Source organism: Odocoileus virginianus, chromosome 24 (assembly GCF_023699985.2).
Source record: "Odocoileus virginianus isolate 20LAN1187 ecotype Illinois chromosome 24, Ovbor_1.2, whole genome shotgun sequence".
Taxonomy (NCBI): Eukaryota; Metazoa; Chordata; class Mammalia; order Artiodactyla; family Cervidae; genus Odocoileus; species Odocoileus virginianus.
The window spans coordinates 114,697-175,644 of record NC_069697.1 but is presented as its reverse complement, the minus strand read 5'-3'; the positions used below and the strand labels follow the sequence as shown (position 1 = coordinate 175,644).

General features: G+C 37.2%; 1 protein-coding gene and 5 pseudogenes across 1 annotated transcript; 5 read left to right on the top strand and 1 right to left on the bottom strand.

The window, feature by feature from the left end:
- Positions 1-7,620: 7,620 nt before the first annotated feature.
- LOC110129679 (olfactory receptor-like protein OLF2) lies at positions 7,621-8,548 on the top strand (annotated as a pseudogene).
- Positions 8,549-17,587: 9,039 nt separating this feature from the next.
- LOC110152128 (olfactory receptor-like protein OLF2) lies at positions 17,588-18,523 on the top strand (annotated as a pseudogene).
- Positions 18,524-21,613: 3,090 nt separating this feature from the next.
- LOC110129678 (olfactory receptor 5W2-like) lies at positions 21,614-22,528 on the top strand (annotated as a pseudogene).
- Positions 22,529-32,259: 9,731 nt separating this feature from the next.
- LOC110129667 (olfactory receptor 5AR1-like) lies at positions 32,260-33,181 on the top strand (annotated as a pseudogene).
- An 8,280-nt stretch (positions 33,182-41,461) lies between these two features.
- LOC110124851 (olfactory receptor 5I1-like) lies at positions 41,462-42,399 on the top strand. The gene is given in 2 exon segments (XM_020873554.2): positions 41,462-41,566; positions 41,569-42,399. Coding segments are annotated over 2 exon segments (936 nt in total).
- An 11,875-nt stretch (positions 42,400-54,274) lies between these two features.
- LOC110129662 (olfactory receptor 5D16-like) lies at positions 54,275-55,210 on the bottom strand (annotated as a pseudogene).
- Positions 55,211-60,948: the final 5,738 nt, after the last annotated feature.

The following is a 60,948-nucleotide window of genomic DNA, read 5'->3' as shown; positions in this document are numbered from 1 at the left end:
TTGTTTTCCTCTATTTCTTTGCACTGATCACTGAGGAAGGCTTTCTTATCTCTCCTTGCTATTCTTTGGAACTCTACATTCAAATGGGAATATCTTTCCCTTTCTCCTTTGCTTTTCTTCTTTTTTTTTTTTTTTCCATTTATTTTTATTAGTTGGAGGCCAATTACTTTACAACATTGCAGTGGTTTTTGTCATACATTGAAATGAATTAGTCATGGATTTACATGTATTCCCCATCCCAGTCCCCCCTCCCACCTCCCTCTCCACCCCATCCCTCTGGGTCTTCCCAGTGCACCAGGCCCGAGCACTTGTCTCATGCATCCAACCTGGGCTGGTGATCTGCTTCACCCTAGATATACATGTTTCGATGCTGTTCTCTTGAAACATCCCACCCTCGCCTTCTCCCACAGAGTCTGCAAGTCTGTTCTATACATCTGAGTCTCTTTTTCTTTTTTTGCATATAGGGTTATCGTTACCATCTTTCTAAATTCCATATATATGTGTTAGTATACTGTAATGGTCTTTATCTTTCTGGCTTACTTCACTCTGTATAATGGACTCCAGTTTCACCCTTCTCATTAGAACTGATTCAAATGAATTCTTTTTAATGGCTGAGTAATATTCCATGGTGTATATGTACCACAGCTTCCTCATCCATTCATCTGCTGATGGGCAACTAGGTTGCTTCCAAGTCCTGGCTATTATAAACAGTGCTGCGATGAACATTGGGGTGCACGTGTCTCTTTCGGATCTGGTTTCCTCACTGTGTATGCCTAGAAGTGGTATTGCTGGGTCATATGGCAGATCTATTTCCAGCTTTTAAGGAATCTCCACACTGTTCTCCATAGTGGCTGTACTAATTTGCATTCCCACCAACAGTGTAAGAGGGTTCCCTTTTCTCCACACCCTCTCCAGCATTTATTGCTTGTAGACTTTTGGATAGCAGCCATCCTGACTGGCGTGTAATGGTACCTCATTGTGGTTTTGATTTGCATTTCTCTCATAATGAGTGATGTTGAGCATCTTTTCATGTGTTTTTTTGCCATCCGTATGTCTTCCTTGGAGAAATGTCTGTTTAGTTCTTTGGCCCATTTTTTGATTGGGTCATTTATTTTTCTGGAGTTGAGCTGCAGGAGTTGCTTGTATATTTTTGAGATTAATCCTTTGTCTGTTGCTTCATTTGCTATTATTTTCTCCCAATCTGAGGGCTGCCTTTTCACCTTGCTTATAGTTTCCTTTGTTGTGCAAAAGCTTTTAAGTTTCATTAGGTCCCATTTGTTTATTTTTGCTTTTGTTTCTAAAATTCTGGGATGTGGGTCATAGAGGATCCTGCTGTGATTTATGTCGGAGAGTGTTTTGCCTATGTTCTCCTTTGCTTTTCGCTTCTCTTCACAGCTATTTGTAAGGCTTCCCCAGGCAACCATTTTGCCTTTTTGCATTTCTTTTCCATGGGGATCGTCTTGATCCCTGTCTCCTGTACAATGCCACGAACTTCCGTCCATAGTTCATCAGGCACTCTATCTATCAGATCTAGTCCCTTAAATCTATTTCTCACTCCCACTGTATAGTCATAAGGGATTTGATTTAGTTCATACCTGTATGGTCTAGTGGTTGTTCCTACTTTCTTCAATTTAATTCTGAATTTGGCAAGGTAAGGAGTAGTGACTGTGCTTTGCTGGAGCAGCTGTAAAGAGATACCCCATGTCCAAGGTAAGAGAAACCTTCAGTTTATAATGTAGCAAATTATTCTATGTACTTTGCTTGAGCTTGGCCTCAGCAATATCTCCTGTTATGTAAGTTAAGTATATTTAAATAGACATCATCACTCTAATAATTCCAATAGGGCAACAATTAATATATCATTCAGGCACTCTTTATCACATATCAAGAATATTTTATTTTAATGATTTTAGTCTACAGTGGGTCCTAGGTTTATAGGACCCTAAAAATAAAACTAGGTCTCTATCTAGTTCTCAGTGAGGTTTCAAAGGAAAAAATCCCCTGGAGCATTTGCAAAGACACACTGGTTTATATTTATCTTCATAAATTACTTTCCATACACAAAAATTTTGCATTTACCTTTTTTGTGGTAAAGAATTAAATTAATTGTGATAAGCAAAACTCACAGTAAGAAGACTTTATATTATGTTACATTCAGGAGAAGAATTTAATGAATACATAAGAATTTATCCTTGTCAGTATCCTGAAATGATTCATATATTATAAATTATCACGCTGAACATGAAAAATAAAGAGCATATCCCCTAAGGCTGCTATGCTGCACAACTTCAGGGACAATATTTTAGTTATTTCTGTTGCTTCATGAAATTGTGCAGTACAGTATTTACTTAGCAATCTATGTATTAGAACAGGATTACCATTACACCTTTAGCTAATACCTGCATCAGTCATATAATTAGTGTTTATTTTTGTTGAGGGATCATTATGATCTAGTATCCTAGTAAATTTACAATATATAATACAGTATTGTAGCTTTAATCCCAATACTGTATATAAAATGAATAACTAATTTCTCCTACAATGCAATTGTGTACAATTTAACCAGCATATTCTAAATCCCCCATTCCCATCTCCTGGTAAGCATTATTCTCTCTCTGTTCCTATGAGCAACACACAAAGGCTATGTTAGAAACAAATGGACATTAGCTTTTTTTTTTTGACAGAAGTATCCCAACACACATTTTTAATAAAATATTATTTTTGTTCATATGAACTGTATTAGTAGAAAAAACCTTCAAATGCTGTTTATTCTTAATTGTTGTTGAACATCTACCAGCCTTATATCACCAGAGATAAAGAACATCCACCAGTATAGCAACAGGAAATTATTTAAAAACACACATTCATGGAACAATTACTTATGGAAACCTTCTTATGGATTGTAGGAATGTACACCTACAAACAGACCTTGGAGATACTGTGGGTTGGGTTCCAGCCTACCACAATAAAGTGAGTATCACAGTAAAGAGAGTCAAAAGAAATGCTTGGTTTCCCAGTGTGTGTTAAAGTTACATTCACATAATATCATAGTCTATTAAATGTTCAGTTGCAATATGTCTAAAAAATGAAAATGCCATTATTTAAAAGTACTTGATCACTAAAAAAAAAAAAGATGAAATGCTAATCATCATGTGAGTTTTCAATGAGCTGTGATAGTAACATCAAAAATCACTGATCACAGAACAAGAGAACAAATAGACTAATGATGAGACAGTTCAAAAATTGCAAGAATTATCAACATGTGACATGGAGACATGAAGTGAATAAATTCTGTTGGAAAACCTGTGCTGACAGACTAGGTTGACGCAGAGTGACCACAAACGTTCAGCTTGTAAGAAAAAAACAAACAAAAAAAAAACCAAGTAACTGCAAAAACAATAAAATGAAGCATGATCGAATGATATTTATCTGTATATAGATAGAATAGGAAATTCAATAACGAGTGAACTATGTGTGATAGATATGCCATTGAAGGAGAGCAGACTGTATCACCCCCAAATAACCTGCTTTGGCATATTAATACTTTGAATTAAGTTACTTAAGAAAGAGCAGCGGGAAAAGGACACTCTGATTCTCCTTTGTAGCCCTGAAAGCAGGAAATAAATCTCCCATGTGGTTCCCCTCCCTGTACCAGAGGGTAGAAGGCAATTATGTCACAAGAAACAGGGAATTTATCGGCCAAGAAGGCTGTATGACCAAACCCTGTTACTTCTTTATTGATTGCTTGTTGCTGTTGTTCAGTCTCTCAGTCCTGTCCAATTCTTTGCGACCCCATGGACTGCAGCATGCCAGGCATCCCTGTTCCCCACCATCACCTGAAATTTGTTCAAACTCATGTCCATAGAGTTGGTGATGCCATCCAACCATCTCATCCTCTGTCACCCCCTTCTCCTGCCCTCAATCTTTTCCTGCATCAGTTTTTTTTTTTTTTTTTTACAGTGAGTTGGCTGTTCACATCAGGTGGCCAAAGTATTGGAGCTTCAGCTTTGACATAAGTCCTTCCAGTGAATATTCAAGGTTGATTTCCTCTAGGATTGACTGGTTTAATCTCTTTGCCGTCCAAGGGACTCTCAAGAATCTTCTTCAGCACCACATTTCTAAAGCATCAATTTGGTACTCAACCTTTATAGTCCAAATGTCACATCCATACTTGGCTCCTGGGAAAACTACAGCTTTGACTGTACAGGCCTTTGTCGACAAAGTGAAGTCTCTGCTTTTTAACACACTGCCTAGAGTATCTGTCTACTATGTGGGAGACCTGAGTTTGATCTCTGGGTTGGGGAGATTCCCTGGAGAAGGAAATGGCAACCCACTCCAGTACTCTTGCCTGGAAAATCCCATGGACAGAGGAGTCTGGTTGGCTACAGTCAACATGACTGAACGACTTCACTTTTCTTTCACTTTCTAGGTTTGTCATAGCTTTTCTTCCAAGAAGCAAGCATATTTTAATTTCATGCTTTAGTCACTGTCCACACTGATTTTGGAGCCCAAGAAAATAACTTCTAACACTGTTTCCATTTTTCCCCATCTATTTGTCAGGTGGGACCAGAGGCTTACTAATTACCGTCCTAAGCCTAAACACTTTTGTCTTGTCATTTCCTCACAAATTACTGCTTTCTTGCCTGAAATGAATAAAAGCTTTCTGCTTTGGTCACTTTGAATCTCATCATTTTTCATGGGACATCCGTATGTAGAAAAGTAAACTCGTTTTTCTCCTATTACTCTGTCTTATGTTCATTAACTATTAGGCTAGTCATAACTTAGAAGAAAGGAAAATTATTCTGAAGAGACACAATAAAAAAATTATTGAAATAAGGGTGACTGACATGTCCTTGAGGAAAAGGTCTCAGACCCTGACTAATGAATAAAGCAACATGTAAGATTGTCATATCTATAAATGAGAAATAAAGGCAATCTGTAAAATTGGAAGAAACTGGATCAGCAATGAGAAAGACATGAAAATTGTTAGTGGAAAACTCTATTTTAATTTCATTAGGCATCTCTTTTCATGGGAGGAGAATGTAGATTTTTGGTATCCATAAAACATAGTATTAAAATAAATTCTGATAAATTTCTGACAGTGATTGATTTTGTAAAAAGAAGGAAGTATTAAAAGCTCAACCCTTGCTAAAGCTGTTGTGCATCCACAGGGGAAAATATAGAACTACAAATTTAATTAACCATGTTCTTATAACATAAAAATATAAAAGTTGAAGCTTTAGAGACTTAAGTCCCAACATTTCTCCAGAAAGAAATAAAAAGCAATCTGCCTATGGTACGCATACCAAAATGAAAAGACCAAAGACTTGTTCATTGCAGGTAGATTTCTAAATGGATAAATTTAAAGAATATGGAAAGTGGCAGAGAGACTTTTGTAGAAAAGTGAAGAAGTACTGAAAATTTTCCAATGAGTCATTTTATACTTGCTTGCTCAGTTATATGAACACTATAATGTAATAACCAAAGAAAGATACTTATATGTTAAACCTGTGTGAATTTGACAAACCTCATTTATAATTTGTAGAAGAATATTAAATATTTTAGTTTTTTTAATTTTAATCAAGGTTGATATGGAAGCCATTTTTCACTGTTGCAAATAATATCATTGTACAGGTAAATTTGCTCTTGTCTTTTTTAAATAATAGTAGACCCTGGAAAATCCCATGGATAGCAGAGCCTAGTAGGCTGCAGTCCATGGGGTGGCTAAGAGTCGGACACGACTGAGCGACTTCACTTTCACTTTTCACTTTCATGCATTGGAGAAGGAAATGGCAACCCACTCCAGTGTTCTTGCCTGGAGAATCCCGGGGACGGGGGAGCCTGGTGGGCTTCCATCTATGGGGTCGCACAGAATCGGACACAGCTGAAGTGACTTAGCAGCAGTAGAGATAATTTATTACAACTACCAATATGTATAAATCCAAGTCCATAACACAATATTTATGATATCAAAATGCCATAATTCCTTATTGTTATTTAGTCTCTAAGTCATGTCCAACTCTTTGCCACCCCATGGGTTGCAGCCCACCAGGCTCCTCTATCCATGGAATTTTCCTCACAAAAATACTGGAGTGGGTTGCTATTTTCTTCTCCAAGGAATCTTCCCCACCCAAGAATTTTTACCTCTGAACCACCTGGGAAACTCACCATAATACTTACATCTAGAAAGAATAAAAGTCAGACCACATCCCAATTTTCATATATCAACAGTACATACACATGCAACTCCACTCTTTGAATATTCTAAAAGAACAGAGGACAATATTTGTGACATTGTATACAACATAATTTATTGTGTAGAATGTAAGACTGGGGCAGGGAATTCAAGAAACATCAACTCTTAAACCAGAGAGAGGTAGATTTCAGAAATATTGAAGAATAAGGATCAAAGAAAACAATAAACTGATATTACAGTTTCTGGAGGATTGGGATGGAGGCATCATTAATATGTGAATCTTTCTGCATGTGTGGGACTGAGGACATAGGAGTAATTTTACCAAACATCTTACATATCTCATCTATTGGTGAGTAGTTCATGTAGATTCTAGTTAATTACAGCAGAACAACTCATGTAGGAAACCATACTGCCTTTCTTGCCTCAGTGTAACCTGTCTTACCAGGAGCTCTATGTTAAGTCCCAAATATTCTTCATAATGTCCCTTGAGCAACAGCTCAGTTTTAGGGGAACAGGGTCAGCCCTGGCATATTACTACTTGTGCTGTCCAGCATATAACTTATGGAGACAGTTCCACCTTCTTCAGTTCCCTCCCTGCTCTGGTTAACTGATACTTATTACTGGATACTGGACTTCCCTGGTGGTTCAGTGGTAAAGGATCTGCCTGCCAATGCAGAAGACCAGGGTTCAATGCCTGGATAGGGAAGATCCCCCAAGAAGGAAATGGCAGCCCATGCCAGTATTCTTCCCTGGAAAATTCCATGGACAGGGAAGCCTGGTGGCTTACAGTCCATGGGATCACAAAAGAGTCAGACATGACTTAGTGACTAAACAACAACAGTAAGAGTGTATACTGGATGTGGGGAGGGGAGACTTATGGAGACACAGGAGCATGTTATACACAGGAAAATGGAATAATTCTGCCTATTCCATAATTGTTCATGATGAGGAAATAACAAAGGGGCACATCCATTATTTACACTGCTCATTAACTATGCTTCTCTATTTCAGGATAAAACAATATTTCTGCAATACTGAGAAGAGCAACAGTCTTATCAGAATATGTGGGTTATCTGGACCAATTAATTTAAGAATTACTGCCTCAGATTTGAGGATATCAATTTCTTAATATGAGTAAAAGTAGCAAAAATTGGCATACATACTAATAAGGTTGATGTAGCAGTAATTCAGATGAAAGAACACCACAAATAGTACAGTGCTATGCAAATGTAAGTGACATCATTATTATTATTGCTGATTTTTTTTACAGGGAGTCAGTTTGCCTCACATAGTCCTAGCATTATCTCTTTTCTTAATTACTGAAATACAGAAAGGACCAGCAACTAAAATACTAAGATAGTAAGATAATGTCATCCTTCACTTCCATCTCCTCTTTCATAACCAGGGATTCCCAGATGTGAGTGATGACTGCTGAGAACTGCACTGTCTCCTGAGTTCATACTGTTAGGGCTTTCTGGCAGATGGGCCGTGCAGCAGGCGTTCTCATCTCTTCCTGCTGGTTTACAGCATAACTGCAGCTGCCAACATAGGGATGGTCCTGCTGCTCAAGGTGGACCCCAGACTCCACACACCCGTGTATAGTTCCTGAGCACTGTATCCTTCTGTGATGCTCGCTACTCCTCCACTGTCTCTCCCAGTATGCTGGCTGATTTCTTATCTGAGCTAAAGAAGATTTCATTTAATTTCTGTGCCATTCAGATGTGTTGTTTTGGGACCTTTGCAGATGTGGAATGTCTCATGTTGACTATCAAGGCTTATGATCATTATGTAGTGATTTGTAATCCACTTCTTTATACAGTTGTCATGTCCAGGAGATTCTGTACCCAGTTTGTAGTTTTTGTGTACTTAGAAGCTTTGATCTATCCAGCAGTTTTTACCTATTGCACAATTCAGTTGTCATTCTGCAATTCTAATGTCATCAATTACTTTTTCTGTAACTTCCCACCTATATTAGCCCTCTCTTCCTCAGATACAACCGTCAATGAGATTGTGATGTTCCCTTAGAGCAGCTGTGTTCTGGGTTGCAGTATCATCATTGTCTTCCTCTCCTACAGACACATCACAACAACCAGCCAAGGGGAGATGCAAAGCCTTCTCCACATGTGCCTCCCAGCTAACCACTGTGGCTATATTTTATGGCACACTCCTGCTCATGTATCTCAGATCCAGCTCCAATTACTTTATGGACACAGACAAAATGGCTTGTCTTCCACACAGTTTCTTCCCAGTGTTAAATCCACTGATCTACAGTTTAAGAAACAGGATGTGAAAACTGCACTGAAAAGAGCACTTGGCATTAAATTTGAGTTTTTACCCAAAATGATTTATTAAAAATTCTGATAGCTAATATTCAGGTACTTAGACTGAGTCTGGTAATCTCACCAATACAACTTCCAGATATTTTCCATCTCTTATCTTTATGCCTAAAATGAATGTAGGGGTCAGAGATTATTTATCTTCATTGTCTCTCTAAACTAAGGAAGAATAGTAATGGGTTCACTTTGCTATTTTTTAAAAAAGACATATTATATCTCTTCTCTGTTCATGTGTATGCTTCAAAGAGTTATCATGGGCAGAGCAATCCTTCTTCCCACATCAATTCAACTTATGGTCCAAATATTCCAATATACATATATTTTTTAAACAATGGGATTAATAAACTGTCTTCTTCAAAAGTGAGAGTTAGTGGGTTAAAAGATTTGTTTTTGCCTTTCCTGTGTAATAGTAACACCTACACATGTTCCATCATGACACTTAGTAGTACTTAAGAAATAAAAATAAATAAATAAATAAATAAATAAATAACCCTCCTACCTTAACTCAAAGTTTCATAAATACAAGACCCTAGCCTGTCTTGTTCACAAAGCTTCTACTTTGCCACTTAAAATGCTTGGTTTCATTATGCCATTCAGAAACATTTAATGAATAAATAAACAAGTGTCCCTTGAAAAGCTGGTACAAAAATGAGTTTTGCCAATTTTTGACATTTCAAAAAATTCTATTTTTAATAGTTTATTCCAGAATATATATTTTAGACAAAATTCACTTATGCTTCTATCTTTTGGCATAGATTAAATATGTATCAGAGGCAGGGGTCATTGGATGTAGAGAATTTCTCAATCTTCTATTCTTCATAATTCTGCTCTGATTGAATCAGTGGGAACAACTCTATAGTAACTACATAAATGGGAGTTGGGGGCAATATACCAGGACCTTCTCCAATGCTCACTAGAAAAGAAGACTCCATCTCTTTTCATGTGCTCACAGCATTATTCTTCTTAAAATTAAGGGGGGGGGTGCTGGCTAATACAGTTGCAGTTGTAAAGGAATGGTTATTAACAAATTTGTGTTCAATGGGGAAAAAAGTAGTATTTGCATTAGTATCCCATTTGTAAGTACTTATATCCTCTCTCTGTGTATTTATTAAATAAACAGGAACTGTATTCTTAACAGTTTAAATAGTGGTGATTGCCAAGTAGATGGATATTAAGTAATCCTCACTTTGTAACACTAAATTAAGTACTTATGTTGTTCTCACAGTAATAAATTAACAGTTAATCCATTTATGAAAAACATAGCATTATATCAGGTTGTCATGACCACTCATTTTATTTTACATCATCAAAAATGAACATGGAGTCACTCTTCTGTGATTCCAGGAGGATGGGATAATGAGTTATACAAGATTTTCAATTTAACTTATTTTCTAATTCAATATATCTCATTAGTCATAAAAAGTGCTGAATATTATGCACTTTAAAATATAAGAATAAAGCAACACATTAAAACATAATTATCAGCAGGTTATTTGCTTTCAATTACTAACAGAATTGAGTTTTAATACAAGAGTATACATTACTCTAAAATATTTTAGTTTACATTCCAGATAATATATTTGCTGTTCATAGAATATTTCACATATCAGGGAATTAATTACAGTCCAACTCCTTCCACACTCAATTTACTAATAAAAACATACTAAACATATTCATGTCTATAAAAATTAAACTTTTTTGTGTTGCATAAAATTAGATTCAATGACTATCTTTCACATAAGTGTTTAAGATAAAGAGACATCCCTTAATCTCTTTACTTTTTTTTTTTTAAACTCTTTTCTTTAAAGACTGCTTTAATAGGATTTGCTGGTTCTGTTTGTGTTTAATTTTAAGAAAATTATCAAGCAGTAAACACTCAATGTTCTGTCTGATCAAGTATGATGTAATTTTCTAAAGAATATTTGGATGACTTTTTAAAATTATGAAAATATAGTGTGTATATCTGTGCCTATGTATGTATAATGATTCTGCTGTGTGTATTAATACTCACTACATCAATAAGTGTGTGGCTTGATCTTAATTGGCAGCAAATTTAACCTAGTTTGAAGTCATCTTCTTCAGAATTCTATGACCTGAAGAAACAATAATGGAATTGGGTCTGAATTTGTATTTCAGCTCACCAGCAATGTGACCTCCAGCAAATCACTTTTTCTCTTTGGGACATAATGTCTACTCTGCTTAAAGATGGGCTTAGGTTGAATAATCTTTCTTGTCTATTCCTGCTACCACATTCTGTAACTACATTGGTATGAACCTCTCAAGGCAATAGCCAATTCTATTGGTGTGCATGCTTTTTTCTTTTTAAGCATATTCATAACAATAGAATATGTGATATCCCTAGGCCAGTTAGACCTTGGATAAAGTGGCAATCATAAGATAGTTAGCATGTGTTTCAGGAGCCCTAATGCCATCAAGCTGGACCCACTAAACAATTATTTCATCCTGCATTTTTTTAAAATGGGTAATCAACTGTATTAGTCATGAGGAAAAAAAAATACATAGTAGCTAAAATTAAAATGAAAGACATCACTGGTATTGATGTTCAATAACCAGAGGATTCACAATGATCGTGTGTTAGTGGAGATGTGGATTGACATATGCCATAGAAAATTATATGATGATATAAATATCAAGCACTGTTGCTATTTATTTACAGAGAAACTATTTATGATAACACCTGACGACTAGAAGAAAATATTTCCACACCTAAGGATACAGAGAAGGACTACTGTGAAATGGGTAGGAGGGATAGAGACATGGTATGGTCAAAACCCACACCCTCAGGTGGGCAACTCACAAATGGAAGGAAAGACAATTGTAGAGTCTCTCCCCAAGGGTATGAAGGGTCTGAGCTCCCATTGGACTGCCTAGCCCAGGGCTCCTCCATTGGAAAACAAGCCCAGAGGTCTGGCTTTGAAAGCTGGAAAGGTTTGCCTATGAGAGAGTTGGATGGCTACAGGAAACAGATTCAACTCTTAAAGGGTCCACACATAATCTCATGCACTCTGAGCCTGAGTGTAAAGGCCTTAATTTTAAGGGTGCCCAGATCAAATCCATTTGCTGATCTTGAAGAGCCTCTTGTAGAAGCAGGAACCAAGTGGAACTCCTTTGGTAACACAGATGCTGGCAGCAGCCACTTCTGAGACTCATTTGGGCACTAGGACACTCATGGCAATCAGCATTGCCCAGTCCTCACTCTGGTCTGTTAGTGCGAAGGGCTTACTCATCCGCTAGATACTTGCCATCAGACCCAGGAGCCCCAGGTGCTGTAGCTGGATGCCCAGGGACCAGAACTCTTCCAGCAATGGGCTGAAATGAACGCCAGCCTCTCCAAGCTCCTGACCAGCCACAGAGACCCCAGTCTTGTCCACTAGCAGGCCTGGAACAGTCCTAGCCCTCCACGCCTGTAGCCAGTCACCTCAGGACCTAAGCCTGCCCAACAGTGGGCCAGCAGCCACTGTATCAGGCAGAACATTTTAGTCAAACTGGCCAGAGGGCAATTCACCTAAGAGTGCTCCCACAGTAGCTGGCCCCATCGCAACAGAAAGGCTCACACGGCTCACATACAGGGAACCCTGTGTAGTGGACAGATAGGAAACGTAACTGACTTACCTAATACATATAAATAGCTCAGCGGGTTAAAGAAGCTGCCTGCAATTCAGGTTGTGAATTGAGTAAAAAGAGTAAAGAGTAAAGGGATGTCTCTTTATCTTAAACATATATGTGAAAGATAGTCATTGAATCTAACTTTATGCAACAAAAAAATAAAAGAAATCAAAATCAAAAAGGAGACAGTTTTAGTAAAACTATCATTACTTGACCTGGAGAAGAAAATGGCAGCCCACTCCAGTATTCATGCCTGGAGAATTCCATGGACAGAGGAACCTGGCAGGCTACAGTCCATTGGGTCACAAAGAGTCAGACATGATTGAGCACACACACACACACACACACACACACACATCATTACTTGAAGATTCATGATACAGTATGTAGAAAATCCTAAAGACATCAGCAAAAAAGAAAACTATTAGGACTCATCAATAAATTCAACAAAATTGCAGAATAAATGTCATATGTAGAAATCTGCCCTACCTTCAGCTATTAGTTTACCACTTGAGTACCATATATGTCTCTGAAGAGCTATTGTTGTATCACCCTTTGATGTAGAGATTAATAAAATGATTGTTAAGGGAACTTAAATGCACATCACTTCATCAATATTTTTATTTAGAAAAATATTTGGGTTTTGCTTCACTAAACAGTGGAAATTATAAGATGAAGCATGATAACTCTTTAATACCATCATAATTATAAACTGAAGATAAACCTCTGGTGTAAGATCATCAGAGAAACTAAGTAACTGAGGATTTCAATGGTGTACTGATGAATCAAATTTGTTTAGAACTGGATCTAGAAATTCACTTTTTTTCTTCCTGTAGAATCCATTTAGAGAATAAAAAAATGATTTTATATGTGTGAAATTATACAAATAATTGAAATCTTGTTGGATAACATGCATTTTCAGAAATGAAATCACAGACAGTTAATGAGGAAAAAAGTTGTTGATTAGTTGAAAAACTGCTATATTCCAAAGTAGGAAGGTGAAGGAGATTGTTTTGGCAGTAAAGAAACATTAAACATAATTAAGGGTAAAGAAATTAATAAATAATCACTATATTTAATAAATCTATTAATTTCATAAATTTAGCAAGAGAAATAATAGCAGATAAAATAAGTGGAGAGTCCATTTGAGTTTCATTATATGTCTGATTTGACTGGAGGAAGATGATGTAGACTCACGGTCACAATAGATCATACTAAAAAATCATTTAACGTTCCTGACATGATCAGTTTGCTTCAAGTGTGAAGAATTTAAGTTTGGCCTTTTCTAAAGTTGTTACAACATTCATGGGGGAAAATACAAAACTAGAAATCTAATTAATCACATGCTTGCATAACACAGAAGAGTGAGGGCAAATGCCTTAGAGATTTAACTCCCAACTGTCACTAAATAAAACTTAAGTGTGATCTGTCTAACATCATTTACCTGCCAGAGGCAAGCACAGGAGAACTTGCTCATTGCAGGTAGTTTTCTGAGTTGCAAAATTTGAAGAATGAAGAATAAGAACCTTAAATTTCAAAAACTAAGGAAGCAAATATTTAGAGATTTGGTTTGGTTAATAATCTTTGGTTAATAATCTGCAATCTAATGGAAAAAACATTGTATTTCTTTTTTTTTAAATTACTTTACAATATTGTGGTGGTTTTGCCATACACTGACATGAATCAGCCATGGGTGTATATCTGTCCCCCATTGTATTTCTTATTTTTTTTTTTTTTGTTTTATTTATTTATTTATTTTTCCCATTTATTTCCATTAGTTGGAGGCTAATCACTTTACAACATTGCAGTGGTTTTTGTCATACATTGAAATGAATTAGCCATGGATTTACATGTATTCCCCATCCCAGTCCCCCCTCCCACCTCCCTCTCCACCCCATCCCTCTGGGTCTTCCCAGTGCACCAGGCCCGAGCACTTGTCTCATGCATCCAACCTGGGCTGGTGATCTGTTTCACCCTAGATATACATGTTTCGATGCTGTTCTCTTGAAACATCCCACCCTCGCCTTCTCCCACAGAGTCCACAAGTCTGTTCTATACATCTGAGTCTCTTTTTCTTTTTTTGCATATAGGGTTATCGTTACCATCTTTCTAAATTCCATATATATGTGTTAGTATACTGTAATGGTCTTAATCTTTCTGGCTTACTTCGCTCTGTATAATGGGCTCCAGTTTCACCCATCTCATTAGAACTGATTCAAATGAATTCTTTTTAATGGCTGAGTAATATTCCATGGTGTATATGTACCACAGCTTCCTCATCCATTCGTCTGCTGATGGGCATCTAGGTTGCTTCCAAGTCCTGGCTATTATAAACAGTGCTGTGATGAACATTGGGGTGAACGTGTCTCTTTCAGATCTGGTTTTCTCACTGTGTATGCCTAGAAGTGGTATTGCTGGGTCATATGTCAGATCTATTTCCAGCTTTTTAAAGAATCTCCACACTGTTTTCCATAGCGGCTGTACTAGTTTGCATTCCCACCAACAGTGTAAGAGGGTTCCCTTTTCTCCACACCCTCTCCAGCATTTATTGCTTGTAGACTTTTGGATAGCAGCCATCCTGACTGGCGTGTAATGGTACCTCATGGTGGTTTTGATTTGCATTTCTCTCATAATGAGTGATGTTGAGCATCTTTTCATTTGTTTTTTTGCCATCTGTATGTCTTCCTTGGAGAAGTGTCTGTTTAGTTCTTTGGCCCATTTTTTGATTGGGTCATTTATTTTTCTGGAATTGAGCTGGAGGAGTTGCTTGTATATTTTTGAGATTAATCCTTTGTCTGTTGCTTCATTTGCTATTATTTTCTCCCAATCTGAGGGTTGTCTTTTCACCTTGCTTATAGTTTCCTTTGTTATGCAAAAGCTTTTAAGTTTCATTAGGTCCCATTTGTTTATTTTTGCTTTTGTTTCTAAAATTCTGGGATGTGGATCATAGAGGATCCTGCTGTGATTTATGTTGGAGAGTGTTTTGCCTATGTTCTCCTCTAGGAGTTTTATAGTTTCTGGTCTTACATTTAGATCTTTAATCCATTTTGAATTTATTTTTGTGTATGGTGTTAGAAAGTGTTCTAGTTTCATTCTTTTACAGGTGGTTGACCAGTTTTCCCAGCATCACTTGTTAAAGAGGTTGTCTTTTTTCCATTGTATATCCTTGCCTTCTTTGTCGAAGATAACGTGACCATAGGTTCGTGGATTTATCTCTGGGCTTTCTATTCTGTTCCATTGATCTATATTTCTGCCTTTGTGCCAGTTCCATACTGTCTTGATGACTGTGGCTTTGTAGTAGAGTCTGAAGTCAGGCAGGTTGATTCCCCCAGTTCCATTCTTCTTTCTCAAGGTTACTTTGGCTATTCGAGGTTTTTTGTATTTCCATACAAATTGTGAAATTATTTGTTCTAGTTCTGTGAAAAATACCGTTGGTAATTTGATAGGGATTGCATTGAATCAGAGAACTACAGGCCAATATCACTTATGAACATAGATGCAAAAATCCTTAACAAAATTCTACCAAACAGAATCCAACAACATATTAAAAAAAATCATACACCATGACCAAGTGGGCTTTATCCCAGGAATGCAAGGATTCTTTAATATTCCCAAATCAATCAATGTAATACACCACATTAACAAATTGAAAGATAAAAACCATATGATTATCTCAATAGATGCAGAAAAAGCCTTTGACAAAATTCAACATCCATTTATGATAAAAACTCTCCAGAAAGAAGGATTAGAAGGAACATACATCAACATAATAAAAGCTATATATGACAAACCCACAGCAAGCATCACCCTCAATGGTGAAAAATTGAAAGCATTTCCCCTGTATTTCTTATTAAAGCAGGAAATATCAGATTTATTTTGATTAGCAAACAATTTTATATATGTATATTTTAAACAAAATTAAGGGGAAAAGTTGGATTTTTTTAAAGCACTGTGAAAAGGTATAACCAAGATTTAAGATTTTTTTGAATATTTTAACAGTAAAAAGTGTCATGTTGTTCGTGCTGTGTGTGCTCAATTACTCTAGTCATGTCTGACTCTTTGCAACTGCAAGGACTGTAGCCCAACAGTCTCCTCTGTCCATGGGATTTTCCCAGCAAGAATACTAGAGTGAGCTGCTATTTCCTCCTCCAGGGGATCTTCCTGAGCCGCAGATTGAACCTGTGTCTCCTGCATTGCAGGCAAATTCTTTGCCGCTGTGCGTAATGACTTATTACAATACTAATGCTATTAATAATTTGTGCAAATTCAGTCCATAAAAACCACATACCATATTTATTCAAGTCTAATGCAAAATCAGTTGATCATTCATATTCCAATTCTCATATGTCAACAGAGTGCATGCACACATAAGCACACACATGCACATACATATAAACATACACACAAATAGAAGCTTATATCAAATATATGTTTGTTACTTTTGTCCCATCTATTTTTAATGAACAAGCCAGGTTAAAATCTAAAGGGATGAAAATGCATTAGCTAAAGTTTCTTGTTTCTGCTTGCTTCTAGGATTTTTCTTTATCTGGTCAAGAGACATGTCCTTTGGCACCAGACTTTTCCTGCACGTAAGTAATAATAATGTGGCAAAGCGGTAAAATATTTCTAGAGAAAATTTTACTAAAATATATCTAATGCTCAACATCTATATTAAAAAGTAGAGCAGAGACAGTAGTACCATATTGTTAATTTTTTTCAAAATCAGAGATAATTTCATCCTGTCATTATCTAATACACAATAATAAGCAAACTAGGCTCCCCAGGTGGCTCAGTGGTAAGGAATCCGCCTTCAGTTCAGGAGATGGGGGTTCTATCCCTGATTCGGGAAGACACCCTGGAGAAGGAAATGGCAACCCACTCCAGTGTCCTTGCCTGGTAATTCCCATGGACAGAGGAGCCTGGTAGGCTTCAACATTGAGTTGAAAGAGCCAGACACACCTTAGCAATTGAACAAGCAAATGAACAAATAAACACCTTATGATTCTTAAGTACTCAAGAAGTGCAATCACTTGTATACTTAGTTGGATATGTATCTTTAAAATATAAGGTTGACTACTCCAACCTTGTCTTTAATTAAAGTGTTACTTTCCTATTATGTTTGACATGCAATGAGCTTTCAGTAAAGAACTGATTGCTGAGATAAAGCAGTGAAGGTTCCAACTAGTCACATACATCATAGATGACATCCAAATTTAGAGTCAGACTTTCTCAAAACTCCTATCCCACACTTAACCTTTTAAAATCAAATAGTGAAGAAATGTGTATGGGCTATTTTCTCAGAATAAAATGTACTGGAATGAACTATGTCTGATTTACAGATAATATTTTGTCTCAAAAAGAGTGAAAACATTGATCTGTCATTGTCTCAGTCATTTCTGGAGCATTTTTACAAGAAGAATAAAGGAGAATGGATAGGGAAAATTGCACTTTCTTGAAAGAATTCCTTCTCTTGGGAATTAGTAGTAGCCCTGTAATCAAAGTGACTCTATTTACCATGTTTCTGGTTGTTTATCTCATTATTCTTGTTGCAAATCTTGGAATGATCATTTTAGTTAGAACAGACCCCCAGCTGCACACACCCATGTGCTTTTTCCTCAGCCGCCTCTCCTTCAGGACCTCTGCTATTCCACAGCCATTGGACCCAGGATGCTGGTAGGCTTCCTCATCAAGAACAAATCAATCCCCTTCTATGGCTGTGCTCTGCAATTCCTGATCTTCTGTACCTTTGCAGATTCTGAGTGTCTGCTGTTGGCAGTCATGGCCTATGATCGGTACATGGCTATTAGCAACCCCTTGCTTTATACAGTCAAGATGTCCGGCAAGGTGTGCTCGCTGCTGATGGCTGGGGTTTATATGGTGGGAATTATGGATGCTTTGATAAGTACAATATTAACTTTCTGCTTATGTTTTTGTGGGTCAAATGAAATTAACCATTTCTTCTGTGATGTTCCTCCTCTCCTCTTGCTATCTTGCTCAGATACACAGGTCAATGAGCTGGTGACATTTATCATTTCTGGCTTCAATGAACTGATTACCCTCTCAGGTCTCTTTTGTGTCTTAGTGTTACATCATCCTAGCAGTGATAAAGATCCACTATGCTGAGGGGAGATTCAAGGCTTTCTCCACCTGCAGCTCCCATCTAACTGCTGTGGCAATTTTCCAGGGAGCTCTGCTCTTCATGTATTTCAGGCCAAGTGCTTCCTACTCTCTAGACAAAGACAAAATGACCTCCTTGTTTTATACCCTTGTGATTCCCATGTTAAATCTTCTGATTTACAGCCTACAGAACAAAGATGTGAAAGAGGCTCTGATGAAATGTAAAAATAAAAAATGGATCCATTGAAATTTTGCTCGTATATATTTTCCTCCCAATGTTACACAATAATTTATGAAAATCAAAATTGGTTTGAATAATGTTGTATGATTCTGTTTGTATTTATACAATCTTCTAATCCTAGCAATATATGTGATTTCTTAAATGCCACAAGTTTCATTTTATATATTAAACTTCAGTTTAATACTCCTTATTTGTGGAAAATTTTCAGACTCTTCATTTGTCAAATTTGTGTTTCTTCAATCTTTATATGTGTTAATTTTTTTTTTTTAATTTTCTGTAAGTTGGTGTTTTCTAAGTTGCTGTTGCACTCTATGTGGGCTTTATTTCATCGTGACTCCATCTGCTTTTATACTGATGAATTGCCATATAATGGAAGTGACCAATGTCAATTAAATAATTATTCAAATTATTTCTAACAGACTGTAATTATGACATAATATAAAAAGCTTTGCTGTTGTTCAGTCACTGTGTCCAACTCTTTGCGACCCCATGAATTTAAGCACGTCAGGCTTCCCTGACACACAGAGTCCTAACATCATTTTTATTTAAAAACTAAAAGTCAAATAGTATAGAAAACATCTAGTTATCCCTATGGAATGTAAATATGTTAAGGTTTTTGCTGTTTTTACAAAATCTTTGTTTTATGAATGTGTTTAATGGAGAGTGTGTTTGTGTGTCTGTGTAAGTGTGTGAGGGTGAATGGGCATGTATTTGTTTTCTAATGTATTGAATGAAAACAAAATGGCCACATAAGGATTGGTGAACTGGGAATTAGGAATGCTTGCAGATCTGAGGCATTCACTGTTTCTGAATAAGTATAATACTGGGCATTAAGGTAGAGGGGAACCAAAGGCAAACTATTCTAAAGGTCTATATTCCATGTGCAATCAGCTCACTTGTATGAAATATCAGATAATAAATTACATCATATCTGTTACTTATTCCTGAGAGACCAAGGGCTCATCACCCAGTGACTAGACTCAGAAATGATTATATAATCTGGGTCAGGCAGGAGGCAACGCTGAACCCTCCTGCAGACAGAACCGCATGCAACGAGCAAGTCAGGAGTTCTGGGACAGGTACTGATAACTTTGTTGTTTCTCTGATTTGTATTTGAGATTTCCTTATTTGTTAATGTTTTTTTGAAAGAAGGTATTTTATATAAACAAAGGAACATATGAAATAGTACACACATTTTTATTTTAGTTAGTTGTACAATTTGTTTATTTTAAATGCATATAAATAGGGAATATAAAAGGAGCAAACATGTATTACGGAAATGGTCAGATGTTTCTTACTCTTTTAAAAATTTATCTGTTATATTATGCATTATGTATAACATATTATATTTCTAAAAATGCTTCAAGTTTTAAAGGAAAATATTTTTGCTTAATTATGTCTTTCCAAGCAGACATACGAGTTAAGTCCTAGGGTTGAAAACCTGCACAGTGACCACTAGACCACTGTTCCAATGCTCTTCTCTATCCCTCATCTACATTCAACTCCTGTTTTTTAAATTCTCCTAGAATATAAGAGGACAAGTGGAGGAGCAGGGAATGACAGAGGATAAGATGGTTGGATGACATCTCTGACTTGATGGACATGAATTTGAGCAAGCTCTGGGAGTTGGTGATGGACAGGGAGACCTGGCATGCTGCAGTCCATGAGGTCACAAAGAGTCAGACCCAACTGAGTGACTGAATTGACTAACTGATGACATTATGTATCACATAATTGGTTTGGGTAAAATGTAACAGTGGGACATATAATTCCATTGTCCTTCCAAAGACAAGTAATTCTTAAGCCAAATAAAGGCAGAACTCAGAGATACTGAAGAGAAATCTGGCTCAAATAAAATAATCAAACAATATCAAATTTTTAGGGAATTGGAGTGGGGCCACAGCTCAGATGTGAACGTCTCTGAGATTACAGAAGTGTGACCATGAGAGTATTTATGTTATGTGTCTTACGAAACCGTTATGGCAGAATACAAAGTGTGGAAGGAGTAGGTTAGGGCAGAAAGGACTCATGCAGCAAACCAAGCCTTCTTTCTTGCCTCTGTTAACCTTGCTATCAGCATCTCTGCAACTGGATCTCAAATGTTCTTCATCATCTCCTTGGTATAACTGCAACTTCCAAATAGGAGAATGGTCAGCGCTGGCATGTTACTGTATGTGCATTTCAGCATTTAGTTCATAGAGACCCTTCCACCCTCTTATCCAAAAATCACCACCCTCTCTGTCCCAGTGGGTCCTGAATCATTAATCATCTATCCCTCCTATGCTGAGGTTTGAGGGACTTGAGAGGTTGATGGGAAAGTGAGGATTGTTTATATTCAGAAACTGGCTATAGTTCTTCCCTCTCCAGAGGGGGAATAAGAAAGTAATATCACCCGTGCTTCTTACTTAACCACTCTTCTCTAACACATGGTATAACAACATTTCTACATCACTGAGAAACAAAGCAAGCCAAAAATCCCAGCAATCTTGTCAAAAACAAGTTATGTGAACCACCCAATTGTCAGCCCCTTGGCTTAACTCAAAGCACATTATTTTGTTAGCATTAGACAGAAGTAGCAAAGTGTTAGTCACTCAGTCGTGCCTGACTGTGACTCCATGGACTGTAGAGCCCACCAGGATCCTCTGTTCATGGAATTCTCCAGGCAAGAATACTGGAGTGAATAGCCATTCCCTTCTCCAGGGTATCCTCCCGACCCAGGGATCAAGCCCAGGTCTCCTGCATTGCAGGCAAATTCCTTACCATCTCAATCATCAGGAAAGCCACAAACATGGTCATAAATACTACACAAGTTGGATTGGAAACAGTCTGATTTAGTTCGGATGAAAGGGTGCTGCAAAACTATACAGTGCTTTGCAAATGTATTGTTATCAACTTTTTTTTTCATTTACATAAAATTGGAGAATATTTCTCAGAGTCTGTTGGCCTCATGCAGTCCTAGGAAGGTCTGTCTCTTTTCTGATTACTGAAATCTACAAAAGGACTAGGGGTTTAACTATAAAGATAGTAAATTGATATATTTACCCTCCATTTCCAATTCCTCTTTCACAACCAGGAATTTCCCAACAGATCTGAGTGATGACTGCTGAGAACTGCAGTGTGGCTACTGACTTCACATTCCCAGGACTTTCAGACAGAAGGCACGTTCAGCAGAGGCTTTTCCTGCTCTTCCTGCTGGTCTATGGCATAACTGTGGTTGCCAGGGTAGGGATGAGCCTGCTGCTCAAGGTGGACCCGAGACTGCATACACCCATGTATCATTTCCTGAGCAATCTTTCCTTCTGTGATGTTTGCCAGTCCTCTGCTGTCTCTCCCAAGATGCTGGCTGATTTCCTATCTGAGCATAAAAGGATTCCATTTGACTTGTGTGCTATACAGATGTATTTCTGGGGGACCTTTGCAGATGTGGAATGTCTCATGTTGGCTGTCATGGCTTATGACCATTATGTAGCCATTTGCAATCCACTTCTTTATACAGTTTCCATGTCCAGAAGACTCTGTACCCAGCTAATATCTGTTGTCCACATGAAAGTTTTGGTAGATTCAGCAATCCACACCTGTTGTACATTTTGATTATCATTTTGCAGTTCTAATGTCATCAATCACTTTTTCTGTGACATCCCACCCTTACTAGGCCTCTCCTCCTCAGATACATCCATCAGTGAGATAACGCTGCTCATATCCAGTAGCTGTGTTGTGGGGACCAGCATTATCCCTGTCCTCCTTTCCTACATCTACATCACAGCAACCGTCCTTGGGATAAACTCAGCCAAGGGGAGACGCAAAGCCTTCTCTACATGTGCCTCCCACTTAACCGCTGTGGCTATATTTCATGGCATGCTCCTGTTCATGTATTTCAGACCCAGCTCCAGTTACTCCATGGACACAGACAAAAGAGCCTCTGTCTTCTACACAGTTGTCATCCCCATGTTAAACCCACTCATCTACAGATTAAGGAATAAGGATGTGAAAGTTGCCATAAAAAACAAGTAATCAGTACTAAATTGTGTTCTGCATGATACAGTGTTTTCAACCAAAACTACATATGTAAAGATTCTGAGAGCTGAAGTTCAGGTACTGATAGATTCTTGTAGTCTCATCATTACAGTCTTTTGGATATGACCCATTGCTTACCTTTGTGCCTAAGTTGAGTGTTGAAAATAGGCATTGGTGATCTTAATTTGTCTCCAGACTAAGAAAAGGGGAGCAATATGCTGTTTTGCAGAGAGGGTCTTTTTTACACCTCTTTCCTTGGGTAAGTCTCCTGTGAGATAACATTCACCAAGCTGTCCCTCCACCTATGTCAATTCAACTTACCATCCTATGATTCCAGTACATTTTTTAAACAATAGGTATAGTAAATTTGCTCAGCAATAGGGAATATTAGTGAGTCAAATAGTTGTGTTTTTTTTTGTACACTTTTTATGCACTTGTATGATCCTATGACTGTGTCATCATAGCATGTAAAATTGTAGAGGCAGTGAATAAATACTTTAATATACAAATAAATTCATAAATAAATAAGAATAAACATAAAACCATGTGTTGTAATTCAAACCTTGATATATGCAAGTTCCTCTCTTTTCTTGTTCATCTGTTATCTACTTTGATATTTATAGTGCTGGGCTTCAGAATGCCATTTGAAAACACTTATTGAATAAATGAATGAGGATCCCTTGCATTATTAAGCAAAGGAGTCCTTGTAAACTTACCAAATACACTAGCAAGAACCCCTCCCTTTATTTCACTTTATTCTAATATATTTACTGTGCCTTCCAAATGGTAAAGAACCTACCTGCCAATGCAGGAGAAATAAGAGTTGTGGGCTTGATCCCTTAGTGGGGAAGATCCCCTGGAGGAGGGCATGGCAATGCACTCTAGTATTCTTGCCTGGAGAATCCTATGGACAGTCAAGCCTGGTGGCCTTTAGTCCACGGGGTAGTTAAGAGTCAGACAGAACTGAAGAGACAGCACACACATGTATTCACTGTAAAAGAAATGTGTTCTCTGTTTTGTGCCTCCAGCCTCAGCTGAATGAATGACAGAGACAGGATCACAGGGATTGACAGAACTTCATGTATAGTCTATTCCTTATAATTCTGCTCCAATAATATCACTAAGTAGTCTTAGCATCATATGTACTAGGTTGCTATTACACTTCAGAGACTTGTTATCATCCTGTGGATATTTTCTCTTGCCATATGGCAGAGAACATATATGGTGCTCTTCACAGATGTACAGAAACTCATGATTGGAAGTTGCAGGATGAAGAACCTGGGTCTTCTTTAAAGGTCACTGGAAAAGACAACTCCACCTCTTGAGGTGTTCCTAGCATTGGCCTTTTGCTGTCGCTGTTTTTAGTCACAAAGTCATGTCTGACTCTATTATAGACTGCCAGGCTCCTCTGTCTGTGGGATTTCTCAGGCAAGAATACTGGAATGGGTTGCCATTTCCTTCTCTAGGGGATCTTCCTGAGATTAAAGGGATTAAACCCCTGTCCTTTGTATTATTAGGCTGATTCTTTACCAGGGAGCCATTATCTCAGTTCATATTAAAAAAATTTTTTTTGCTATCTTTTAAATGAAAGAGAAAGTTATCATCTTAAGTATTGGTATACAGGAACATAAGAAACAAACACAAGGTAATGTTTAGAATTTTATTATATTTGCAATGATTAATATTGGCTCTCTGTGTATCTGAGACATGTACTGGAACACTGAGTGACATGTTGTTCAGTGGCGAAGTCATGCCTGACTCTTTGGGACCCCAAGAACTACAGCACACAAGACTCCTCTGTCCTCGACTATCTCTCAGAGTTTCCTCAAATCCATGCCCATTTAGTGAAAGATACTGTCTAACCATCTCAACCTCTCCCCCTGCTTACAGTCTTCCCCAGCACCAGTGATTTTATGAGTCAGTTCTTTGCATCAAGTTGACAAAGTTTTGGAGCCTCAGCTTCAGCATCAGTCCTTCCAATGAATATTCAGAGTTGATTTTCTTTAGTATTTGACTCTTTTGATCTCCTTGCTATCCAAGGGACTCTCAAGAGCCTTCTCCAGCACCACAGTTCAAAAGCATCAATTTTTCATCACTCAGCCTTCTTTATGGTCCAACTCTCACATCCATACATGACAACTGGAAAATCCATATCTTTGACTACACAGGTCTTTGTCAATAAAGTGATGTCTCTGCTTTTTAATACTCTGTCCAGGTTTGTCATCACTTTCCTTCCAAAGAAAAAAAATCTCTTGATTTCATGGCTGCAGTCACTGTCCCCAGTGATTTTGGAGCCCTGGAAGATAAAATCTGTCATTGCTTCCACTTTATCCCCTTCTATTTGTCATGAAGGTCAGTTTATATTCCAATCCCAAAGAAGGGCAATGCCAAAGGATGTTCAAATTGCCACACAACTGCACTCATTTCACATGCTAGCAAGGTGACGTTAAAAATTTTTCACCTAGGTTTCAACAGTACATGAACAGAGTGTCCAGATGTACAAGCTGGATTTAGAAAATGCAGAGGAACCAGAAATTAAATTCCCAACATCTGTTTCATCACAGGAAAAGCAAGAGAATTTCAGAAAAAAAAATCAACTTCTGCTTAAATGACTACACTAAAGCCTTTGACTGTGTGGATCACAACGAACTGTGGAAAATTCTTAAAGAGATGGAAGTAGCAGACCATGTTACCTGCTTCCTGAGAAATTTGTATGCAAGTCAAGCAGCAACATTTAGAGCCAGACATAGAACAATGGATTGGTTCAAAATTGGGAAAGGAGTATGTCAAGACTGTATATTGTCACCCCACTTACTTAACTTATATGCAGAGTATATCATGTGAAATGCTGGGCTGGATGAATCACAAGCTGAAATCAAGATCACTGGCAGAAATATCAACAACCTCAAAGATACAGATGGTATCACCCTAATTGCAGAAAGTGAAGAGGAACTAAAGGGCCTCTTGATGAAGGTAAAAGAAGAGAGTGGGGGGAAGAAAAAGAAAGAAAGAAGAGAGTGAAAAAAATAGCTGAAAACTCAACATTCAAAAAACTAAGATCATGGCATCTGGTCCCATCACTTCATGGCAAAGAGATGGGGAAAAAATGGAAACTGACAGACTTTATTTTATTGGGTCCCAAAACCACTGTGGATGGTGACTGCTGCCATGAAATTAAAAGATGGTTGCCCCTTGGATGAAAAGCAATGACAAGCTTAGAGTATTAAAAATCAGCGACATCACTTTTCCGACGGTCTGTGTAGTCAAAATATGGCTTTTCCAGTCGTCCTGTACAGAGGTAAGAATTGTACCATAAAGAAGGCTGAGTCTAAAGAATCAATGTTTTCGAACTGTGATGATGGAGAAGACTCTTGAGAGTTCCTTGGACAGCAAGGAGATCAAACCAGTCAATCCTAAAAGACATCAACCCTGAATATTCATTGGAAAGGCTGATGCTGAAGCTGAAGCTCCAATATGTTGGTTACCTGATCCAAAGAGCCAAATGTTTGGAAAAGACCTTGAATTTGGGAATGACTGAAGGCAGAAGGAAAAGGATACAACAGAGAATGAGATGGCTGGATGGCATTGCTGACTCAATAGACATGAGTTTGAGAAAACTCTGGGAGATGATGAAGGACAGGGAAGCCTGGTGTGCTGCAGTCTATGGGGTTGTGAAGAATTAGACATGACTTAGTGAGTTAACAACAAAATTTGCCATGAAACGTTGGGACCAGATGCCATGATCTTAGCGTTTTGAATGTTGAGTTGTAAGCCAGCTTTTTCACTCTCCTCTTTCAACTTCATTAAGAAGTTCTTTAGTTCCTCTTCACTTTCTGCCATCAGAGTGGTATCATCTGCACATCTAAGGTTGTTGATTGTTGGCAATCAGCAAAAAATTTTGTTGGCAAAAAATTGTTGGCAATTTTGATTCCAGCTTGTGATTCATCCAGCCCAGCATTTCTTATGGTGTATTCTGCATATAAGTTAAATAAACAGGGTGACAATATACAACCTTGTCATACCCTTTTTCCAATTTTGAACCAGTCATTTGTTCTATGTCCAGTTCTAACTGTTGCTTCTTGACTCATATGCAGTTTTCTCAGGAGACAGGTAAAGTGATCTGGTACTCCCATCTGTTAAAGAAAGTAAATAAATAGTCTTGTTTAGGCTTCAGAGACAAAGCAGAGCAGGCCTGTGACCTTGCTTCTAAGCTACCTGTGCACTGCCCTGACTGGGAGTGACTGGGAGTGACTGCTGTGAGTGCAAGACTTGCAGCACCATAGGTAAGGTGGGGGAGGAATCCTGAGATAGCTGACCCCCTGGAGGGGGCCTGGCTTGCCCCAGGCTTCGCCACATTCCAAGCTTTTCATGGCAAAGCCAGCAGCATTATCTTGAAACCAGGCTTGCAATTTGGTTCCAGATTGATGAATATATCCATTTGAGTCTGTCCTGGGATTATAAATCGAAACCAGAAGGACAGTCTTTGAAGTCTCACCCACAGAGCAGAGCGGAGGTGCTGCCTGGGGCCTTTTCCCAGCTGGGACTCCAGATGTCCATGACATGGGACTTCCCAGACCTGTGTAAGTCTCAATGTTGGTCAAAACCCAATTTAGTGATGTATCCTCTGCTCTATTAATGTTAGTATCTTGAAAGTAAGCTAGATAATTCTCTAATAAATATCTGCATTTTTTATTTGTATATAACAAGTGGCTTACTTTGTTAACAAATCCTTTGAACCTGAGACAGAAGTGAAAACTTTTGGCAAAACACCATCAATTCTAAGATTTTTCCACAGATTTTTGTGATCCACATAGTCAAAGACTGTAGCACAGCCAGTGAAGCAGAAGCAGATGTTTTTTGGAAATTCCCTTGCTTTCTCCATGACCCACATATTTTCTTATAACCTCAAATAATGGATTTTTTCTCAGTATATTTTATATATCAGTACCTCTTAATTATTGCCCAAATCCCTTCCACATTCAATGTACTTTGTTAAAAACCTATTAAAGATAGTCATGCCTATTAACAATAAGCTTATTTTCGTTATGTAAAATTGGATTCTCTGGCCATCATTTACATATAAGGTACTGAGGTGCTTAGTCACTCAGTAGTGTCTGAGTTTGCTGAGCCATGGACTATATAGCCCATGAGGTACTTCTGCCCATGTAATTCTCCAGGCAAAAATACTGGATTTCCTTCTTTAGGAGATCTTTCTTTCTTTCTTTCTTTCTTTCTTCTTTTTTTTAGGAGATCTTTCTAACCAGGGATTGAACCCTAGTCTTCTTCATTGCAGATGGATTCTTTACCATCTACCCACTGTGCGTTTAAGGAAAAAAAGGTAGACTTTACTTTGTTCCTTTAACTTTTTATCTAATGACACTGTATTAATGCCTTTACAGATGATAAGAAAACCAGGAGTTTTTTGCATTTGTTTCTGTTTATTTTTATTCTAACATAATGATTAAGATGTGAGAGAGGTGAGTATTCAATCTGTGTTTTTTTTTTTTAAGTGGGGTATAGTTCTGCTGTGCATTAAACTAATCACCCATGTGTGTGCATATGCCCCCTCCCTCTCACCCTCCGCTCTGGCACCGCACCCCTCTAGGTCACTGCAGGTACCACGTTGAGCTCCCTGTGCTGTATAGCTGGCTGCCACTCGCTATCTGTTTTACATAGAGTTGCACAATCATACAAAGCTTAATAAGTCCCTCAGGGACGAGCCCTGAAAAGACATGCTATCATTCACAGCACCAGGTCATGAATGGCATCTTCAGCATCCATCTTTATTCCCTTCAGAGGCAGGTCATCAATGTTTCAGATCTCACTACACATCCCATCATCACATTATGTTTGGAGTTCTTTGCCCTTAGAACTGGTTTTTCCAGACCCTGCATTCATTCATTGTCTGAGTTGAGCAGAGGTTACTTCACAGTGATCTATGTTGGGCACGCCATTCCCAAAACAGTCCAAATGCCTGAAACCACACTAATGATGTAATTCCCTTTTTTGCACCTTGCCAAGAAGTAATTTGGCTAATAAATCCCAGAGTACTTTTCTTATGTAATTCTCTGGTCCTGTCCCAAGGGCCATGGTTGAAATGGCACATTTAACTGCAAAGGAAACAATATCTATCTTTTGTGATGAACTCATGCACTTAGGACATTTCCTGTTCCATATTTAGGACAAGACACTTGATTCTCATCACCTTCAGGCTACTCCATTCTTCCCCACCGAAAGCAAGCATTGCCCACACCTTACCTTCACAATGATCTGTATTGACAAAATTCTACCTTTTAATTTCTATTTTATATTGGGTTAGAGTTGATTAACAATTTTGTCTTAGTTTCAGTTGTATAGTAAAGTGATTTGTAATAAAAATCCATGTATCTATTCTTTTTCAGATTATTATCCCATATAGGTTATTACACAGTATTGAGTCCCCTATACTATAGAGCAAGACCTTGTTGATTACTTTATACATAGTAGTGTGTTTATGTTGATTCCAACCTTCTAACTTATCCCCTCCTCTGATAAAAACTACTGTTAAAGATAATTTCCACTGCAATAAATGCAACTCTGGTGTAATTTATTACACAGCATAAATTTTCACTACTGAGGGCTTTCTTCTCTCTTGCTGGTTCACCCTCTCCCTGACTACTCAACCTCAACTTTGAGTTTAATACTTTCTTTCCTTTTTCCAGTCCTATTTCCTCTGTGAGTCATTTGTCAGCCTCTCATCAAGGTATCATCCCAACAATTGTAGGCTTCATTTACCATCTCTGACTCCCATTGCATGGTCTCCTTCAGTAACTATGTGTAATGAGATTGCAACTTAGGTCAAGTCTTTTTTCACAGTTCCTTCTTTTTACTCTGCAATTGGTATCCCTACAATAAGCATAACCAGTGATGGTAGTTAGGTCACATACAGAATGATAGAAGCCATGAGCTCATATTGATGAAAAGCTAGTTAGCAGAATTTGTTGAATCAAAACTGTAATAGCTCTCATTGATTTGATAAGTATGTGGCTCTTTCTCCAGAGACAGCAAATTTAACTTAACTTGAAAACCTCTCTAGAAATAAGCTATGAACTGGAGAAGCAGTTTCAACAACATTGTGTCTGTATGAACACTCAAGTTACAGTAACTGTCACCTTCTACGAGAGTTATGAATGCAATAATCACTATTGAACATTCCAGATACCACGTGCTATATCTATGTCAATATGCCTCTATCAGTAATTTCTATTTGGGATTATTTAAAAAACATAACAGAGGGATGGGGCTCTCTCTCTCTCTCTCTCTCTCTCTCTCTCTCTATATATATATATATATATATATATATATACATATATACACATAAATATATATACATATATACACATATATATGCATATATATAGATATAGATATGCTTGTTGATTAGTATTATTTAACTGTAATCTGTATTCCATTCACAATCAACTTACTTGTATGAAATGCCAGATGATAAACTACATCATGATGTCTGTTAATTATTCCTGAGAAACCAAGCGTTCACCACCCAGGGACCAGACACAGAGCTGGATATATAATCTAGGTCAGGCAGGAGACAATGCCGAATCCTCCTGCAGATAGACCTGCATGCCACAAGCAAGTCAGGAGTTCTGGGACAGGTACTGATATCTTTCTTGTTTCTTTGATATATATTTGAGATTTCCTTAGGTTTTTAATCCTTTTTTGAAAGAAATCATGTTATATACACAAAGGAAGATATGAAATATACACAAAATTTCATTTTACTTACTTTCTCAAATCTGTTTTTTTCAAATCAATATATTTGTTATTGTTGCTCAATTGCTAAGTCATGTCTGACTCTGCAACCCCATGGACTGTAGCACACCAGACTTCCTAGCCCTTCATTCTCTCCTTGAGTTTGCTCAAATTAATTTGCACCAAATTGTGCTGGTGACGCTATCTAACCAGTTTGTCCTCTGCTGCACCTTTCTCTTTTTTCCTAAATCTTTCCCAGCATCAGGGTTTTATCCATTGAGCCAGTTTTTTTTTTTTCCCAATGAGTTTTTTTTTTCCAACTCCAATGATGCAAAGAGTTGGCTCTTTGCATCAGGTGGCCAAAGTATTAGAGCTTCAGCTTCAGCCCTTCCAGCAAATATTCAGGGTTGATTTCCTTTAGAATTAACTGGTTTGACCTCATTGCAGTCCAAGGGACTCTCAAAAGCCTTCTCCAGAACCACAGTTTGAAAGTATTAATTCTTCAGATATACCCAGATAAATATACATAGTTCAACTCTTTTGCGATCCCGTGGACTGTAGCCTGCCAGGCTCCTCTGTCCATGGGCTTTCCCAGGCAAGAATACTGGAGCAGGTTGCCATTTCCTCCTCCAGGGGGTCTACCTGACCCAGGGATCAAACTCATGTCTTCTGCATCTCCTGCACTGACAGGCAGATTCTATATCACTGAGCCACCTGGGAAGCCCTACGTTCAACTCCACTTTTCTTACATTCTCACAGAATGTAATAGGGTGGGTATGATGTTGTATAGCACACAGTTGGTTTGGGTAAAGTATTAAAAGGGGACATAAAATTCAATTGGCCTGCCTAAGACAAGTGACTTCTAAATCAAGGATGACTGGTCTCAGAGATATTCAAGAGAAATAAGGATCAAATTAAAGAATGAAACTATCAAAAATTTTAGAGACTGGGATGGGGACACAGTTCATGCATGATTGTCTCTGAGATTCTGGGACTGTGAACATATGAGTATTTGATTGTGTCTTACATAACTTATCCTGTGTTAAATATATCATGTTAAGTAGAATAGACTTGGTCAGAAGGATCCACACAGTAAACCACACTGCCTTTCTTGCTTCTCTGTCATCTGCGCTATCAGCATCTCTACAATTGGGTCCCAGACGTTCTTCATCATCCCCCCTCTATGTAACAGCAATCTCAGAGGTGAGAATATCAGCCCTGGAATATGACTGCCTCTCCACACTATGATTTCACACATAGGCATCCTTCCACCCTCTTATCCAAAAGCTATCACCTTACCGCTCCAGTGGGTCTTCACAAACTATCTATCTCTCATATACTAAAGTTGAACAGACCTTTATTTTTTATTTATTTATTTATTTTTTAGAGAGTTTAATGGGGAAATTAGTTCCTCTTATGTTCAGAAACTTTCCACAGCTCTTCCTGCTCCACACTCATGGCAGATGAAGAAATTGCAAAGCAAAATATTCATTATCTACATCACTCATTAACTATATTTCTCTATTACAGGATATGACAACATCCGTACATCATTGCAACAAAACAAAGCAGAGATCTTGTCAGAAGACTTGGGTTATCTGGACCAACTAATTGTGAGAATCTTACCTTCAATCTAAGGACATAAATTTCTTAATATTAGATTGAAGTAGCAAAAATCACCATAAATGTTATACAAATTGATGTGGAAATGGCCTGATTTAGCTTAGATGAATCTGTGCTGCAAACACTACAGTGGTTTACAAGTATATCATTATTATTATCATTTTATCAGTTATATCAAATTGGAAATATTTCCCAAAGGGTCAATTTAACTTCAAGACATCTTAGCATTATTTATCTCTTCTTCTAATTACTGAAATATGGAAACAAATAGCAATTTAGCAATTAAGACAGTAAGATGATATTAACCCTCCACTTCCATTTCCTTTTTCATAACCAGGAACTTTCATGTGTGAGGGATGACTGCTGAGAACTGCACTGTGTTTACTGACTTCATATTCTTGGGCTTTCCGGTAGAAAAGATGTGGATCAGGAGCTCTTCCTGCGCTTCCTGATGGGTTATGGCGTGACTGTTGTTGCCAATGTTGGGATGATCCTGCTGATCAAGGTGGACCCCAGACTGCACACATCCATGTATTACTTCCTGAGCAATCTGTCTTTCTATGACATTTGGCATTCTTCTACTATCTCTCCCAAGATTTCTTATCTGAGCAAAAAAAGATTCCATATGATGTATGTGCCATCCAGATGTACTTTTTTGGAGCCTTTGCAGATGTGGAATGTCTCCTGATGGCTGTCATAGCTTATGACCATTATGTGGCCATTTGCAATCCACTTCTTTATACAACTTCCATGTCCAGGGGAATCTGTATCCAGCTTGTGGTTACTGCCTACATTGTAGGCTTGGTTGATTCAGCAATCCACACCTGTTGCACATTTTGGTTGTCATTCTGCAATTCCAATATCATCAATCACTTTTTCTGTGACATCCCACCCTTACTAGGCCTCTCCTCCTGAGATACATCCATCAATGAGATAACGCTGTTCATATCCAGTAGCTGTGTTGTGGGGACGAGCATTATCACTGTCCTCCTCTCCTACACTACATCACAGCAACCGTCCTTGGGATGAACTCAGCAGAGGCGAGACACAAAGCTTTCTCTACATGTGCCTCGCACTTAACCGCTGTGGCTACATTTCATGGCACACTCCTGTTCATGTATTTCAGGCCCGACTCCAGTTACTCCATGGACACAGACAAAACGGCCTCTTTTACACAGTTATCATCCCCATGTTAAACCCACTCATCTACAGATTAAGGAATAAGGACGTAAAATGTGCCCTAAAAAAACAATCAGCACTAAATTGTGTTCTGGGTGATACAATACTTTCATCCTAAAGTATTTAAAGATTCTAAGAGAAGCAGCACAGGAACTTTGACATAGATTCTTGTAGTCTTACTAGTATAGTTTCTGAATATTTTCCACTACTTACACTTTCACCTAAATCTGTTTAGGGGACGGTCATTACACTAAACTTTCCAAACTAAGGAAGAGTACTGATAGGATCACCTTTCTGTTTTGCAGAGAGAGTTTTTGTATATCTCTTTTTTCTTTTCTTGGAGAAGTCTCAGTGAGATGTCATGCAGAGAGCAACCACCATTCATGTTAATTTGACTTACCTTCCTAAAGGCTCCTATTTATTTTTATTTTTAACAATAGACTTAATAAACTTGTTGAGTCAGATGAGAGTGTTAGTGGGTCAAATTAGGGTTGTTTATATCCTTTTCATGTATTTGTTTCACCCTAACAAAGCTCCATCATAACATTTAGAAGCAACTAATTTGTAAGTAAGACTGAATGAGAAATTTCTCTCCCTAGACTAAATATTCCATAAAAGTTTGGTCCTTCCTGTCTAGTTCACTGTTGTCTACCATTTACAGTGCTTAGCCTCAGAAGGCAATTCAAAAATATTTATTGAATAGATGAATGAATTATTCTGAAAAACTAATAGAAAATTGAACCTTTGCAAATTTATTAAAAAAAAAACAATAATAATCATTTCCTTAATTTCATTCTAGTCTGTTCATTTTAGGTAAAATCCATCTGCACTGTTCTCTTTTGTCTTAGGCAAAAATGAGAATCTGGGACAAGAATTATTTGATGTAAAAATCTGCTCATTTTTTCTTCATTCTGCTTCAGTTATCATCATCAAACATCCCCTGATTTTCCAGAAGTCACTGGAGAGGACTTTGTTAATGAAAACTCTTGCCTGCCACATTAGTAAACAAAGAAGGTTGCAGTCATGAAGCTGTCATAATACAGCTGCCTGGTCAGTGAGCCCTGAGGGGACTCAGGATGAGAAAGCACAGGCTTTCTCAAGGTAGGCTGGCCCCAGATAGCTAAGTTCAGCTCAGTCACTCAGAGGTGTCCAACTCTTTGCAACCTCATGTACTGCAGCACACCAGGCCTCCCTGTCCTGTCACCAACTCCCGGAGCTTACTCAAGCTCATGTCCATTGAGTTGGTGATGCCATCCAACCATCTCATCCTCTGTCATCCCCCTCTCCTCCTGCCTTCAATCTTTCCCACCATCAGGGTCTTTTCCAGTGACTCAGTTCTTTGCATCAGGTGGCCAAAGTATGGGAAATTCAGCTTCAGCATCAGCCCTTTCCAATGAATATTCAGGCCTGATTTCCTTTAGGATGGACTGGTTGGATCTCCTTGCTGTCCAAGAGACTCTCAAGATAGCTAAGGTGCATATCAAAGGAATAATGTCAGTGAGCCCAAAATGTTGCATCTTCCCATACACAGAAAAAACTGCTAAATTCTTTAGTTTATCTGGTTTTCTTTTATTAACAATAATCTTTTGGTGTTCTGGTTATCTGATCTTTTGTTGCAAAATCTTTTATCTCTCCTGGCTCCCCCTTGCCTCTTCAGAAAAGTTTCTTAGCACTATCTGAGATGCTGTGTCCCAGACTTAAGTCTTCAGAATGCCTGCCAAATAAAATATAACTCTCAACTTTTAGTTTGTGCATTTTTTTTCCCAGTGGACTATTTCATCTTCCCCAGTGGGTTCATAGCATTACAGTAGCTAAAATTGAAAAAAAAAAAAAAAAGAAAAAATAAACTGAATGCCCTATTGATTTAATTTAAGTTGTAAAATAAGAGCTATTAATAAAAATATATTCCCCTTGCGGGGGGTGGGCTGGGGATAAAGAAGCCGTAGTTATGTTAGCATGCCATGTGTAATGATTTATGTCATCTCTCTACGTAACTATGAAATAAATTGGAATAATATTCTAAAAAAAATTTTAAAATTCTGTTCTCCTGGTATCCAATTAACAATTAATCCAGCTGTAAAAGTAAAACACAATTTCAGGTTCTTGGAAATCTATTTTTTTAAATTAAAATATAGTTGATTGACAAAGTTATATTAGTTATAGGTGTACAGCAAAGTGATTCATATCACTTTTTTTTTGCATATGTTTGTTGGTATTTAATCAGCAAGTCACATGTGACTCTTTTGTGACCCCCATGGACCATAGCCATGCTTCTTTGTCCCTGAGTTTTCCCAGGCAAGGATATTGGTGTGGGCTGCCATTTCCTTCTTCAGGGGATCTTTCTGACCCAGGGATTAAACCAGTGTCTCCTGTTAAGTCCATGTGTATATATATATATATATATATATATATATATACTGGTGACTAAGGAGGTAAAGAATCTCTACCTGCTGGTGCAGGAAAAAACAATTAATTAAGCACACACTTGCATTCCTAACACCATTTTCTGCTAACACCATTTCATTCCTAGCACCATTTAAGACAAAGCATTTGGTTCTCATCACCTTCAGGCTGTCCTTTCCTTCTTCCCCACTGGAAGCCCGCATTTGCCAAGCCTGTGTCACCACTGATCTGTGTGGACAGAACCCTCTCTGTAGTGTAGTTCCCACTGCCATGGGTGAGCTGAGGTTTGGTTTTATAGACGGCACCGTCCACTGTACAAGGCTCCCCTCTACCCCATCTGGAATAATGGGGGCACATAGACTGCTCCTCCAACTCGTCCGAAAAGCAAACACAGAAAGGTTCTTCTGTATTTCTTTAAGTGGCTTTACATAAATAATCTGGCCACTCTCTTACCTGCAAACTATAGGAACTCATGTGAATTTCTCATTCCCTTATAATTTTATTGTGCTTCATTTTACTGTATGTGTGTGCTCACTCAGTTGTGTCCAATTCTTCATGATCCCGCAGAATGTAACCCACACGGCTCCTCTGTCCAGCGGATTCTCCAAGCAAGAATCCTGGAGTGGGTTGCCATTTCCTCCTCCAGAGGATCTTCCCAACCCTGTATCCTGTGGCTCCTGTATTGGCAAGCAGACTCTTTATCACTGAGCCACCAAGGAAGCCCATACACACACACACACACAGAGGCAACATTGCTCTAAATCTCATTTCAATCCTTCAATCATGCCATGAAAGTTTCAATCTTCACTCAATTTCTTATTTTTTTTTCCTGTTTTTTGTCTCATTCAGTATTCTCTGTTTGCCAAATTCTTCATATGGTGTTCCATTTATCCTCCCTTTCTCTGCTTTGTAACCAGAACACCAGCTGGCACACATACATAGAGTAAATTTCTGTATTGAGTTGGGATTATCGGTCAATTCTGACCTGGGATGGCCAAAATTCCACTTGAACATGATGCACAGATAACACATATTGATGTCAATATCATTCATCATTGACTTTCCACCTATATGCGGTGAAATGAAATGCCTGCTGTCATATCCATAAACAAGAAACGCCACAGCCATCCGTGATTTCTGGCCTCCAAATGTGAATGAGGGCCCCCAAAATTGAGAGCCAGCAGACACTGCCACCCAAACAGATGTTTGCTGAGAGCTCAGGGAATGCAAGCAGCAGCCATCTGCCACATTGGACATGCCTTAAGGTAAATGAAGAATTAAAGATGCAAACAATCAGGAGACAGAATTTGGCCCCAGATAGCAAGCTCTGGGAGTTGGTGATGGACAGGAAAGCCTGGCGTGCTGCAGTCCATGGGATCTGGACAGGACTGAGCGACTGAACTGAACTGAGCTGAAGTGCATATGAAAGGAATGAATTCAGTGAGCCCAGAGGCTTGCATCTTTCTATATGCAGAAGAAAAATAAACTTTTAAACTTGATATCTGATTTTCTCTACCTCACAATAATCTCTGATGTTCAGATTCCCTGTCTCCTTTGATGCAAACTTGTATATAGCCTGACTCCCCCTCCTGCCTCCTTGGAGTGATTTTCTCGTGACTACTGAGATGCTACCTCCTGGTCTCAGAGTCCTTAATGTTCCCATCAAGTAAAATCTCTACTTTCAGGTTGTGACTATATTATTTTTTAGTTGACAATGTTTACTTAAAGACCTTCTAATTCTCAATTCTTATATGGCTTCATTTCAGTTCACCACTGCCCTGTCACATAGAACAAATATTAATTGATAAATTGCTTTGAACAGGTCATATCAGATAGCAAGTATCATCCTCCAATTTTATGTATAACAATCTACCATTTTGAAAGTCATAATATATTTTTGCTTGAGATGTTCTTAAGATATAGAAAAACACATTACATCATTTCCTTTGTGTGTACTCGACTCCTTAGTAGAACTCTAAATGCTCAGGTAAGTTTTCCCTTTGGATTTGGATATCAGAGTGTGTGATCCTGAGATCTGACATTAGAAAGTTAATCTCAAAAGCTTCAAAGCAATATATAAAAGATCTTGCATTAACCTAAGGAACTGCAGCCATCCTAAGGAAGGCACAGATTTCTTCTGTGAACACAGAAGACCAGCCCAAATGTGTTGTAAAAATTAGACAATGGATTAATTTTTCTTTTTAAATCTGTAAGTGTAAAATTGATTTGTCCAGTGAAAAATGAACTGATACTGACAACAGTGTAGTAAGAAGGTGAATGAAAAAGAATAGTCTGGTAACTGTACTTACCTTAATCCTAGGCTATTATAACTTGATGGAATTTTAAGTGCTTGTCTTACTTTTTTTTTTTTTTAACTAACAGCTCAGACATTTCCAACTCTTTGAGACCCCATGGACTATAACCTGCCAGGCTCCACAGTTGATGGGTTTGGCCAGGCAAGAATACTGGAGTGGGTTCCTATTTCCTTCTCCAGGGATTTTCCCAACCCAGGGATCGAACACAGGTCTCCTGTATTGCAGGCAGACTTTTCTTCTCTGAGGCACTAGGGAAGCTCACTTGTTTTACACATAGAAACTGATGTTTTGAGGATAAACATACTTAGGGTAATACAGGTTTTAAATTCTGAAAACTTATCTAACAAAAACAACAGCAGAAACAAAAACCTAACATTTGACACATGATACTGTTAAAGGATCTGCCTGCCAATGCAGGAGACATGGGTTTGATCTCTGCATTGGGAAGATCCCCTGGAGAAGGAAATGGCAACCCACTCCAGTATTCTTGCCTGGGAAACTGCAAGGACAGAGAAGCCTGGTGGGCTACAGTCCACGGGGTCACAAAAGAGTAGGACAAGACTTTGCAACTAAACAACAACAACAGCAAACCTTAAAACAAAGCTCACCATTACTGGACTCTGATGAGGAATCAGAATTAAACCCTGTGCTAATTATATATTATTTATTTTTAAAGAATGGATGAGTTATATATCAACTAAAGATGAACTGATTTTTATATTATGTTATTTGTCCTATCTTATGGTAATGCATTGATACCAACAACTGTCAATACACAAGTAAAAGGATTCAGGCAGATAAGGGGGCTGGCTTTAAGGGAGAAAGGAAAAAATGTTTTAAAAAATAATGATATTACTCAGCCATTAAAAATAATGAAATAATGCCATTTGCAGCAGCATGGATGGACCTAGAGAGTGTCATACTGAAGGAAGTAATTCAGACAGACAAGGGAAAATATCATATGACATTCTTTATATGCAGAACCTAAAAAGAATTGATACAAATGAACTTATAAAAACAGAAAGAGATGTACGGACTTAGAGAATGAACTTATGGTTACCAGTGGAAAAGAGTAGGGGGAAGGAGAATGGAATTTGGGGATGAACATGTACACACTGCTGTATTTAAAATGGATAATCAGCAAGGACCTACGGTATAGCACTGGGAACTCTGTGCAATGTCATGTGGCTGCCTGGATGGGAGGAGCGTTTGAGGGGAAATGGATATGTGCATGTGTATGGCTGAGTCCTTCACTGTTCACTTGAAACTATCAAACATTGTTTGTTAATCAGATATACCTCAATACAAAACAAAAAGCTTAAAGAATTAAAAGGAAGAAAGAAAAAGTGACTAAGGACTTCCCTGGCAGGTGAGCACACTGAGTTTTGGGGAAATAACTATATTATTTGCAGTAATCTTCCAAGCTCCACCATTTCTAACATTTCAATTTCTGGGAAGGTAGTGTTTATTGAAAAATGCCCAGTGTACAGAATGTCCAAACTCTGAACCTGTTCTTTGATTGCAAAGCTATGCTGTCCTGGACTGTTCATTGGGCTGAAATCATTAGTTCCCTCTCAATAAAACTGCGAGATGATCAGCACTGTTTAAAGAACTGTGAGACTTAAATTAGATGAGAAAGTTTACTTTGAAAATTATAAGATGCAAATGTACTAATGTCAGATACACACATTTACCCAGAATTTGCCTAATCCACCTAGAAACAGAACAGATGCAGAAAAACAGATGTTTAGCAATGCAGAATCTACAATTATTATTGTGTCTGTAGTTCATTTTCTGTACCCAAAAAATAGCTTCACAGCTATTTTGTTGTGTTGTGCTTATTAACTCTAAATGTATACATGGTTTTAATAAAGACATTTAGTTTTGTTAAGAACTTGGAACAAATTGAGGAGAGGACAGGAGGTTAAGATTTTGGTAATGTGCTTAGATTATGTTCTGGGACAGAGAATATGAGATGACAATGAAAATGTATTCAAATATGAAGTTATTTAAATACTGAGTCTGTAGGAGCCATGAATAATGTAAATTGTTAAAGAAAAATATATATGTGTATATAACACATATGCACACATATCTTTAGCTTTTGTAGGCAGGAGACAGTGAGGTACAGGGAGGCCTGGCGTGCTGCAGTCCCTGGAGTCCCAAAGAATCAGACTCTACTTAGTGACTGAACAACAATAACAATATGCATGCTATATAGCATGCATAGGCATCAAAGATTTTACTTACTTTATTCAATAAGTAACATGTTATAAAATGTACACAACATAATTAAAAAAACCACAATATTGTAAATCAGGAATTCACAAATAAACTGACAAATAGATATAAAGCTGGATTTTTACCATCAGCAGGGAGAGAAATCAATTGTCTCTATCCTAGGCAAAATGTGCCTGTCTATAGACAAGTGTCACTTGCATTGCTACGGGTTATCTACAATTTACAGAGCTGTGGACTAAAGCAATGACAAGGAAGTGCAGAGATAACATAGAGAGGTGTGTAGGTGAGCATTTATAACATCTTTTATCATTTTAAACAAAGGCTCCATCCAATATTCCTGAATATTATTATTGTATTGCCTAGATGAACAATAAATATGCAAGCATTTGGATTTCTCTAGTTGTTTGTATTTCATAGCTTGGATTTCAGATAACATAAAGAAGATATATGGAATTCCTCAAAATTACTGTGTTGCCAACTTTAGAATAGTGAATGAACACGATGGTGAAGATATTGAGGCTAGAAGGAAATTTAACACATGATTTGATGAGGAAGGCACTGTCCTTTTCATTTTATAGGTGATGAAGCTGAAATTTGTTGATTATTTGCCCTACCCAAGACTTTATAATGGTTAAGTGGCAGAGTTAGGATTCAGTCACTTACACAACTAATTCTGAATCTTTCCTCCTTCTATTTCATCATTGGATTTCAAGAAACTTTAACTAGTTTCTTTAGTCCTCAGAGGCAAATTCTCAGCTCAAGGTGAGAAACAGAGAACTTCTACTCCTCTACATGTATAAGACTTCAACTGAAACAGTAATGCATCTATTTGTTGTGTAAATAACACCACCACAAGGGGAAACAGAGGCTAGTTACTCAGTTTGCTATGTAGCAGTGTAACTAACCTCAACCACTTGACCTTGGTGACAATGAGAGAGTTGATGATATTAAGAAATTCAGAGTTCACCGGCTGGTTTGATGGTATCTCATTTAATGGAAAAAATATATATATATATAGCTTTAAGAAATAGAAGTATAAACTATCAATTCAATTAACTAAACTATCAGGGAATTCCCTGGCCATCCAGTGGTTAGGACTCTGTGCTTTCAGTATAAAGTAGATGAGTTCCATTGCTCCTAGGGAACTAAGGTCCTGCAAACTACATGTCTCTGCCAAACATTAAAAAATATATATAATTAAATAATAATAATTTTAAAAAGTATTTCAGTTGAAAAGCTATGCTTATACTAAACTTACTTTACTTATGCCTAAGTGTTATGAAGGTACCCAAGTGGATTTAGAGTTACTATTCTAACTACTTTAATTATTTTCCTTTGTAGCTACTCTTCAGGTTATTATCAACATCCCTTTAAGTATGTACCCTGTCACAGCTTCAGACCTCTAGGAACCCAGCAGAGAATGGAGGTGGAGAACAGCACTGTGAAGACACATTTCTTTCTCTTAGGATTCAGCGACCACCCAGAACTGCAGTGTTCTTTATGCTGTGCTGTTTTTTTTTTTTTTTAATCTACTCTGTTACCCTGATGGGCAACCTTGGGGTGATTTTATTAATCACAGCCAGTCCCCCTTTGCACACTCCTGTGTACTTTTTTCTCCACATCTTGTCTTTTGTAGATGCCTGCTGCTTTTCAGTCATTGCCACCAAGTTATTTGTGGGCTTAATTTCTGATAAGAAGACCATTTCTTACAATGGCTGTTCTGCACAGTTACATTTCTTCTGCTGTTTGGTGGACACAGAGTCTTTTATCTTGACCGTCATGGCTTATGATTGGTGCATAGCCATCTGTAACCTCCTGCTTTACACCATTGTTATGTCTAAGAGGATTTGCTGTCAACTTGCAATTGGAACATTTTTAGGGGACACCATGAACTCAGTGATTCACACCACTAATACTTTTCACCTGTCTTTCTGCTCCAGTGAAATGAACCATTTCTTTTATGACATCTGCCCACTCTTCTCTCTGTCCTGCACTAACACCTACATCCATGATGTTGTATTGGTGGTCTTCGCAATTTTAGAGGAAGCTCTCTGCCTTCTAACAGTTCTCTTTTCTTACAACCTCATTATAGCAGGCATTCTTAAAACAGGACCTGCTGACGGAAGAAAAGGATTCTGCACTTGTGCTTCCCATCTGACGGTGGTCTCTATCTACCATGGTACCCTGATCTTCATTTATTTGCATCCCAGTGCTGGCCATTCACTGGATATTGATAAAGTGACCTCTGTGTTCTCTATGTTGATTATACCTATGCTGAACCCCCTGATTTACAATCTAAGGAACAGAGATGTGAAAAATGTTTTTAGGAAAATGATTAGCAGGAAATTTCTTTCTTAAGAAAGGATGAAACTGAGGCTGATAACTTTTCTACCCTGTTTCCTGACCTTTAGTTTTAACTAATGGAAAAGTCAGTTTAATATGGGTGTTCCCTAGTTCTACAGGCAATAAAGCCTCCACCACAAAATTGGGCCAGAGGCTAATGTCAGAGCCAGGCCCTGTTACCTATGTCTAATTCTTTATCATTTTAAGGTTGACTTTTATTTACACTCATTCATTGTTTGTAGAAATTTAAATTAGTCTCCTTTATGGAAGACAATTTGCTAATATTTGAATGAAATATATAATTCACGTGGAATTTGAAAATTAAATATGAAAGTATTATTTAAACCAGTAATTCTACTTCTAGCAATTGAACCTGCAAAAGTTTAACACTTTCAAAGTATTCATTGCATCAGAGCTTATAATCAGTTCAGGTCAGTTGTGTATAATCATTTGTTCAGCTGTGTACTACTCTTTACAACCCCATGGACCACAGCATGCCAGGCTTCCCTTTCCATCACCAACTCCCAGAGTTTACTCAAACTCGTGTCCACAGAGTTGGTGATGTCATCCAACCATATCATCCTCTGATGTCCCCTTCTCCTCCCACTTGCAATCTTTCCCAGCATCAGAAGCACGCTATTGAAAATAATCTAAATATCTACCAATAGGAAATAGGCTAAATGAAATAAATTTGAACTTTTATATTTTTTCCCCAGGAGTAGATTTACCCTTCATATAATATTCTATATTTCATATTCTTACACTTTGTCTCTCATTTTGTTATTGCAATTATACTCAGTATTGGATAAGCTTTTGATTATATATTATAGCACTCTTTTGTAAAAATTTATAAATGAAATTCACTGAGATTCTTTGTTAGTTAATTTGATTTCCATGGCAGTATGTGTAGATGGTGGAGGCTTCTCTGAGGCTCAGTGATAAAGAAACCACTTGCCAAATGCAAGAGACACAGGTTTGATCTCTGGGTCAGAAAGATCCCTTGGAGGAGGACATGGCCACCTGTTCCGGTATTCTTACCTGTGAAATTGCATGGACAGAGGAGCATGGTTACAGCCTATGAAGCCACAGAAGTCAGAGGAGACTTAGTGACTAAACAACAGCAACCACGTGCAGACTGAAGCGTAACTGTCAAAATTACACTCACGGTAAAAAGACTTTCTCAAAAAAAAAAAAAAAAGAAAGAAAGAAAAAGCCTCCCTCAAATATTAAGTCCTACATGACTTTTTTTCCTACCATTCCCTTCAATTATGATGTTAACTCATATTCTAAACCTTACTATATTTTATAATAATGTCATTTGCAGGAGGTTCAGGTTCAATCCCTAGTTAGGAAGCTAAGATCCCCAAAGCCATGAGACATAGTAAAAAAAAATATTCTTTTTAATATTGATTGTTTTTAATTCAGATTATATGCACATAATAGGCAGAAACTGTTTCTTCCTCTTGCAGTTTTTGGCTTATTCTTCAGAAGGGCACATATTATGCACACGCCTATTTAAAGATATTGTCAACTATGGTGAGTTAAAAAAAAATAATGCAGTCTGCAAATATCAACTTCATCAAAGTCTGGCTTGTAACATATTTTCTCAAAAATATATTGTCTGAAATCCCTTGACTGGTAAGCAGTTAACATTTCTAAGGAAGGACATCCTCTGAGGGCCAGAAATGGGAACTAAAACAGATGGATGGTGCAGTGATAGTCTGAGTGATTGCTGAGGCGTGGCCAGTAAAGAGAGTGTGGGTGGAGAGTCTAAATTCAGTGATAAGGCAGTTGAACAGTGTGTGAGAGGATGAATTAGAGAGGAACAATTATTGTCTTCTGACAATTCCACTCATGGCAGTGGAGAAGCTATCTTTACAAGAAGGGTTTTGTCTGCAGAAATCAGTAGTGAGGTAGGACTTGTGGCATCTGGAAATTAGATCATTAAGGTACTTTTCAGGCATCTGGCCAAGATTGAAAATGGTGTGACCAGCATGGGTCATTGTGAAGAAATATCTGCTCAGCTCTTGCAGGAGGGAAGGCAGGGTCAGGAGAAGCTAGTCCTTAGGGTTCTGGGCAGAGAACTCCAGATATGAGCTGCAGCTGAGTTGTGCAGCTAGACTCTCTAAGACTGGCACGCGTGCATGCTAAGTCACTTCAGCTGTGTCTGACTCTTTGCGACCCCATGGACTATAGCCCCCAGGATCCTCTGTCCATGGGATTCTCCAGGCAAGAATACTGGTGTGGGTTGCCATTCACTTCTCCAGGGGGTCATCTGAGCCCAGTGAGCTGGCTCTAAAGTGAAAGATGAATCCTGCAGAATCCATTTCATGACCTTATGTGATAAACTATACCATCTTTCATTTCAGTACCAGAATTTAGTCCCTGATGAGGAATTAGTTGGCTAAGGTCACAGATCTAACAAGTAAAAGGTAGTATACAGATTTGAACTCAGGTCTACTCACTTCAAATCTTGTTATTACCTTAAACTCTCTTCCATCTTCATCATTTTCTTGAAATGAACATAAATCAAAAACCAACCAACCAACCAAACAAACAAAAATAACCCAGGTTTCCTGATCATCTGTAAACACTATTAAATCAAAACTTTGAAAAGATGAAAAAAGGATTTTTTTTAATTACATATACATTTGAAAAATGGTCAGTGAAGCCAATTTTACATGATATGAATGGGCTTCATTTTTATAATGATCAGACATGTCCAAATCTTTCCAACCACATGGACCATAGGCTCTTCTGTCCATGGAATTTTCCAGGCAAGAATACTGGGGTGGGGTGCCATTCTGCTTTCCAGGAAACCTTCCCAACCCAAGGACTCAACTCACACCTCTTGCGTCTCCTGCGCTGGCAGGCTGAGACAGGAAACCAGGTTCTGTTCATGGAGCCGAGGAAGGAACTTCACAAACTAGCAAGCACTCACACAGGCAAAGTTTATTTTAAAAGATAGAGATGCAAAGCCCTTAGCATAGACACTGACAGGGGGTGAAGAGCCCCAAAAAGGTGGGGATTACAACACTTTTATATATTTACTAGTATTGATCTGTATATTTTTGGTTGACTTGTAACTTTAATATGCATCATTTTTGACCAATTAGTCTAAACTTCACAACATCAAGTTTGTTGTTTTTATGGCTTTCTTGGATCCCCAAGTTTCTCAGTTTTTCCAGACATTGTGACACTGTTCCTTGACATTTTCTTAAGACCCCAGGCCATTATTTAGGGGCTAGATATATATGTTTAGGAGCTAAAAGTCTACCTGGAGCTTTTTTCCTCGATAGACTAAATAGCAGTTAATGATTGTAATGCCCTGGGTCTGAATGTTTTATGACTTACCAGACCAGGGAGGCATGCCTCTGAATGCCTGGAAATTGGAAAAAGGAGTGAGATGCTTACTTGAGAAGAAAAAAAATTGAAACTAAAAAAATTCAATTAAAACAAATTGAAATTAAAAAATTAAAAATTGAAATAAAAAAAGGAATTGAGGTTTCAAAGTCTTACACTGTTTAGAAATTTCTGCCTCAGCACCACCTGAGAAGCCTAATTTTTGCAGATATAAATAGGTTCACATGTTCTTAATAAATTTCACTGAGTTGTGAAGAGCTTTAGACAGTGATTGAGAGTTCCTGATATGTGTTATATTCTATGAATTATAAATAATTTGAAACCATGAGAGAAAATATTGAAGAAACAATAAAATACTTTTGTCTAAAATTCCAATTCATATTAGAATTCTAAGTCAAATAATCTGCTGAAAATTCCAAGTTTTTTAATATGTTATTTCCTTCAAGTGATGTCTTGATTATAAACTCATCAGCACCAAAGGGATATTGAAAATAAGTGAACAGGACCTAACCTAAATAAAAATCTGCATAAGCAATTGCTCTCTCCTCCTAAAATTATAAGCAGTGCCTCCACATTTCCTTAAAATGGAAAATTCTCCAATTCTTTAAATTGAAAACATATCACTTTCCTGAAGTCATACTTTTTTTCATTGCCTGACCAAACAACAAATCAAAGCAAAACAAAACAAAAACAAATTGTAGCAACAGTAGCAACAAAAATTGAGTGATTTGCCTACTTCAGAGTTAAAACAGAAAAATCAACTTAGAAATTTTCCTTCCTTAAGTTTTAGACTAATAACAACAAGCTAATCTTGTTATAAACCCATAGCTTCATCATTTTATGCCTTTTATCATTTTACAGCTTCATCATCTTTATTTTTAGTAATATTTCTTGTTATAAAGTCTACTTTCTACTTTTTTTTCCATTTACTTTTATTAGTTGGAGGGTAAATACTTTATATTATTGTAGTGGTTTTTGCCATACATTGACCTGAATCAGCCATGGATTTACATGTGTTCCCCATCCTGATCCCCCCTCCCACATCCCTCCCCATCCTATCCCTCTGGGTCTTCCCAGTGCACCAGCTACTTTGTTTTATATCAATATATTCATGCGTGAGATGCTTTCTGCCATTGTATATTTAACTCAATACATCTTCATAATTGAGATTTTTGTAGAAAGCAGTTTAAGTCACTCATTTTAGAGGCACGAGTTAAAAAATGAGTAACATCAATGTAAATTATACCCTACAGCAGCTATAGGAGTCACCAAAGACTAATTGAAATCTAAAGGTAAATAATAGAAGAGTATGGAATTTTGCATCAGTATTTATTGAAGAGCATCAATGCCTGCAGTGTTGTCATATTAAATAATCCTCTTGATTATGCAACACACTAATTTTTAAATCATGATCAGAGAACTTAATATGTATTTCCACTCTTTCAGAATAAGAATAAAGGAATGGTGTCTCTGAATTAACCAAAAAAGTTAGTCATCCTTTGTCAAGAAAGAGAAGAAACATGAAAATTTACACCCTGAAAATGGATTATTTATTACTGATTCGAGTCAAGGTTAATATAACATTTCTGCTACTTTCCACTGATATTCTAGTTAATGTAAATATCAAATAAGCAATGATTTGTAGAAGATAGTTTATGAATATATAAAATAATGTTGGTTATCACTACATATCAAAATGCTAACCAGAAAAAAAGTGACTTACATAATTCACCCTTGTAGGTTTGAAATCATATAAGCATTTCAAATTACCTCATTGAACTGTTTTCCAGTTTTTACTTCATCCTCATGAAAATAGAATTTTTTCTCTCAATATTTTTCTAAAAAGAGTTGTAATTTCATTCAGACACAAAGATTATAGAACAGATAACAAATGTGTAAGTAATTCTAACAAAACTGATGAGATAACAGATGAAAGAAAATATAAATATGATTGCTATTTTCAAATTAGATGTATTTGCCTATGAGGGTGAAACTGAAAGTTGCTCAGTCATGTCCAACTGTTTGTGACCCCATGGACCACATTTCATGGAATTCTCCAGGCCAGAATACTGGAGTGGGTAGACTTTTCCTTCTTCAGTGGATTTTCCTGACCCAGGAATCGAATCTGGATTTCCTGCTTTGTAGGTGGATTCTTTACCAACTGAGCTATCAGGGAAGCCCCTAAATATTACATTGCTTACAGGAAAAGGTAATCCTCCCGGATATACACAACAATTTAGATTAGATTATTTTTTTATTTTTAAATTAAAAGCTTTTTTATTATTGCTATTTATTTTTAAAATTTTTAACACACATATATGGAATTTATTTATTTTTTTCCATTTATTTTTATTCATTAGAGGCTAATTACTTTACAATATTGTAGTGGTTTTTGCCATACATTGACATGAACCAGCCATGGATTTACATGTGATAAATGTATTTATTTTAATTGGAGGCTAATTACTTTACAATATTGTAGTGGTTTTGCCGTACATTGACTTGAATCCTCCATGGGTGCACGTGTGTTCCCCATCCTGAACCCCCCACCTCAACTCCCTCCCCATCACATCTCTCAGGGTCATCCCAGTGCACCAGCCCCGAGCACCCTGTCTCATGAGTCGAACCTGGACTGGCGATCTGTTTCCTATGATAATACACATGTTTCAATGCCATTCTCCCAAATCATACCACCCTCGCCCTCTCCCATAGAGTCCAAAAGACTGTTCTATACATTTGTGTCTCTTTTGCTGTCTTGCATATAGGGTTATCATTACCATCTTTCTAAATTCCATATGTATGTGTTAGTATACTGTATTGGAGTTATCCTTTCTGGCTTACTTAACTCTGTATAGTAGACTCCAGTTTCATCCACCTTATTAGAACTGATTCAAATGTGTTCTTTTTAATGGCTGAGTAATATTCCATTGTGTATATGTACCACAGCTTCCTTATCCATTCATCTGCTGATGGACATCTATGTTGCTTCCATGGCCTGGCAATTACAAACAGTGCTGCGATGAACATTGGGGTACACGTGTTTCTTTCAATTCCGGTTTCCTTGGTGTGTATGCCCAGAAGTGGGATTGCTGGGTCATATGGCAGTTCTATTTCCAGTTTTTTAAGGAGTCTCCACACTGTTTTCCATAGCGGCTGTACTAGTTTGCATTCCCACCAACAGTGTAAGACGGTTCCCTTTTCTCCACACCCTCCCCAGCATTTATTGCTTGTAGACTTTTGGATAGCAGCCATTCTGACTGGCTTGAAATGGTACCTCATTATGGTTTTGATTTGCGTTTCTCTGATAATGAGTGATGTTGAGCAGTTTTTCATGTGTTTGTTAGTCATCTGTATGTCTTCTTTGGAGAAATGTTTGTTTAGTTATTTGGCCCATTTTTTGATTGGGTCATTTATTTTTCTGGAATTGAGCTGCAGTAGTTGCTTGTATATTTTTGAGATTAATTCTTTGTCAGTTGCTTCATTTGCTAATATCTTCTCCCATTCTGAAGGCTGTCTTTTCATCTTGCTTATAGTTTCCTTCGTTGTGCAAAAGCTTTTAAATTTAATTAGGTCCCATTTTTTTTTTCTTTTATTTCCATTATTCTGGGAGGTGAGCCATAGAGGATCCTACTGTGATTTATATCAGAGAGTGTTTTGTCTATCTTTTCCTCTAGGACTTTTATAGTTTCTGGTCTTACATTTAGATCTTTATTCCATTTTGAGTTTATTTTTGTGTATGGTGTTAGAAAGTGTTCTAGTTTCATTCTTATACAGCGATTGATCAGTTCTCCCAGCACTACTTGTTAAAGAGATTGTTTTTTCTCCATTGTATATTCTTCCCTCCTTTATCAAAGATAGGGTGTCCATAGTGCACGGATTTTACCTCAGGACTTTCTATTCTGTTCCATTGATCTATATTTCTGTCTTTGTGCCAGTACCATACTGTCTTGATGACTATTTTTTTGTATTTCCATACAAATTGTGAAATTATTTGTTCTAGTTCTGTGAAAAATACCGTTGGTAGCGTGATAGGGATTGCACTGAATCTATAGATTGCTTTGGGTAATGTACTCATTTTCACTATATTGATTCTTTCAATCCATGAACATAGTAAATTTCTCCATCTATTTGTGTTCTCCTTGATTTCTTTCATCAGTTTTTATAGTTTTCTATATATATAGGTCTTTTGTTTCTTTAGGTTGATATATTCCTAAGTATATCATTCTTTTCGTTACAATGGTGAATGGTATTATTTCCTTAATTTCTCTTTCTGTTTTCTCATTGTTAGTGTGTAGGAATGAAAAGGATTTATGTGTGTTAATTTTATATCCTGCACTTTTACTATGTCCACTGATTAGCTATAGTAATTTTCTGGTGGAGTCCCTAGGGTTTTCTATGTAGAGGATCATGTCATCTGCAAACAGTGAGAGTTTTACTTCTTCTTTTCCAATCTGGATTCCTTTTATTTCTTTTTCTGCTCTGATTGCTATGGCCAACACTTCCAAAGCTATGTTGAATAGTAGTGGTGAGAGTGGGCATCCTTGTCTTGTTCCTGACTTTAGGAGAAACACTTTCAATTTTTTACCATTGAGGATAATGTTTGCTGTGGGTTTGTCATATATAGCTTTTATTATGTTGAGATATCTTCCTTCTATTCCTGCTTTATTGAGGGTTTTTCTCATAAATGGATATTGAATTTTTTCAAAGGCTTTCTCTGAATCTATTGAGATAATCATGTGGCTTTTATCTTTCAATTTGTTAATGTGGTGTATTATGTTGATTGATTTGTGGATATTAAATAATCCTTGCATCCCTGGAATAAAGGCCACTTGGTCATAATGTATGATCTTTTTAATATGTTGTTGGATTCTGTTTGCTAGAATTTTGTTAAGGATTTTTGCATCTATGTTCATCAGTGATATTGGCCTGTAGTTTTCTTTTTTTGTGGCATCTTTGTCTGGTTTTGGTATTAGAATGATGGTGGCCTCATAGAATGAGTTTGGAAGTTTGCCTTCTTCTGCAATTTTCTGGAAGACTTTGAGTAGGATAGGTGTTAGCTCTTCTCTAAATTTTTGGTAGAATTCAGCTGTGAAGCCATCTAGTCCTTGGCTTTTGTTTGCTGGAAGATTTCTGATTACAGTTTCGATTTCCTTGCTTGTGATGGCTCTGTTAGGATATTCTATTTCTTTCTGGTTCAGTTTTGGAAAGTTATACTTTTCTAAGAATTTGTCCATTTCTTCCAAGTTGTCCATTTTATTGGCATAGAGCTGCTGGTAGTAGTCTCTTATGATCCTTTGTATTTCAGTGTTGCCTGTTGTGATCTCTCCATTTTCATTTCTAATTTTGTCAATTTGGTTCTTCTCCCTTTGTTTCTTAATGAGTCTTGCTAATGGTTTGTCAATTTTGTTTATTTTTTCAAAAAACCAGCTTTTATCTTTGTTGATTTTTGCTATGGTCTCTTTAGTTTCTTTTGCATTTATTTCTGCCCTAATTTTTAAGATTTCTTTCCTTCTACTAACTCTGGGGTTCTTCATTTCTTCCTTCTCTAGCTGATTTAAGTGTAGAGCTAGGTTATTTATTTGACTTTTTTCTTGTTTCTTGAGGTGAGCCTGTATTGCTATGAACCTTTCCCTTAGTCCCCATAGCTTTTAGGTTGTCGTGTTTTAATTTTCATTTGTTTCTATGCATAGTTTGATTTCTTTTTTTATTTCTTCTGTGATTTCTTCAGCAGCGTGTTGTTCAGCCTCCATATGTTGGAATTTTTACTAGTTTTTCTCCTGCAATTGAGATCTAGTCTTACTGCGTTGTGGTCAGAAAAGATGCTTGGAATGATTTCATTTCTTTTTTTAAATTTACCAAGGCTAGATTTATGGCCTAGGATGTAATCTATCCTGTAGAAGGTTCCATGTGCACTTGAGAAAAAGATGAAATTGATTGTTTTGGGGTGAAATGTCCTATAGGTATCAATTAGGTCTAACTGGTCTATTGTATCATTTAAAGTTTGTGTTTTCTTGTTAATTTTCTGTTTAGTTGATTTATCCATAGGTGTGAGTGGGATATTAAAGTCTCCCACTGTTATTGTGTTATTGTTAATTTCCCCTTTCTCACTTGTTAGCATTGCCTTACATATCGTGTTGCTCCTATGTTGGGTGTATATATATATTTATAATTCTTTATCTTCTTATTGGATTGATCCTTTGATCATTGTGTAGTGTCCTTCTTTGTCTCTTTGCACAGCCTTTTTTTAAAGTCTATTTTACCTGATATGAATATTGCCAGTCCTGCTTTCTTTTGTTCTCTATTTGCATGGAATATCCTTTTCCGGCCCTTCACTTTCAGTTTATATGTGTATTTCTGTGTTTAGATTATACTTAAAAATTAGAGTTATTTTAAAACAATGTTCAAGTCCCAGGAAAGATATTAGCTTCCAATTTTTACAACAAATCTATTTAATCTACTCAATTTAAAAACAAGAAAAAAGTCAAATAAATAACCTAACTCTACACCTAAAGCAACTAGAGAAGGAAGAAATGAAGAATCCCAGAGTTAGTAGAAGGAAAGAAATCTTAAAAATTAGGGCAGAAATAAATGCAAAAGAAACTAAAGAGACCATAGCAAAAATCAACAAAGATAAAAGCTGGTTTTTTGAAAAAATAAACAAAATTGACAAACCATTAGCAAGACTCATTAAGAAACAAAGGGAGAAGAACCAAATTAACAAAATTAGAAATGAAAATGGAGAGATCACAACAGGCAACACTGACATACAAAGGATCATAAGAGATTACTACCAGCAGCTCTATGCCAATAAAATGGACAACTTGGAAGAAATGGACAAATTCTTAGAAAAGTATAACTTTCCAAAACTGAACCAGAAAGAAATAGATCTTAACAGAGCCATCACAAGCAAGGAAATCGAAACTGTAATCAGAAATCTTCCAGCAAACAAAAGCCCAGGACCAGATGGCTTCACAGCTGAATTCTACCAAAAATTTAGAGAAGAGCTAGCACCTATCTTACTCAAACTCCTCCAGAAAATTGCAGAAGAAGGCAAACTTCCAAACTCATTCTATGAGGCCACCATCACCCTAATTCCAAAACCAGACAAAGATGCCACACACAAAAAAAAAAGAAAACTACAAGCCAATATCACTGATGAACATAGATGCAAAAATCCTTAACAAAATTCTTGCAAACAGAATCCAACAACATATTAAAAAAATCATACATTATGACCAAGTGGCCTTTATTCCAGGGATGCAAGGATTATTTAATATCCACAAATCAATCAACATAATACACCACATTAACAAATTGAAAGATAAAAGCCACATGATTATCTCAATAGATGCAGAGAAAGCCTTTGACAAAATTCAACATCCATTTATGATTAAAACTCTCCAGAAAGCAGGAATAGAAGAACATACCTCAATGTAATAAAAGCTATATATGACAAACCCACAGCAAGTATTACCCTCAATGGTGAAAAATTGAAAGCATTTCCTCTAAAATCAGGAGCAAGACAAGGGTGCCCACTCTCACCACTACTATAAAAACAAATCAGTTTTATGGAGATTTTCTAGACAGTCCTGTTAACAAGAACTAAGATACAGGCTTGATCAAACTGCCATGTGAAGTAATAGAATATGTATAATGATTGGTAAGTGATAGACAGGCAACACAAAACATACAACATGTATAAATTATCTTTGTTTTTGTTCTCAGTATTTCAAGAAGCAAGCTAAGTTTCTTAAGCCTCTTGTAAATTTTTTCATTCTCTACACTGAAACTTTCTTCCAAAATAGAATTGTAGCTACAATGTATGCAAAATTTCATTTCTTCAAGCACCTAGCAAGATGCCTTGTAGGCATATGACATAAAATAGTAGCTTAAAATATGTTTGAATCATTGACTCTTGACCATTATGTTCTTTACTCCCAAGTAAAACTTATGTCATTCCCTTTTGTTTCTCTTTAAAAATCTGTCTATCCTTCAAGACCAAATAAAAGATGCATGATAGCCACAAATGATTTTGTAGAGTCTCTCCCCACCAACTGTACTATGATATTAACTAACACCACTGGATTGGGAGCTACCAGAAAGTGAAACTATATCTTTCCCTGTCATCTATTTCACCAAATTTAAAGTATAAAACTGGTCATTTATTTTTAAGACTACTTGGTAGTCACCAGGAGAAAAGGAATAACAGAACTAGAGTTTACTGCATGTATGCAATATGTTTGATATATTATCTATACTATTTTTTTGTTCTATATACCACTTTCTGAACAAAATCATATTAATTTGGTTTTGTAGACAATGACTGAGTCAGGTCAATCCATCTTCTCTGACTGATTTAATCAGAATCAGGTATAGTCTCCTGATCTAAAACTCATGTTCTTTCCATTGCAGTTCTTCCTTTTCAAATCTAAAGTGATTTTTTAAATGAATTTTTAACACATAGTTCATTCAAAATCAGAAAAGTGTCCTCTAATAGCCAAAGCAAATATTTGGCAGTTACATGCCTTCAATGTGAAAACAATTTTGTTTTCATTAGTTTGCTGACTGTGTCCTTGACATCCTTATTTCTCAGACTGTAGGTCAGGGGATTCAACACGGGGATTACCACCATGTAAAACACAGAGGCCACTTTGGCTGTGTGCCTGGAGGTTTTGGAGTTGGGCGCACAGTAGAGGAAGTGGATGGTGCCATGGAAGATGGTGATGGCAGTCAGGTGGGAGGCGCAGGTGGAGAAGGCTTTGCGATGCCCACCAGCTGATTGCATCTTCAAGGTGGTGACAACAGTGAACACGTAAGACGTGAGAATGACAAGCAATGTGATCACCTCATTAAAGGTGGAACAGTGAAAAGAAGCAATGGGCTGAGATAGGAATCAGAATAACAGAGGGAAATCAAGGAAGAAAGCTCACAGAAGTGATTGTGTTGAAACTGAGAAAAGAGAATTTGACAGCAGAACATGTGAGAGTCAAGGAGTAAGCTACTCGCCATGCATATGACATGACCGCTAGCATGGCACAGAGTCTCTGGGACATGATGACTCTGTAGAGCAGAGGGTTGCAAATAGGCACAAAGCAGTCATAGGCCTTCACAGCAAATAGAATTAATTCAGTCACCACAAAGGTGCAAACAAGAAAGAACTGCACAATACATCCCCAAAATGAAATGGTTCTGTCTTCTGCAAGTAGGTTCACCTGCATCTTGGGAGCAATGATGGAAGAATAGCAGAAATCCACAAATGAGAGGTGTCTGAGAAATAATACATGGGGTGTGCATTTGGGGTTAACTTTGATGATGACCATCATCCCAAGGTTCCCTGCTATTCTGAAGCTGTAGATGGCCAGAAATGCCAGGAAGAGGGGGGGGCTTGCAGTTCGGGGTAGTCTGAGAAATCCAGGAGGGCAAATGTGGCCCCAATGGTTATATTTCTCTTGGTCAGAGACATGCTTCCTGATGGACAGATCTGAAAATCTTTCTTGGAAATAATATATTAGGAGAGTGATTGACACATAAAACATGCTTACCTGTGCCCTGTGCAGAGGGGAATATGAAATGAGCCAAAATGAATCTGTGTTATAATCCAGATAGGGGTTCATCATCCAAGGCAAAATAGCTACAGCTTCAGAAAAGAATTACTAGTTAATTTTTTTCCCTCAAACATTATAACACTTTATTCTGTTCAAGTTCTGAAATATAATTTTAATGACATACAAATGTAATAATTATAAATCAAGCAATTTTGTTTGTAACATGTAATCAAATCCTCATGTGAGACATTTTAATACTGAACTCCATGAATTCTGCAAAATGAAATAATTTTAGCTGATACAGTTATTAATAAAAAGTGAAAACACTTGAAATAACTTCTATAATCAGAATTAAGTTTTACACAAAATATGTGCATATTTGTGATGTAAATATAGATTAGTCTGTGTGGTAATTAATAACTTACTTATTGTTGTTTAATTGGTAAGTCCTGTCTGACTCTGCTACCCCATGGACTGCAGCCCACCAAACTCCTCTGTCCATGGAATTTCCAGGCAAGAATACTGGAGTGCGTTGCCATTTCCTTCTCCAGGGGGTCTTCCTCACCCATGAATCAAACCTGGGTCTCCTGCATTGGCAGGTGGATCCTTTACCACTGAGCTACCAGGAAAACTGTACTTACTTATGCTCGTATTTTAAATATGTGATTAGCGTTTTAATCATCATTCCTGGTTTTTGACTGAAAAGTTCAGCTAGAAAATTAAATAATGACTTACAGCTTTCAGGAAATAATATCTATTGAAGGGCCTTCCTTTACATGTGAGCAAACAGAAACTTGAAGAAGCTATGACTTGCCTAGTGACATACAGGCATTGATGCTCAACTACAGCTAGAGCCCATATTCCTTAATTCCCAGTGACACACCCATCTCCACAGCAGGCTGTGATTCACATTACAGATTGAGATATGAGCATTTCTACTTTGTAAAGATCACATTTCACACCTCATTTTGCTAATTCTTTTGGCCACTTTTAAGCCTTCCCTGGTGGCTCAGATGGTAAAGTGTCTGTCTACAATGCTGGAGACTCGGGTTCAATCCCTGGGTTGGAAAGATCTCCTGGGGAAGGAAATGGCAGCCCACTCCAGTATTCTTGCCTGGAAAATCCCATGGACAGAGGAGCCTGGTACGCTACACTCCATGGGATCACAAAGAGTCGCACACGACTGAGGAACTTCACTTTTGGCCATTTTAAAGACAAACTTCATGCTATAAAGTTATAAATGTTAGTCCAATATTTATGTGAGGGCCGCAGAGATCTTCTGATCTGTGTAAGGATGGAACATAAAGAATGAATGTTAGGGAAAGCCCTTTTTAGAAATAAATATGGTTAAAAGTCCTAAATATTGACTCTTGTCTAGATGATTCTCTCTTCCTTAGGCATCTAGAATACTCAAATTGTCAGAAGCATGGATGAAAATTGAGATTCGCCACACTCTGATGACACTTATAATAAAGGAGTTCTTAATATAGAAAAAAAAAATGGGATTTCTCAAATTGGCACACAGATAGGAAGTCCAATTACATTTGAATCTCAGGTAGATAATGGATTATTGATATAAATGCATCCCAAGTATTCTATGGAGGTTTTCATACTAAACATTCATTGTTTATCAGAAGTTCAAATTAAATTTACCATTCTGTATTTTTGCTTGCTAAATCTGTCATCCTTATAGCTAGAAGAATTCAGAATGTTATAGTGAAAAATACATTCTACTTGGAACTTCCTTGTTTTAGTACAATAAGGTGTTGCCTGTCAGAAATTCCCTCCATAAAACAATGAAGACTTCTTGCTCAGACTAATATATCTGGTAAGGTCATCTCTGTTTCCACAGCCTTGAAACCAACTGGCTCTAGAGGTTTCAGCATTAAAGGTTAGAGGTCCCATGTAGCAGGACTCTTGATGGTCCTGTATGTTCAGATATCCAAGGATTTAAGGATCAGGCAGAAGGTGATCTTTCCAAATAAATTCTCACTATTATAAAATTCTTTACTAGTGACCTTTCTCAGAGTTTCTCAGACTCAGCACTACTGATATTTTGTGCTGATTTATTCTTTTTTTTTTTTTATGGTTACCTACACTGTTCAGGGTACCACATATAGCAGCATCTCTGGCCTCTATGACAGTATCACCCTCCCCCTAGTCTCTCCGTTATGTCAATGAAAAAGGCCTCCAGATATTGTCACATTGGCAATAAAAAAGTCTCCAGATATTGCCACGTGTACACTTGGGAGGGGAGAGAAGGTGCATAATTGCCTGTAATTGAGAACTACTGCCTTGTTTCTTTTATTCTGGTAGCTTTTCATTTTTCTCTGTCTGACTTAAAACTTTTTCTTATCTCCCAAATAATGCTATCATATAAATTAAACAACTTAGCTTTTCTTTGGGTCTGGGAATCATGGTCTAAAATCTTCTTACTTATGATTTCTTCCCAATTTTTTTTTTCATTTTGCTTTTATGAGCTGACATATTCCCCCCCTGCTCTAAAATCTTATTTAGAGCTGTCCTATTGATTCTATTTCTCCAAAAGCTTCATTTCATTCTTTCAATTCAGTTTTATGCAAATACTTCCCTATTGTCCTTAAAGTCACAGAAGCACAGAGCCATGTACCTGAAAAGTCTCAGGCCCCTCTGTCCCTTCCCTCCCAGGAAACACTTGTCGAGGACACTATGAAGAAGCTCAGTTACACCAAGGCCCCTGTATAGAGTTCTCTAGAAAGTATGGCCTTCCTGTTCTAAAAATGTAACATTTGCAGTGGCTTATTTTCCCTTAAATAATCTTTCTCATAAAGAACTGACAAGCCTAAGATATCTTCTAGATCACCTTACACGGTAAAGAAGATCCTATTTTCTCAAACCTACGAGCAAACCCGCAGGTGGAAAGAGCAGCCTCCCCTCCAGTCTCTGGAGAGTCGCTGGTTTGGGGGAGAGGACACTCATGTCTCTTCTACTCCCGGTGACAACAAAACCCTACAGAAAACTCCCTGCCTTGTTCTTTGGAGGCCTCAGAACAAGCAATTAGAATTAATGATTGTTTTCTGATGAAACTCTGATTTCTTGAAAAACAAACAGCAGCTTTAGAAACACTTTATATGAAAATTGATCAAAAGTGTCAATGTCTTCTCCCCATGATCCCTGATCACTGCACTAGAATCCAAAACTTTTTGTATAGGAAAAAGAGATGGCAAAAGTTATGTTTACTAATCAGTAAATATATTTTTAGTATATTATTTTATTCTTTTACATTTTTTCTAGACATTGAAGTACAATTGACAAGCAAAAATTGTGTATATTTCAAGTGTACACCTTAATATTCTGATAAATAAATATATATTTACATATATATATATTTAATCTGGCATGAGCAAATGCTCATATAATTGAGCTAATTTACTTCTTGTAGTTTGAATATTGAATACAATCAATATTGATGGCATAGCATTTACAAGGAACTCTGCATCTTGTTCCCATTAATTGTAATATTTAATTTTGTGTGTGTTTTATAAATATCATTTCCTCACCCTCACTGAGGATTATTGTATCCAGTTAGAGGAATAGTATAGTTCTGTCCATGTATTAATATGGCAATTGTTGATAGAAAAATAGTATATACTATAACTTTGTATAACACCACTGGCTGTTGCGGAGAAAATTTTGTACTTTGAATATTAAATATTACCCAAGTCTCCCACATTGAAGGCAGATTCTTTACCAGCTGAGCCACCAGGAAAGCCAATTGTTAAAGAATATATCCTTCATTCTTTAGTAAAGAAAAAGAAAAGAAGATGGAATAGGGACTGTTGGATATTACCCAGGGTCTGATAGAAGTATCAATACTAAGATCATAATTTAATAAATGTTACTGGACGTGTTACATACCAACAGGGAAAGAAATCATTCTCAGTAAATGATGTTGTGAACATTTCTATATAATTTGGGCATGAGAGCTGCACAATTTGTTTACAAGTACTGTTTCACTTAACAAAGTATAAAACAACAACAAAAGACCTGTAAGCTTAATACTTACCAAAATTTGAGTTCAAATATCATCAAATTTGGGATAAAATATAGAATGGAGCTGCATTTAATTTCACTGTATTTACATTTTAAATCACTAAATGTAAATATAAGTACATAAAAATCTAGACTACATATTGAAAACAAAGCAAAAATCAACTAAAAAGTAAAATACATATCAAGAAGCATGCCTCATACATAAAATTAAATGTTACCAAATTATGATATTTTGTAAATATTCTTCATAGAGGTTATTGATCTTAAGGTGTAAAATGTCCTGCAAATTATTATGAAAAACTTGAACACCCAGTGGAAATGTAAGAAAAGTGAACAGAAAAGAAAGGAAACTATTAAACTTTAAAATGCTTCCATCTTTCAAATTTCTCTTGCTGTTGTTTTTATTTTTTGCTCCTAATTTTTAGGTTCCCATAGGAAATAACCTATAAATCCATGTTAGGATGTTTCTGGAGTCTTAGTTTGTCTAAAATATAGTATTAGAGAGAAATGTTTCTTTTTTTAAATTTTTTTCCATTTATTTTTATCTGTTGGAGGTTAATTACTTTACAATATTGTAGTGGTTTTTGCCATACATTGACATGAATCAGCCAAGGATTTACATGTGTTCCCCATCCCGATCCCCCCTCCCGCCTCCCTCCCCATCCCATCCCTCTGGGTCCTCCCAGTGCACCACCGGAGCACGTGTCTCATGCATCCAACCAGGGGTGGCAATCTGTTTCACCCTTGATGATATAGTTGTTTCAATGCTGTGCTCTCTGAACATCCCACCCTTGCCTTCTCCCACAGAGTCTAAAAGTCTGTTCTGTACATCTGTGTCTCTTTTTCTGTTTTGCATATAGAGTTATCATTACCATCTTTTTAAATTTGATATATATGCGTTAGTTTACTGTATTGGTCTTTATCTTTCTGGCTTACTTCACTCTGTATAATAGGCTCCAGTTTCACCCATCTCATTAGAACTGATTCAAATGAATTCTTTTTAATGGCTGAGTAATATTCCATAGTGTATATGTACCATGGCTTCCTTATCCGTTTATCTGCTGATAGGCATCTGGGTTGCTTCCATGTCCTGGCTATTATAAACAGTGCTGCGATGAACATTTGGTTGCACGTGTCTCTTTCAGATCTGGTTTCCTCGGTGTGTATGCCCAGAAGTGGGAGTGCTGGGTCATATGGCAGTTCTATTTCCAGTTTTTGAAGGACTCTCCATAGTGGCTGCATTAGTTTGCATTCTCACCAATAATATAAGAGGATTCCCTTTTCTCCACACCCTCTCCAGCATTTATTGCTTGTAGAGTTTTGGATAGCAGCCATTCTGACTGGTGTGAAATTGTACCTCATTGAGGTTTTGATTTACATTTCTCTGATAATGAGTGATGTTGAGCATCTTTTCATGTGTTTGTTAGCCATCTGTATGTCTTTGGAGAAATCTCTGTTTAGATCTTTGGCCCATTTTTTGAGTGGGTCATTTATTTTTCTGGAATTGAGCTGCAGGAGCTGCTTGTATATTTTTGAGATTAATCCTTTGTCTATTTCTTCATTTGCTATTATTTTCTCCCATTCTGAAGGCTGTCTTTTCACCTGTCTTATAGTTTCCTTTGAT